Genomic DNA, 52,390 nt, shown 5'->3' on the forward strand with positions numbered 1-52,390 from the left:
AACTTAAGTTGGACAAATTAACACATTCCAAAAGGAAAACATTACAAAAAAGTATTCATTATTATTGTTTGTGAGATAAACCATGTAACGTCATGTACATGTACAAACCTTTACAGCGTGTGGGTGGAGCAAGTCGTGCAAACATATCCACAATCCAATGTATAGTAGCTTTAAAATGTAAATATTTGGTTTTTGAAGGCTAAAAATTGTGTATGAAGCCTACTTAAGTCATGGGCCTTGTTTTTATTATTGTGCCGCCATCTTGTTTCTACAGCAGCCTGAATGGACAAACCAGACAGCTACCGTTGCACATTTGAAAGTGGAAGCTTCTTATGCAAATAAAGAAAAGCCACATTGTTGGTGGTATCAAAGGCCACCGTAGCTACAGATTATTACACGTCCTCGATCGTCTTGAATGTATTGCTGCAGAGGAATTTGAGCTCCATGAGCAGTGCAGGTTATCTGAGGATCTTCTTTCTGATGAACAGGCAGAGGCAGAGAGGAGCAACAGTGCAGTGACTCGTCTGGTGAGACACACCAGACAACCTGTTGGAAACCAGCAGCTTCACATAGGCTGCACTGTAAGTCATCAGCAGCTGGAAGGCTTTAGCCTGCAGAAAATAAAAGAGGGCATATAAGGAAGCACTAGTGAGAAAACATCTAAAAGAAGAGATTATGATGTTACAATCTGATTATTTGACTTTTTCACTCTTTGACTTGGTCCCATTTCCATTTCTAAATGTACCATCTCCAAATAAAACTCAATTGCCCTCAATGGAGAACACGTGTGTTCTCCATTTTTGTGAAGATTTTTTTAGATTGCGTTACCTCACAAAACATATTGTGTCCATGTGCGTGTCCCTTTAGGGGTTCCATCATTTTGCAACCATAAGACTTTGTCCATTTTTATGATACAGTTTACTTTGTTCTCTTACAGGAGGAGGTAAAGATGCATCAGGGATGAGGCTGTAGCTGGTGGTGACTTTGGCTGCCTCCTGCTGGCTGGATGAGGTACTGCCGCCTGGTACCTCCTGGCCCAGCAGAGGCCTCTGTTCTTCTGAGACACCAGCCTCAGGGTCAATGACCTTGACCTCAGATGTGAGTGTGAGATGGGACATGTTCTTCCTCAGGATTTTCTAGTAAAAGCCAGAAATCTGTGAAACATGATGCTTTCAAAGGAAACATTTGTGTTTGTCCAGACATGAATATCTTATCAATAACAGCAGCTGGACTTATGTTTCTACTGGAGACTCTCACCTGGATGTCATTGCCCACAAAGCTGTGCTCCTCTAAAGCTTCTGTCAGTGCTCTCAGACAGAGATTGATGTCCCAGTATACAAAGTGCAACTTCAGAGACATGGAAATGACAATGTTAGCAGAGTGTCAACGTTTTAATCTAATCTCATGTTGTAGGTAGGTAGGTAGATGGTTGTAGGCACACAGGTAATAATAATAAAAATAATTGTAGAAGGACAACCTGCATGTTTCCAGTGCAGTTGTGCACCCAGTCAGTCACAGCCACCAGCAGCTTATGTTTCACCATCCTCTCATTCACCTGGATTAACCGAACGTCCAAATTCATGTTGATCTTACAAAGGAACACACACAGGTTTTAGGGAATAACTCCAACATTGAATTCCTGCACAGTTGTCAAAAAAAGGTTGTTATTATGAAGTTATTAATTATTTGTAGCTTAACTCTGTTAAGCATTAATTGGGACCCTTATTGTAAAGTGTAAAACATGCATTCCTTAACTATGACTTCATAAATAGAGAGTACTGAATAAGCATTACTTAATTATAGTCAATTTATTAACGATTATTACCCTTCCTTAAAGTTCCTTGTTATCAATCGCTGAGCTCATTTACCTTCTTGTTATTGCAGTGGAGGATGTAGATGATGGCAGTGGTGAATAAGATGGAGACCAGGCTGACACAGAGACACAGGACCCAGTCGTCACTGACAGGGATGTAGATGTGGAGGGTGGAGAACACGCTGCACCACACCACCATGTACAGCACCTAGAGAGGAGAAGGCTTTGGTTTTCAAAATCCCTTTTATTCATCAAATTCAAGGAAAAACCAGATCAGTTCACATGATCACTTCAGGTCCAAAAACACAGAAACTCCCCATCCACCTCCACAGAACAACCCCCAACAGCCCATATGCCATCTTCTGATAATATGCAATATGCAGCCCTTCCAGAACCGGCACCAGCTCCACACTGCAGTTGCCCTGAAACCAGTTCCTACGAGTCAGCCAGATGGCCAACTTCGCTGAACTAGGTAAAAATTTCATCAACGTAAGCACCGCCTTTTTCTAGCAAATGATAAAACCTCGGCAAGACCCTGAAACCACGTTTTTAAAAGCTCAAATAGTGCCACCAATCTTACAGTGTCTCAATCTGAGAACTCAGAATACACTCCTCCCCCAGCTCCGGATCAATGTGTGCTCCATATCTGTTCATAAAAGACATTGGGTAAAATACTGGGTGTGCACACCCAGTGAAGTTGTGATAGGCTATATGACCTGCGTATTGTGTTTTATTTTGAAGGGGGGCAGAAGTGTTTTACTTTGAGTCTGTGTTGGACTTCCTGTGTGGTGCGATCTGCTCTGTTGAGCTTGACGTGACTCAGTAGCGAGCCGCTTCTGGGTCGCTGCTGAGACGTTCCAAAGCACGTCTGGTGGAAATGCGATCAGCAACGGCGGCTGCTGACGTTCCGCTGCTCTAACGCGCCCAATGGAAATCCAGGGTAAGAGTTGAGGCAACCAACATATTGGCAACCAGAACTCTTCCCCTATATGACAGCTGGGGTAGCAACCATTTCCATTTAGAGAACCAAGTGCACACTTTCTCCTTCACTCCCTCCCAGTTCTTCTGAAAGCCCCCAGTCTCCAAAATCACTCCAAAAACGTTCAACCTCTCTCTTCCCCACTGAAGTCCTCCAGGCAGACTAGGTACTGCCTTTTCCATCCACTGGCCCACTAACAATGCCTCACTCAGCCCAGTTCATCCAAGCAGAGGAGGCCTTTTGATACAGTGAGCGTGTCCTGCAGATATTTCACATCCCACCGGCTGGAAACGAAAATATTAACATCTACATCATCAGAAACAGTAGGTGGACGATCAAGGCTGAAGGATGCAGGCAGTGAGAGACCACTGAGCTGACTTCTCAGCTTACATAGCAAAGGCTCAATGGCTAAGCTATACAGATGCCCAGAAAGTGGGCACCCCTGCCTTATCCTTCGCTGTACAGAAATTGTCTGACTCTGCCCAGCCCCTGCATCTTCACCATAGATTGCTAGAAGAAGCTAACAAGTCTACAAAAGCATCACCAATACCAAAAGCCCCAAAGTGCAGATAACAAATAAGAGTGATCCACCCTATCAAACACTTCCTCCTAATCCAGAGAAACAATGCCAAAATGAATATTACATATTTAGACACTTTTCTCAAACAGGAAAAATATTGTCCATGATGGTCCTGTCTGGAACACAGTAAGTTTGATCGCAATCAACAATTATTTCAAGGATGCCTTCAGTCTGTTTGATAAGGTTCTGGAGAGCCTGTACAGAGAAGGGCAACTGGCCTCGTTCTTAAGTAAGGCCAGGTTCCCTTTTTTGGGCAGCAAAGAGCGCTACTCATCAACAGGAAACAGGAAACATGAAGGGATCCTGTTCTGTAACACTACTGCAACACAAGACGTCAAGAAGTCAAGTCCAAGAATATTCCAGAATCGTTTGTAAAAATCAGTGGAAAGGCAGTCAATTCCTGGCACCTGCATGTCATTTGGTTAACAGCAACCGTCAACTCCTCCAGAGTCAACTCGCAGTCTTCTCTTCTGGACTGAGCTATGGAAGTTCTTCCAGAAGCTCCTCACGGCAAACCATGCTGCACTGCTCTGCCCCAAAAAGGTTAGCATAGAAGTCCATCACATGGCTCCTCATCTCCCCAGGACTGGTGGTGACTCGAGGCAAGCCATCTGCTTCCTCTGTGCCACAGACCTCTCCAGATTAAAAAAGAAAATGCTTGGGCCATCCATGTCCTTTAACTAGAACAGGGGTTCTCAAAGTTTTGATACCTGAGGGCCAATTTAGGAACCCAACATTGGAATGAGGGCCGCCAAAGGAAAAAAAAGGGAAAAAAAACAGAAATAAATCCCATTTGTAATCATTTTAATGACCAGATTGCAGTTCTACAGTTTAGCATTAAGTAATATAAGCGTTTATATAATAACGCTTTATAATTTACTGGGTAATTACACAGTATGTTGGCCATTGTTCTTACCTTCTACATACAGGTTAATACCAAGTAACACATTTCTGTTATCATATATTTACTGGGTAAATAGAAATTGGGGGCTGTAGCTACCTGCTTATTACCAGCTTATAACCCAATAATACACAAAAATTCACCATATAGAAACCAGGTAAATACCCAGAATTTTGGTTTACACTTATTGGTCTGTATCCAGTAATGTCCAATAAACCTTTAACAAGCTAGCTCCTGGATTAAAACTATCCTGTAATTTACCGCGGGCCGCCAGGAATGTTTCTGCGGGCCGCCAGTGGCCCCCGGGCCACACTTTGAGAACCAATGAACTAGAGGAAGCGAGACCTGACAAGAGCTCCCCTCACTCTCTCCTGCAAAAAGGAGCTCAATGCCAATCTCTCCCTTTGAAACAGATGTCTAGAAGGAGGATCAGTATTCCTATGTAAACCCTCCTTCAAGTTAGCAGTGGCAGGGAGGTGCAATGCTGGCTTTTCCAACCTCCCACCACATCGTTAAAGAACTAAAATGAACTGTTTTGATTGTCCACTGCTGCCAAAAACCACTGTCCTGCAGGAGTTTGTTGTTAAGAGACCAGTAGGACCTAATCATTTCACCTGGTGTGACGATCAGCTCTCACTGACAAAATGGTGATCAGTAAAATCAACTGGACTTCTGCACTAATCTGGAACTGAGACTTTTGGAAATGTAAATGCTGTCTGTTCACTAGTGTACATTCTAGTGTACATTTAAAATCTCCACCGAAGACCAGTTGATCCTGAAGATCATTCTTTAGCTCATTTTTTTTAGCAGGTTAAACATTCCACATTTCACATGGTCAGAGTAAGAAGAAGATGGACAGAGGAGGACAATTGATGTACCGGGGCCATGATGAAACGAAAGAAGGCGGAGTTAAAAACCATGTATCTTCTGACTGAAGGAAGCTCCAGAGCCGTTCTCAGAGGAGCCTCCAGGTCTGTCACTGGAATCTAACAAACACAGAAAAAACTGTTAAGAATCCAAACTAACTGCAGTGTGTGTGTGTGTGTGTGTGTGTGGGGGGGGGGGGGGTTGTGTCTGTGTGTGTGCGCGCACTGACCTGGAAGCCATCACTCTCCAGTTTGGCATGGCACAGAGACAAATTAAATCTGGGCTTTAATGCTGAACAGCTTGACACTGACAGGACGCACTGACCTGAGAAGGAATGAATGAGTGACAAATGAACACCTGTGTTTGATGATGGGACCTCTGCACAGACGGCTCTGTTCCATTCATCTACACCAGGACAGTGTGCCAGTGAACTGTAGAGATGTTTCTATTGTGACCTGTCATTGGCACAATGAAAAAGTATGTACCATGTTTTTTGGTGCATTATCCTACCAAAATCCTCCTACTGGTTATGGGCATGCGTGGTCACATGACCACGGCTCCACCTTTTAACTTGTGAGGGGGAAAACAAAAAGACTTATCTGTATCGAGTATCACTGTAAAAAAGAAAACTCAAAATTTCAAGGCAACTTGCTGCTATTGAGTTGACACAACTCTAACTCACAAGTTTAATATGAGTTGATGGAACTTTTTTTAGACACTCACAATCTTTTGTTGGGCTGAAAATTCAAAAATTGATTGAGTGTTTTACAGTGTAGCCCCCTTTGAATAAATAAAACCAATCTGTATGTGGATCCAAAAGTGGATCGGACTCAAATGTATACTTTCATATAAGTTTTACATTTCAAACACAAGTTTGTGGTGTTTGGAAAGGTTTGTGGTTTTGTGTCATTTGTATTAATTTGGCATGAATTTAAATGTGACATGGTTCAGTTCACATGTGTTTTGTGTTTATATCTCAGTGACATCTTAACACATCAGGATTTATCTTGTCATGTTTATGTAAGGTGGGAAAAATGAAGAAGAAGATCAGAAGATCATACCATTTGACCATCTGGGAGATTTGGAATGTCTGATTTGAGCGTCCACCTCATGCTCGTCCCTCAGTGGACAGGCTCTGTCTTTGTCCTCCATCATTTCAGAGGTCACCACATCCTGGAGGGTAAAAAACAAAACCCTGCATCATTAAGAAATGAAATAATGGAAGAGTGAATTCAGAGGATGTCACATCAATACATGCTCATAGGATACTTTCTTCTTCTTGAGTTTAATGGCAGCTTGTTTACATGCTATTACATGACTGCCATCTTTCAAGATGATGAAACACTGCACTAGCCAGTTTGTCATATTCTTCAATCTCATAATTTTTATCAATGCTTTTTCAGATATGTTCCATCATTACCACACAGATTCTCTCAGTCATTGGAAAACTTTATCAATTTCTATGAAATCAGGTTTTTCATTGAATGTGCTGTTCGTGTGATTACATGAATGTTGCTGTTATTTTTTTGGATGGAGATGCAGTTTTAATTTATTTATTTATTTATTTATTTAGGTAAGTTTCATTTCTCCAAACCCAAGAATCAAATGTGTAGCTTTTGTTCTTGGTTAAGGACTTAAATTTGCTCAAGGCGTGGATTATTTTATGTAGTTCAATCCCATTATTATCACTTGTTTTTAGTGGCTCTGTCTGTCTATTTGTTTGTGCTTCCACACTTGCCAGTGTCTGCCATCTCTGATTGCCTTGTTTGTAAAGCACTTACAAAACCCACAGTTCACCAAAGTGCTGTGCAGAAGATGTGTGGCAGTGTTAGACACAAATAATCCCATGGGAAACTCATGCACATGTGATAATTCATGACTTATAATAGTCTAATAATCTAAAGAGCTTTATCTGAATCATCACATGATTCACACATAGCTTTTCACACTTGAGTGAAAACTATCACATGCAGGCGAGATTGTGAGGAGCCTCACATGAGAGGATGTGACTCATTGTGATGTGAAAGTCTTACTACACTTTAAATTCTCTCTTAAAGCTCCCATAGAGTGGTCCTATCACATATGTCATGACTCCCCGCCATAGTCCCTCTTTGACCCGGAGTCGGATCCAGAGTCAAAAGACACTGTCCCAAGTGAAACGCCTCCACAAGGGACTTTCTTCTTCTTCTGCAGGTCAATGTACGCAACCGGATGTGCCCGGACTAGTGCCCGGAGCAGGAGGATCTGCTGTTCAGGAGACAGGATCCTTACGTCACGATTCCAGGATTTTTCAGAGAGCTTGCAGAGCCCGAGAATATAATAAAACCCAGCATTCACAGCAGTGGCTGAACTGTTTGTATCGGGGCTTCATAAACGAGGTACACCAAAAAACAGGAACCAAAAATTGGAACTTCCAGTCTATGGGAGGTTGCTGTTACAGTCATGAAGTCACTTTAAGTCTCTCTTAACTCTTGCTGTTACAGTCATAAAGTCACTTTAAGTCTCTATTAACTATTGTTACTACAGTCATGAAGTCACTTTAAGTCTCTCTCAACTCTTGCTGCCACAGTCATGAAGTCACTTTAAGTCTCTCTTAACTCTTGTTACTACAGTCATGAAGTCACTTTAAGTCTCTCTTAACTCTTGTTACTACAGTCAGGTTTCACAATCCTGCAAACCCCCGCTCTTTAAAACACCCCCCTCACTCACTGGTAGTTCCTTTTCTGTATGCTGTGGAACTGCCGGTCAGCAGTGAACAAGGCTGACTAGATTGCTGCCCATGCCTCTGGTCCATCTGAACGGGCCTATTCAGTTCTAACAAATGGAAACACAGACAACCACAACCCTCTGCCAAGTACAACTCCTTTGAATACCATGCCATCTTGGTGAATGCACCGGTCAAAGTCATTGTCATTCCTCCATCCCCGAGCATGACTGTCCCATGATTGTCCGAGGTGATATGAACATCCACTTAGACAATGCCTGTTCTTCAGTCTTCCTATAACTGATGCACTCCTTTGAGCTACAGTGGGTGGCCCATGTTTTCCTCCCCCCGCAACCTCTGCAACCTGTCTCCCACCCAATTCTCTAGCCTCCGATCTGCCACCGTCCAGCACATTCTCCTCCCTGGTGACCTGTCCTATGTGTATCCCCCTGTGATGGTGACGGTGTAAGGTCACACTTTCCTCTGTAATGTTTACATTTGAACACTTTCACTGAATAAAACTCTGCAAATGTTCTGCGTCTGTTGAAGTTTAATGTCTATGAGTTTGGAAACTATGACTTTCATATTCTTTGTACTACCAAAAACAATGGTTCCTTGTTAGGCTGTTTGAGCTCCACATATATATATATAATATATCTTCTTTTTCAATCCAAGATGTATTTTTGTTTTTATTTTGTTTCCTATATTTTATGTTTCATGTTTTATTTATTGTATTGTTAAGCACTTTGTCCCAGCTATAGCTGCCTAAAGCGCTCTATAAATAAAGTTGAGTTGAGTTGATGCATGGCAAAATAGAATGTTTAGACAGTTTTAAATGTGCGATTCTTCTAAATCTGTGATGCTTTGAGAGAAGAATGTTTCATATTTGACACGATTAAACACATAAACTCATCCTACCTGCATTCGAGATGAAAAAGCATCTTGACTTCCAGCTGATCCTCGTTAGCTTGAAAGCATCACTCCATACGTCCATAAACAAACTGTGGTGTGTCTCACTTTGTGGACTTCCTGTTTCTCTTCCTGCTTCACTCTCTCTCTCTCTCTCTCTCTCTCTCTCTCTCTCTCTATCTCCGTGTGACTCAGATCAGGCCTCATGACTGCAGGAATGTGGTCTGTGGTTCTCAGGTCATCACGCCCTACACTGATCACTGTGACGTTCATCATCAAACACTATTTAGTGTCACAGAGACAGAAACAAACCATTATCACCAATGTACAGTATGTTTTATTTATGTATATATATGTATATGTGTATATACTGTACGCACACATATATATATATATATATACATATATGGCATTTATCAAATACAGATATGATTGCTTTACACTTTATCGGTTAACTATTTCAATCCAAGTATTAATATAATATGATATGATATATAATATATTTTTTTAGGTTATATTAGATTCTCCTTTTCTTTCTTTCCTCATTAACTGTATCTTAGTATATATTCCATTTTTGTGATTTTACTGTAAAATGACGATAAAGTTTGTGAAAAGTGCTATATAAATAAAAATTATTTTAATTATTGTTATTAGATTAGATTAGACTTTAATGACACCACAAATTCCAATATTAGGGCAGCCTAAAAGGTCTGGGGATAGACGACTGACACAAACAGGAAACAGGAATAGATAAAGCAATAGACAATTCATAGTTTTAATGAATAACGTTTTGCATTACCTAATTACCTAAAGTGGATTTCAAAATAATGTTTATTACTATACATTACTCTCATCTCTCTGAGCATGATCATTTCCTGTGTGGTTTCAGCGACACTAGAATAGAATAGTCTTTATTGTCATTGTAGTACAATTAAAGTAAGGGATGGTCCTACAGAGCCACCGTACACTACAAAAAGACACAGACAAACAACACAAGGGGCATCATTAATAATCATTAATATATACATACTAATTAATATATACATATATATATATATATGTATATATATACATATATATATATATGTATATATATATATATATATATATACAGTTTAGAACACATTTATATTCATACATATATATATGAATGTAAATGTGTTCTAAACCAGGGCTCTCAAACTCAAATGACCAATGAGTCTGGTCAGTTAATGAAATAAAAGTCTGTGGTTTTCAGAAAAGGACATTGTAATAATAATATTTATGATGATAGTTCACTTCAAAATAATCGATATGGAACCATAAATAGTTGACAATATAAATGGATTTATGATGCAAAAACCACATAAATAAACTGAGACCTCTGCTCTGTTTCATTCAACAATAACAGTTCAACATTGTGAAGCCATTCTGGTTCAAAGAAAATAAATGTAGCATTGTAGCTTTTCATGCTAATCTTAAATAAAACCAATATATTCAAAATAAAGTGTCATTATAACCACCAAGAGACACTAAAATGACAATGAAAAATACGACACGTCACGTGATTCAACGTTATCGATGGCGGAAGTCACGTGAGCAGCCCTCAGTCATATGACTTTAGCAACGGCAGCGTGAACGCTGCGGGAGAGCATTACGTCGTTATTTATCTGTTTTGGTGAATGTATTGACAGGAGTGGTCTGTTTAGTAACGAATAAAGAGAAGAAGGAGGAGGAGAAGGAGGAGAAGAAGAAGAAGGAGGAGGAGAAGGAGTGAATCCAACATGAAGACCGGAAGCTGTGAACTCTCCTGGTTTGTGTCCGCTGTTTGCTTCGTCAGTGTTTGTGTTAGCAGAGCAGCAGAGGTACGAACAACTCTACATTGACTCTACAGTTACTCTCTTACAATACAGCAGCTTAGCTTGTTGTAATATATGTGTACTAAATATAGCAGAGCAGGCCCAACCCTTTATGGGGCCCCAAGCTGAGTCTGATTTATTAACCTAATAAGCCTTACAGTTATTAAATCAACAGTTAATATACAATTAATATTTTTGGGTTCGACTTTATAACTTTGTACTGTACTGTACTATTGATGGGCTAACAGGGCTGCAAGCTTATTATTTAATAATACCTTAATATTTAAGCTTCCATTGACAAGAGTGCCATTAATCCCAGTATTGTCATTGTTATATATAATCTTACACAATCCTGTGCTGCTACATGTACATGACCCTCCAAAATGTATATCTAATTTTAAACAAATTAAAATGTACTCACTAAGTACTTTAACTGTGATTGTCCATCGTTTGTGGAATCAAATGAAATAAAAAAAAAAAACGGTAAAAAGTGTAATTCTCTGGGGGCTTAAACCACCTGCCTGTACTCTGTACTCCATTCTCACGATCAGGTAGTCGCTCATCTTACAAACCACATCCACAGACTCACAACAGACTTGATGCTGTACACAATGACTTTCAAACAGAAAGTCTGTACATAGTATGTGCTGCTGTCTGTGAAAGCAAATCAGCTGTCTTGACTTGGCAACCAATGAGAAAATGGTATTTCTTGTTGCCGGGTAAAGTCTGAAAATAGGTTTTCTCGTTCCACGAAGGCATTGAACACTAATGAATGCATGAATGCTGTGAGTGCATGACTGCTGTGAATGCATGAACGTGTCGTGCATGAGTGCATGAATGCATGAACGTGCAGGAATGCTTGGACGCACATGAGCGCTGTGAATGCATGAATGCTGTGAATGCATGAACACACATGAATGTAGTTTAGTGAATGAATGTTGTGAATGCATGGATATGCGTGAATGCTGTGCTGTGAATGCATGAACACACATGAACGTGCAGGAATGCATGAATGTGCATGAACGCTGTGAATGCATGAACGTGCATAAGTGCATGAACGCTGTGAATGCATGAACGCGCATGAATGTCATTATCTTCAAGCACTAAACTACCCCCCGATTTGTTCTATATCAAGTCCGATAGAGGCAACAGCAACATTGTGCTGGTAAAAGAAAAAAGCTGCAAACAGGTCTGACGTCGGAGTATGACTGAAAACACAAAAGAAGTCAGTGAACAGTTCAGTTCACTTTTTATGAGAGTGTTACTCTGTTGGGTGTGATGGACAGATTTACAGATCCATCTGCAGATTGTTGTCTTGATCAGTCAGTCATTTGGTTTGCAGATTGACCCTCTGGTGTACGAGGAGCAGCTGCTGTGGGTAAGTGGAACCCAGGGACAGGTCAACACCTACAGGATCCCTCTGCTCACCTTCACCCACAAGGGAAGCCTGCTGGCTTTTGCTGAGGCAAGGAAATTTTCTCAGTCGGACACAGGATCAAAGTTCATTGCACTTCGGCGGTCCACGGACAAAGGCAGGTGGACCATCGCTGCTGTCATGCTGTCAGAACCAGTCAGACATACGCACAAAACACACAGATGTCACTCATTCACACAGCATCATTCTCATGGCTGTGTGAATGGGTTTACAGGTCTGTAGATAAACCTTGTCACATGACCAAGTGCATATATGTTGATCAGTGTAAAGGTTCTTATTAGTATTTGATTATTGGCTTGTTTATAAAAAAGTTGATCAGTGACTATTGGTGATATATTAAAAAGATATAATAAACACACGTTTTTTTTAATCAATAATTGCATTTATTAACAAACCTTTCTACTCCAGTAAACCTTACCTAATTTGGGCTGCAAATACCACATGGTCACAGCCCTTTATGTGTGTTAGAAGTGATTTACAAGGTTCTTGAATGCATCTCGTTAGCTGCTCCACATTAGCTTAACACGCTATGAACCCTGCTTTACTTGCACCTGCTCTCATGCTGAAAATATTCATATTTTTACTAGAAATGACCATGTTTTCTTCTTATAGGACACTTTTGATACAGTAACAATAAATGTCCCTATATTGATTCCATATTTTCCCCAAAAAGTAGTCATTTTTGTATGTAAAGAAACATTTTTCCAGAAGATAAACATTTAATTGATACCAGCTATTTGTACTTAACAGTTAGTAGTTATTAAGTTATTAGTTTAATATGATCAAGCCATAATCAGGTCAGTATACCAAGTAATCCACTAGATTTTTATCAATATAGCACCTTTCATACAAAACAATGCACAGTTCTTCACAGGATGAAAACACAAGGAACAACACGCAGCCATCAGCCCAGCCCTCAGTATATAACATATTACAACAGAAATGAGGAAAGCTGCATGGATCATGCAGTCACAAGGGAAAACACACAAGACTAAAAAAAAACTGAATGAAAAAGAATAGCTTTGTTAATATAACACATAAAAAAGAAATGGATAATGTAAATAAAGAATGGACAGGTAATAGTGACGCTGTAAGTATTAAGAAAGAGTTTGTGTCCACAAAAATAGTCAAAATCAATATTTCAAACTAAAATCCAAGTTGAAAATGACACAAACGCCCAGAGAGGAATATAACTATAAATATAACATATCGTTGTTGTGTGTCATGCCTCCAGGAGCCACCTGGTCCCCAACCTCATTTATTGTTGATGATGGAAAGAACCCGGACGGCCTAAATCTGGGCTCTGTGGTGGTGGACGAGGACGAGGGCTTAGTGATTCTGATCTACAGCATCTGCTTCCACCTCTACCACTGCAGCCCGTCCAGCGTCATGATGGTGGAGAGCAGGGACGACGGCCTCAGCTGGAGTCTGCCCAGAAACCTTTCAGTCCAACTTGGAGCCAAGGTCTTCATTGCGGGGCCAGGTTTTGGCATTCAGGTGAGACAGTTATACTGTATATGAAGTAGGGATGCACAATATCATCTGCACTCCATCTGAGTCAGCTGATATTGGCTTTAGAATGTATTATGGGGTATGGGCAAACACGCCAAGCTCTCCCAGTAAGCTGAATAACCTATGCGTGGGCCCTCACCAGCAATGATTTCTTTATGTTTATAAGGGATGGGCATTTTTAGCAAAAATGCTATTGGAATATTTGAGGCTATTAATCATCAAATACTTGAATATTCTAGACACAAGTACATGAGGGATGGTGAAAGTCTGTCTCATGGGACTTCACAGGGGTGGTAACATCCTCTGTCCTGAGACCTTCGACTAGGGTAAGGAAAAACTACCAGGGAAAAAAACCCTTATAACAGGGAAAAAGGATAGAAACTTTAGGGAGAACCACAGGTGAGGGATCCACTCCCTGGACAGACAGACGTGCAGTAGATGTTACCCAAAACAAAGACTAAAGTAAAAAGTCCTTAAATGTCAGGATCCATGTGGATCACTAGGTTTGTCACAGCCTGTAGAGAAGGCTGTTGTGGTCAGAGAATTGGGGATGCACTGGTGTTGAACTAACAGGAGCGGCTAACGAGATGCATTCAAAAGCTGTCTCTGAACCCAGGGTCTGGATGCTGTGAAAACACTTCACAGTATTACTGTGAATTGAATTGTGGGCTCCTTCGCCTTTGGCCAGTGTTAGTCTGTTCGTGAAGGATACAGTTGTATGTCCTTCTTTTTTGTAAACCTTTATTACAACAACAAGAGCACACTTCAGACACTTTGGTAATATGATGTTGCTAAACTGTTGTGTTCTAAACCTGTGAGGAGCTCATTTATATTTGTAAATGATTTTCCAGGTTAATAACCCTTAATGTCTCTCAGTCTGAGACACATCACACACCAGAATCATCTCCATTTCTTCCAGTATCACACCAAATATCTGGAGTCTCCATCAAAACGAATAAATAATCACTGAACCAGTCAAATTAAAAATGACTACATTAGTTCTAGAAATATGTGGAAAAATTAAATTTTCACAACCCTTTCTAGTTGTGGTACGGTTTCTAAGTACCTTTGTGTCTCTTTTTCTACAGAAGCGATACAATCCAGCTAAAGGCCGGTTGGTCGTTTGTGGTCATGGAACAATACAGGGAGACGGCGTTTTCTGCATCCTGAGCGACGACCATGGCCGTAACTGGTACAACGGTGCTGCCCTGAAGAGCATCCCCTACAACCAGAAGAAGAGACCATGGGACTTCAACCCTGATGAACCCCAGGTACTGTTGTGTATATTAAGTGATGATAAAGATTACTAAACTACAGCATTCATTTGGACCACTGTCCTCGCTCCGGCATGTACAGTAGCACTAGTGGGGAATCGATTTAGTGACTTAGTGTATCCACCTACATGACAGTAGCTGCTAGTTAGATAGTTTTGTTTTAGCTTGCAGCTGGTTGTTAGTATGTTGAGCACCATTCCATGTCTTCACTGTCCATGAACTTTGAAATATTCACTTCTTTAAGCTGACAGAGCATGACTTTGTTAGGACAGATGGAGTTAGCTCCAGGTTATAATAGCTTGTCTTCTTCTTCTTCTTTAGGGGTTGCCACAGCTTATCATCTGCCTCCATCTTGTCCTCTCCCTTGTATCCTCTTCTGTTACTCCTTCACAGCATCCATGAACCTTCTCTGTGGTCTTCCTCTTTTCCTCCTGCAAAGCAGTTCCATCTTCAGCACATGTCTGTTTGGTGCTGATCACTACCTAATTAAACCTCTTCCTGCCTCTCTGCACCTCTGCAGCTGGTCGAGATGTTGGACGGCAGCCTCATCGTCAACGCACGGAACCAGAACAGCTACCACTGCAGGTGTCGTGTGGTGGTGCGCAGCCATGACGGAGGATTGACCCTGCCCATAGATGAACTGTTTTTTGATGAGACTCTGGTGGATCCTGTAGTTGCAGCTGGAATTCTGCAGAAAGAAGGAGTACTGTACTTCACCAACCCCTATAACGCTACACACAGTAAGAACTGCGAGCCCTCTCGACCTCTTCCTCTCTCTCATCATGCTCAGAGTTGCAAGAACTGTAAAATTCAAAGCTGTTTTCACTGTTTTTCTTGAATCATAGAATTGTAGTTTGCTTATTATATTGGTCAATACAATAAATGATTAATCAACGTATGGATTTAGCTCTAATTTACACAGTAACCTCTTGTTTGGCCTCCCCCTGCAGGAGTCAACCTAACCTTAAAATGGTCACTGACCAATGGCACCTCTTGGGAGAATAAATCTGTCCAGATATGGGCGGGACCAAGTGGCTACTCCTCCATCACATCACTGGACAGTGGTTCTGTAGATGACAGGAAATACATATATGTCATCTATGAAAAGGGCCATAAAGACTATGACGAGACCATCTCCTTCGCCAAGATCCACCTCTACGGTGGTCGGAACACATAACACCAAAGGGCTCTGGCTCTCTCAGGGACATTTTGTCTTCAATTCAAAATGATGATGATGAAGGCAAAGTTTTCAGAAGAAATAAGTGTTAAAGATTTTTTTACAGGCCAAGCTTCAGCTTTCCAAACGTCAACAATGGAGCGCTATCATCAGTTTTCCACGTAGCATAGCAGAAAATGGTTGTGTCCAAACGTCTCCATTGTTGACTGGGTGTGACATTATTCCCATTTCATGTTTTACACGTATGTCTAAATGGTTTATGGGTCAAATCAGGCGAATTGTAAGTCCAGATAGTGTCAGGAGCTTTGACATATTTTTTTGTGAAACTGCTCTTTCCACAGCTGGAATGATTCAAAATGAAACGCATGTGTGATTGAATACAAGAGTGAATGTGAGATATGTAAGACATCTTCTTTTGTGATCGCACAGGATGTTTTCTGTTACTTTCAAATCAGCCTTATGTTACTGGTAGTTTGGGGAAAGAAATCTAATCATTTTAATGAACAATGACAATAATAATAATAATAATAAAGACACAGCGTTTCTCATCAGAGAAATTAAAAAAATTGTTTCTTGGTGAAAAATATGTGTATGTATGTGATTACAATAGAAGGGATTTTTTAACCAGTGCAGTGGTGGTAAAAATAACTGACTGTGCTGACATTTGTATTAAAATGACATGGTTTCATTAAAGCAGTCTCAAGAGTCCTGAATATCCTTACATATATCTTACAAATTTCTGAAATGATCTTGATTACTTAAATCATATGTTTGTTTCATCTCCTGGAAGCTCATGAAATTCCCATTTTCAATAGCTGTACATATCGCTGTTAATTCATTAGGAATCCAATGTTTAAATCTTTGGTCAAGAGAGCCAGGGATAAACCCTTGTCATAAACTATCCACGAAACAGTCCAAGCTCTTTCTCTAGTTTATATTTTCGTACCAGACTAAACCATAATTTTAGCGTAAACCTAACTAAAAATAACTGTATTTGCCTGTTTGATTACACTCATTGCTTCTTCTCTGTCTCCAATAAGACTTTGAATTTCTCTTCCTTGTACCGATTTCTCTAAATTCTTCCATTTGGCTACATAATCTTTGTCACACCAACAAATTACATGTCTAATCTGTGCGGCATGGAAATACCCCCCCATCCCTTCCAATCTGTAATGTTTCAAATGTGATTCTCGGTCTGTGACCATGCCATATAAATCTTGAAATGTTTTTGTCCAACAGTGAATTGTTTTTCCGGTAGCTCAATGGCTAATGACTGAAACAGGTAAAGAAGTCGAGGTAGAACGCTCATTTTTATGGTTTCTATTTGTGAACCAATGTCTAATGGAAGGATATCCCACCTGTCCAAATCGCTCTTAATTTACTTATCCAGTTTGACGTAATTGGCTTCATATAAATCATCATTGTTTTGTGTTAGAGTGACCCCAAGATATTGCTTTGCTTTTTTAGTAAGCCATGTTGAATTGTCTCCGGATGTCCTCACTGGCACAGACCAGATCTGGGTGTTTTCCTATCATTTTCAGATATCTGTCTGATCCAAAATGCCCCAATGTCTTGTGAGGACAAACTTGTCCATACTCTTTATATTCTACAGTTAGCAAGTCTCAAACTCCCCAATATTGCACGCCTGCTTGGCAGAGTGAGACACGTTGTGCAAAGTTCTTTCATCGCAGTACGACAGCCACCCGCATCCTCAAAAGCAGAAGCTACTGCAGCTGAAAGCACACAAGCTCACAACCGATGTCGTGACCCGGTGGAACAGTGCACTGGAAATGCTTGAACACTTTCTGGAGCAGCAACCTGCAATCTCTGCTGCAGAAATGAAAAGGATCTGAGCAGACTGCAGCCTGAGAGAGGAAGACATGACGGATGCAGAAGATGTGGTCAGAGCTCTGAAGCCGATGAAGACAGCCACTCAAGCCATGTCAGAAGAAAGGTCCCCGACTCTCTCAGTGATCCCACCCCTGCATGCCCTGCTGCTGAAGGAGATGACCAGGCTCCCTTTCTTTAATAATAATAATGTTAAATGAAACATAATTATGAAAGAAAATACTATTATCCTCCTGTGATGGTATAATTTGATTTAAATTGTACATTGTAAATACAAATTCTCTTTCTCTTCTCTCTCACACAGCAAGATGGTGCTGATGATGAAGTTGATGGAGTGGAGGAAGAGGTGGAACCCCAGCCCCCTGCACCTAACCCCAAGCCATAGACCTTCACGTCACATCTGAGAGGGTCTTTTCAAGCGCAGGTGTCACCATCACCGCTAAAAGAAGCTGCCTTACCCCAGGGTGTGTTAATTAACTACTTTTCTTGCAGAAGAATCTTAAGATTCCCAAGTGATGACAGTCGACAGTCTGTCTGAAGTTAAGTTTCATTTCCAGTTTATTTTTGCTTGCACTTTAATAGGCCTTTCTATTTATAGCTGAAGTTTAAAATGTTTACATGTTCGCACTTTAAAGGCATTGAAAGAGACCTTTTGATTGATTCTTATTTACATACAGTACTGACCGTTATTTTGAAATCAGTATCCTCTGTTTACAGAATGTCTTTATTTTTCAGAAGTGCAGGACTTTTTGGGTGAATTCTTGATGTCATATTTTTAATAATGCACCAGGTTAGTGTCCCAATAGCAGTCCATTGCTGCAGGTATACCTCTGCCCTGGATCTGTTTGGTAATTCTGGCCCACAGCATGTTTGTATCAACATTGTGGGAGGGGGAATCGGTCCTTACAGCTATCTTTAACTACCAATACTTCATTCATTTACTGCTGAATGTCAATGTAATACTAATATTAATATGTTGCATAACTATTCAGTCATGTTTTCAGGTAACAGCTCCAAAAAATGGTTTTAATAACACTAACCCGAATCAAGATCGGATCGAATTGTGATAATCGATTCTGAATCTTGAGAATGGAAATCTGAATCATACCCAGCCCTAATTGTCATCCCTTTATTTGTTTTATGATTGCTTCCTTGTTGAAAAGTATGTCTGCTGAAGCCAAACAACAGTCTTTTACTATTTCTACTATTTTAGAAGTTGTTCTATTGATGAGCTTTTGCTGCCCACAAAGTGAGGCAATGTGCTGCCCCATTTTTCATTGAATGTTGAGTGGGTTGTTTGGAAAAGTGCAGGGTTGCCAGTTTTTTTGCCAGTTCCCCTTTTAGCAACATCAGTTAACTTTAGTAAAATCCTGAATACTCGGTGGAAAAAAATGCATGCATATGGTGTAGTGCGCTGTACAATAGGGTACAATAGTGTAGGTCTGAGCAGGTTTCTGGCAATACTGCCATCTTGTGTAATGAACGCACAGCTGCTCATCCTACTTTTATCAATCATTATCATAGCTGTTATTTTACCACTGATGGAGGCCTGGGGGCTGCAATGAGTAACACTGCTCTAGTATTGGACACGCAAAAGTGGTATCAGGCCATCCATAAACAGAAGGTGAAAAAACAGAAAATTATAATATTCATATTAGAATAATACACTCCGTTTAGGTTTTCTTGGGTGCAAATAAACCTAAAATATAGAAGCTGAACATTTTTTTTCATTATATATAATATAATATATACTTTTATATATATAAAATAACACTAAGTGATTTTATTATTATTATTGTTAAAATAATCGGCAATTCATGCACCACTATTGCAGTGGATATATCACATTTTCTACTTGAAATCTGCTATTTATCATTGACCCATTTTGTTAATGTTTATAATTGTATCTCCTTTTTAAAGTAAATCTAAAGAACCTTTGGAAGAGCATTTAGAAGAACATTAGAATAAAATTTAGAAGAACATTCGAAGAACATTTAGAAGAACATTTAGAAAAACTTGTAGAAGAACCTTTAGAAGAACCTTTAAAAGAACATTTAGAAGAGCCTTTAGAAGAATCTTTGAACTCTTTCGTACAGTAGAGGTCCCCAGCGCCGCTCTCTCCAACTCCTCAGTAGCCGTTGACGGCTCGTTCGGCATTAGACCGATTCAACGATCACATTTTTCTTTTCCCCCTTTTCATTTATTTTTTGTGAAAAAGGAACAGACTTGCAAGTAAGGCGATCACCGTCTTTGTCTAAACCACAGTCGTGTCCGTGTTGAAGTGAGTGTGTTTTGCTGTAATGTCCATTTCTATGTGACCATGCAGGGGAGGGGAGAGCGTTGCTTAGCTAGCTGGGTCATTTGCTAGAAAAGCTACGTTATAGCAGCAGAGCTAAAGCTCAATCTGCGCTAGAACCTCAAGACAAGTCGGGACAAGACCAGGTCAGTGCCCCGGGATATTTTTACACGTTCGTGTAAACTCCGACGTGTCACTTCACATCTCAATGAATGTATACTTGCTATTGGAGAGGGACACGGAGTGGGCTGCAGAGAGATATTTAGTGGATCACTCTTTATTTCCCCAGCTGTTGTTGCTATCCTATGTGAGGTGGCTGCCCTAGCACGCTAGGCAAGCCCGACTACTATTTATCTCGTACATTTGGTTGTATCGAATCTTATTGTGAACTATCCAGGGATGTTATTTGGTGTTTTGTCACCAAGTTACATTGGTGTAAATATATCATATCGTTTGACTGTTGGTGATTTAATGCTATACGCATGTAGCTAGCGGTAGAGATTGGGCTTTAGCAAGGAAGCTAGGCCTTTAGCTGTGCCGTCGGTGTGCGACACACAGACCGTAAATGACCTCGTATTTGTCTGTGTAGTGTTTACGTTTACCTTCTACTACTATCAGCTATTCTGTTTGACGCTTTAATAGACGAGTTTGCTGTTGAAGAGTTTGGATTGCTATACCACTGCCCTGTATTAACGTTACTATGCATCGGGCCTGCCTCCAGCGCCATTTTGTTTTGTTCTAATAAAATATTTTCCTGCGTTGTCCTGTGAGCAAAAAACGCATATAATGTATGCTTTTGTTTTGACCTTTTTACCGCACTGTCATTATGCTTAACTGATAACAACCCGGCTCCCTTTAAACGGAGAGCCAAAACATCAGCAAATGGCATTGCAAATTATTGATATTGATAATGAACCATGAACGCATCCCCCCTCCCAATGCCACCACTGAGGCCCAGTTAGCCTGCTAGTCTGTTAGCCTCTCAGCAAAGACGTGTTTTATTTAAAAACCTTAGCAGCAGCGTGTGCTCAATCTGTGTTTCATGCCCTTGTTTCAGTCGTTGCTTTCTTTTCACATGGTTATACCACTGTATTATTATCCAGGTGTAGGTAGTTATTGTTGATAGTATTATCTTGGGTGTATAATCAGGCTGCACGACATTAGGAGAACATGAACTATCTTTAAATATGTATCACTTGTGATCAATAAATACCATAGTATACAATGTTAGTGTTTCTGCTTTGGGTTCGCAGTTAGCATATACTAGACCAGGTACAATGTGAACATTTAGACACCATTATCATTAAGTTACCACAGTAATATTGTGTTATATATAATATATTGTGGTGATTGTACATATGCTTTTTAAACCACACTCTAACTTTATTTAGTTCCATATGGGTTCACTAAATGGGCACAAATAACTGTGCAACTGTGATCCAGAGGATTCATGTAACAAATTTTACCACAAAATTTTACTGATGTTAACAAAAATGTTGTAATGTTAGAAAAACATATCGTTAAGGAAACATTTCTGTGTACCTGTGGGCACTTTCTGAAATATACACAGATACAGAGGAGAGCTAAATGTAATGTTAGTTATTGGCCAAATAAAATGATATAATGACATATCATATACATTTATTGCAGCTCAAGCTTCATCAGCAATGTCTTTTTTGCAATATGAATGTTGTGCCTTTTGATGTCACTGATGGTAGTGGCCAGGTTTCATTATACTGTGTAGCTCTAATTGGTAGACCTCTATATGGTGTGTTTGTGTTGCTGTATTCTATGGTCTGGCTGTGTAGCTGCTGGCCCCCGGTAATCGCAATACAGCATGTAGTCGATCAACCATCCCATGACCTAATTTTCTAATCTCTTCTAGCTGTTGAGGCACAGCACACTGCGCACCAGGTAGTCGTCCCTTCAAGTCGTTTGTTGTTTCGTTTCTGCAAGGACTTTGTTCAGGCATGGTGCAGTTGTTTTTAATATTTGTCCCTTGGCAGTAATTTTAATTGTGGTTTCATATTCGATCTTGTCATTCATTGTACTGGTTTTATTTGTTGTTCCGATGTAGTGAAAATGAACGGAGCAGCTATCACTTATTTCTTTTACAAAATAAACACACAATGATCATTTAATTACAAGAAAATGTACTCAAGAGGTGTTTCTTCAAATGTCTTTGTTTATTTCTAATAATCTTTCAAGCCAGTGATGAAATGGACTGACTCGTGTCATTTACCCACTTCAACGATATGATTTCATTTTAATTTCTCTCCTCTCACTAATTGTGCCCAACGGGTGTTGTTGTTGGGTGGAGTTTGGGGCAGCAATTAAGCCTTCTAGATGCAGCCATTACCTTTGTAAACTTAACAGATGTCAGTGCAGTGTGTTTTATTGATGTGAAGAGTTCAAGCTAAATGCCTTGCTGTTTCCATGGAGCCAACACACTCTCAAGGCAAAGCATAGAAGAATATCATTTATAATCTGTTGCCATAGGAACCATGGGCCTGCTTTTCCATATCTTTTCTACCACGTTTTTTTGTGGGTCTAGTCATGCACTGTCCTGGGGCTGCTCACATTCAATGGTTTTTAATTTAGTTTTTACTGGCCTAATGCTGAATCTGCCCCAGCTAATGTGCTCTTTAAAAAGGATAAACAACTTAATCCTGGGTTTAGAATACCTGCACACTTACTGTAAAGCTGCAGGATTTCTTTTCTTAGCACAACATAGCAGACCCTCAAATTTGCAGATCTATGTACTGAATCAATTTTTAATAAAACAAATATTTTGAATGGGATTGAATTTAAATTAAATCCTAAACCAAGGAATTGGAATATGATGGTGAGATTCTAAAAGATTCACGCCTCCATATAAGATACATCAGTCAGCAAAATGTTACTGGGATATTATTTTAGGTCCACCAGAAACTAAGTAAAAAACTAACAAGTTGTTTTGAATTTGCTTTGACCTCTCTGTAATTTGTGTTCGTCTTTTCCTCTCCAGTCTCAGGGCTCACCATACTCGATGAGCGGACAGCGCAATGTCAGAGCGCTCTGGGCAAACTGCAAAGGGGAAGGAAGGCAAAACCAAGTATGCGTCTCTCAACCTGTTTGATACATACAAAGGAAAGAGCCTTGAAACACAAAAGCCTGTTGGTGAGTAACTTGGTTAAGTCATGTCCAAGCTTCCATTGGGATGATGCGTATCAGGTTTTCTGACTGTTTTAACTCATGATATTAGTGTTATTTATGGGGTTTTGGCTCTGTTTAAATCTGCCAGATGATTTTGTTTTGCCACCATGTACAGCATGTCCTGTAAAGGCCACATTATACTTCTCCGACTGCGTAATGCGTTATCTGACTGCGTAACCACGGAGACCCCTCGAGCCTTCATACTTCTGCGTTGTGGTGACGGATAGGCACTGCAATTTCCCGCCCGATCAGTAGGGGTCGCTACGCAAGGTTGTTGTGCTTTTAACTACTGTGAGCAATCGTGTCCGAGAGCGAAAGACTTCTATTGTTGAAACAGTGGCCGTTTCTCAGTTTTCTGTGTCCTGGAATGCAGTTTTAAGATCATTTTGAGGTGAGAAATTGGCCGTTTAGAGTCTAAACATGTGCTGTGTGTATTAAGATATGACGTATTTATAGTTTGGCAGCGACGCTGTCGGCGGTGATCAGCTCCGCCTCTGTGGACGCTCGGTGCGCACAGTGGCCGACACAGAGCAGCATTATCTCTGCCTGTCCTGAGGACCAATCGCAGCTCTTGCCGTCTCCGTTGTCCCTTGACGGAGTGACGGACAAAATATTTTGTGCAATGGGAGACGCCGCAGAGGCTATCCAACAGGAGGCTATTACGTAGGAGTATAAATTGGGCTTAAGTTATCAGATGTACTTGAAGAAAACAGATCTGCTTTGTCCGTGTTGGATTTTCCCATTGGTTTTGTGATTGTATTTTTTGGTCTGTGTTGTGTCCTGCCACGAGTACTGCAACTCGTATGCATTAGTCTACCGTCTCCCTAATAGCTCTGTTGCTGACTTCGAAGTGTATGATGTACTGTATCACTCAACTGCTCGCCAACCTGCTTTTGCTGATACTGATAATATTTTTCAGTAATCATCATTACTTTTCGGCACTAACGCCTGTCTTTTGCTGAAAGAAAGACATTATTCATGTCGCCATATTTAAAGAAAAATGCACAGTCTGCACAGTGAATGGCTCTCAAGTCTTGACATATCTGCTGAGACTCGGATTCGCTGGACCCGACCCGAGACAGAGGCTTACTTGTGGACACAATTTTACTTTTGTTGTTGTTTGTTTTATGTTTTATTCAGAAGCTCCCCATGAGATCGAAGCAGCTGTCCCCCTTTCCTAACTACAAGATTCCTCCTACATTTCCCCTTGGCCACTGCATGGCTATGCAGTGCTGTGCTTCTTAACCTCAAAAATTAAATTAGGTTAGGTTCAGCTCAACTTCACTTTTTAGATTTGACAGGCTTGTCTAGGGCTGGACAGTGTGGCTTAAAAGTCATTGCAGTTCAATTTGAAACATCTTGCTGTAATGGTGTGTAGTCGTCGGTGTCGGGGCTTTCCCTGCCTGTCTAAGGCAAAGACAGGCCGCCTGGGGATTTTGGCCACCACCTTGGTTGAAAAAGAACAGAAAACGATTTTTCCAACAGTCTTGACACAATAGAAATATGAGCAGTGGACTGTATAGTGTGGACGGGGAACCGTGAGAACCTCACATGCGTCGTATGTCGCAAGCATTTGCATCACATGCGAGGCTTAAACTCCAGTGCTCCAAACAGACCGTTACAACATGCAACAAGACAAAGGTGAAGGCATTAAAGTTCTCAGTCGCCACAATAACAACACACGAGACGGAGACGAGACAAACACGTCCTGTGTTGATTAAGTTAGTGAATGAAAACTGAAGCAGCTGTTTTCACTGATGGAACTGGGTTCATCCCTCTGTGCATGTTTCTTTCATTGTTTATAATTGCCGCACATGTGTATTCACACCCTGCCGAGGTCCTTGAATGCACTATCAAACGTACCACTCGGTTCACAGCATCGGCTAAACGATCTAACCCAACCATATGAGCATGATGGAGTGGAGAATGAGTTACAAGTGTTACTAAGTTAGTGAATATATACAGGTATAGCCTAATAAGAATAGGTAAAATAAATACTATTATGTTTTTTTTTCTATTTTTGATCCCCCTTGGTGTGAAATTTCAAAGATTTTCATTGGTCAAATCATAGTTTTTCACTCAATACACTCTAAAACACTCATTCCACACTTGGCATGCTGCGCAAGTCACCCAGGTTCTACAGCCTTTGCCACCTTGATCTAAAAAAAACCTCAACCCCTGTGTACTTGGGACGGGGCTGATCCAATCCAGTATCGGTATCAGGTTCTGATACAGACATAATTGACAGATCAGAAATTTCCGATACAACTGTAGAGATCTCCGATCCGATATGTCTGTGCTTTAATTTCTGCTGAAATGTCTCCACAAGAGATTCCCTGACTGTTCTGATATTTGGCTGCAAAACATGGAATGTATTTCCTGAACTGAGCCGTGTCTCAATGAGACGCGGAGTATTCCATAGTTTACAGCCAGCTAGCAGGCGAGCATTATTGACCAGGAGTTAATCAGGAAAATCAGCTCCTCCGATAGAGGAAGAAAGAGAGACTCCGCCCACAGTAAATAAAGTTGTATTTACACAGGAGTTTATTATAGCCTCATATATAATCAACAATGATGGTAATAATATTAAAGCAAACAGAGCATCCATATCGGAATAGTATCGGCAGATATCCAAATTCAGTGAACCGAATGTGTACATTTAAGCGTCGACGAGTCGTGTTATTGTAAATCGCACACCGGCCGCTTCAACCTCAGCTGGAACTGCAGTGTAAACAAACACAACCAAACACACCCGCGCTCTCCAGAACTAGCTACAGGAAGCACTGGGGGCAGTGTTGCTCGCTGTTTACATCCCGCAGGGAAGCAGAGAAGAAGAACGCTCTGCTTTGCCAATTACGTCAAACTGGATAAGGAAATTGAATTGTATCAACAAAACTAGCTCGTTAACCTATTATATATAATAGGTTAACGATATATATATATTATTTGCCTTCTACTAAACATGCTGACTCTCATAACGGTTTGCCAATGTCTGTTTCAAGACGGCCTTACCTTGGGGAGAGGGCTTGCATCGATTATGTGCTGTCACTGTATTGATGTAGAATGGTCTGTCTTTTTAAAATCTCTTTAAAAAAAGATATCCCCTAATACTTGAATTGTTTCTCTTCCCCATGTCAGTTCCCCCCCGCCATGGCCTGCAGTCTCTTGGTAAAGTTGCCTCCGCACGGCGTATGCCACCCCCTGCCAACCTGCCCAGTCTGAAGGCAGAGAACAAAGGCAACGACCCTAACGTCTCGCTCGTTCCCAAAGACGGCACAGGATGGGCAAGCAAACAGGAACAAGCAGACCCAAAGAGGTAACCAGACTTAAACCTCGAACAAAAAGTGTTGTTTAAATAAAAAAAGTGTTGAAAATATCTCTTGGTCTTATCTATCCTTTAGTACCGATGCGTCGTCGGCACCGCAGCCGGAATCGCAGCAGCCTCTGGCTTCACAGACACCTGCACCGACCCGCCCGAGAACCCCACCAGCTTCAGAGGTACCAAAAGTCACAATAACCTAAATGAAAGTCATAGTCTGGTTTAATAACATTGCAGGTAACATGATGTTTGTTTGTCTCAGCCTCTGGCCCCAGCTTCAACCCAGGCCGTAGGGGCAAGGTCCTGGGCACAGGCCAGTGTTACACATGGAACACAAGGGGATGGTGCGTCTTCCCTCTTGAATGTATGTCATAAGATGGAGGTTTTTGCACATATCATTTACCTTTTTTTTTTCTTTCTTTAAACTGTTTTACAGGTGGAAAGGTATCAAACCTACCGTCGCCATTCTCTCGCGAGGAATTTCCCACCCTGCAGGCGGCTGGCGACCAGGACAGAGCTGGCAAAGAACAGGGCACTGCAGATCAGTGGTATGGGCCCGGACCAAGCCTCCGCCCCCAGAGTACGTGATGTGTAATTAATTTCCAATAAATTACCATTATTGATCATTACTAGTTCAGTTTGTAGTTGTCGCTAAACTAAAACATTTTTATTGGGTATTTAATCTCCGGTCCTGTACCATTAATGCTCATAAACCTTACTGACTGTTTTCACATAGACATCCATTTATGCTTTTATTACTGGTAGACTTGATTGCTGTAATGCTCTTCATTCTGGTCTCCCCAAGAGGAATATCATCAGCTACAGCTACTTCATACCATGTGATGACTAGGTCCAGAAAGAGAGTGCACATTACATCGATCTTAAAAAGATTGCACTGGCTTCCTTTTAGATGCAGGGCACGTTAATGGCGTCAACGTTGACGCATAATGTGTTTCCATGACAAATGACCGGAAAAAGACGCATGTTTCTCACGCCTGATTGTTAAAGAGTCTCTAAAGTAATGCTAAACTTTAAAAACAGAGGCACACATACGCAGTACACAGGTACACTGGTTATTTGTAGTGCTGCTCTTTTCATTTAATAAACAGACCGCTCCAGTTCCACTGTAGGCCTGCTAACGGCGCTAAAAGGAGCTAATGCAGCTAACGGAGCTTACTGGTAAGCGGTGCCTGGACTCCATGACGTCACACGTGTCTTTTTCCGGTCAGTCATCATGGAAACGTGTCATGCATTAACACCATAACAGCACTTATTGTTTTAGAATTGGGCAGCAGAGACATATTCTTAAGACCTACCTCTTCACCCTGGCTTTTACCTCACCTTTATTATTTATTTGAACTGCGTCTAATTTTAGGACCCGACACAAATTTTGCCCTTTCACCAACTGCACTTATTATTTAATCGTGTTCTAATTCATCTTATTCTTCGCTGCTTATAGTACTTCTTTATTTTATTTTTTGTTGCTTATTCACTTTCTAATCTTTCTGTTATGAATTGCACCTTTTTAAGAGTTACAATTTTTTCTCCTGTATCTCCTGTTCCAACTACCTTACTGTTTCAAATGCATAATACCCACCGTATCTCAGTATGCCTGTATGCCAGTTGACATGTGAAGCACTTTGAGCTGAATTGCCTTGTTTTGTAGTGCTAGCTAAATGGAGTTTGTTTTTTCCCCAGACGTTACAAGTTGGCGGGACGGTGGGGGCCGAGCTCTGGCACCCACCATGGCAGGGGAGGGTGCAGTGGAGGGTGGCAGCGATGGGGTGTTGGTGATGGATGGGGCAGCTGGGGTCCCCCCTCTGAACTCCCAGACCCTCGGGCCACCTAGGAATCCTCCTGCAGGCAGCCCCGCCTTGCCTCTGCCCCAGCCCCCTGTGGGACCTGGGTTCCCCCAGTACCGGGGGATCATACCTCCTTTTGTAAGTCTCCTCTCATTTCTCTCTGGTCTCACCCAAATGTAAAATAATTGGTGTCTGACCTTAGTCTGATCTTTTGTTTCTCACAAGATGTATCCTCCATACCTGCCCTTCCCTGGCCCCTATGGCCCTCAGGGGCCCTACAGGTTCCCGCCACCTGGGGAAGGGCCTGCTTCCAGGTTTGTTCCTTTTGTTTATGTAAAAATGATTATGCTACTTTTTTGCCTGCTCAAAACTCATGACATGCCATTTTTTTTGTTCCTCTGCATATCACTTACAACAGCCTTTTCCCTTCTGTCAGGTTCTCTCGTGGACAAGGTAGTCCTGACAGCAGGCCTCAGGGTGGCCCACGCGACAATGGGGGAGATGTGGTGAAGCGACCCTGCATCCTAAAGCAGGATGACCTGAAGGAGCTTGATGAGCTGGACCATGATAACGATGAGGGCTGGGCAGGTCAGAAATGGTCATTTATTTATTTATATTATTATTTTTTTAGATGCAAAAATAGCTAATAATTAAACATTTCTTGACTCCCATAGAGCTATGGAGACTCCTTCCCACGCATACATGCATACATGCCTCATCAACTATCTACCGTACCAGAGTCGGAGAGCGCGGACCTCTTTTGGCGGTTTTCACGTGAATTTGGCCGGCAAAAAAAACCTGCCAAAATGTCCAGTGTAAAAAATGCCAAATAATTAAATCAATGACTAAGAGGCCATTCACATGGAAACGGGTTTAGGTGAAAATCTCAAAAGCCAGCCTCGCGTTGTGTTTGGAGATTGAACATGTCTGATCACGCTAGAATTGGCCAATTCCGATCACCGGCCGATGAATCGGTGCATCTCTAGATTTATCCAATCAATATATGCCCAATGCACCCTTGGATGTGTTGCACAAACATGTTTCTTTCTCTGTTTTTTTTTTTGCCAGGGGCTCATGAGGAGATTGATTACTCTGCTAAATTGAAGTTCAGTGATGATGAAGGAGAAGAGGAGGCAGAAGAGGAGACCGTTGAAAATGACTCGTGGTATGTGTGTTTTCTGAAAACACTCCATTTGGTCTGAAAGTAGCAAAAATTCACTTGCTAGTACATTTTTAAGTGTTTTCCTCTCTTTAATCTAGTGAACAGCCGAAGTCGCAGGATGCTCCCCCTGCAACCTCTCATTCCCGAGCCTCAGACAGCAGTGGAGATGCCTGCCGTACCCCTCCTGCTAATGCAGACGATGGCCCCCAACCTCCCTCTAGTAAGCCAGGAGGGGCCGAGGAGGGAGGTAGTGGCAGGGGAGGCCAGGGAACATCCACTAACTACCAGGTAGCTAAAAGCTGTTGCCCTGACAAACTAGACTTGCACTCTTTAGAGAAGGTGTAAAGTTGAAACTCTCGGCACAGGACACTTGTGCAAAATGTTTAGCAAAGACTCAGTCATGGGCAGAATGTGTTAGCATGCGTGTTTTGGTGGTCTAGTTGGTTGTGGTGGAGCATGGCTAACTTTGTCTGCCTGTATATAGGGGCGCAGGCCTGGATTGGGTGGTCTCCAAGGAGCAGACCTCTCACCCACCTGTGCTGCTCCTTGGACTAGGGCCCTACTTTTACCCACAGGTAGACATCCAAAAAAAAGGGCCTCACAGGCTACGTTCAGACTGCAGGCAATTTTTTTTTTTTACTTGAATCAGATACTTTATCAGGTTAATTTCAAGTGTTCACATCAAATATGTGTCCAGACAGAATCAACCTATTGGTGGGTTGCTTTGGTAATAACAGGTGCACACGTTAACATGGGTGCAGACAAAATGAATGTGCATCATCTGGCTCTTCAGTCACCGTGACAACATGCAGTGCAAAACTTGTTTGTAACTTGAGCAAGCCTCTGCAAAGGAGGAGACTGGTTTATATATATTTCAGTATTCCCTGCTGCAGTCAGAGTGGGTTTTGCTGAGCAGCAAGGAATTAAATTGAAATTCAGTTTTATTTGTATAGCATCGATTCATAACATACATATGGTAAGGACCTTAGAATTATTATAGAGAAACCCAACAGGAACACAATGAGTAACTCCTTTTTAACAGGAAGAAATATCTGACAGAACCAGAATTCCACAGTCGTCTGCTTTGACCTGTTGAGGTAGGAGAGAAAGGAGGATGAAAAGAATTAAAAGGAGAGAAGAAGATGGAGACCAGGATACAGATGCAGCACTTCTGTCATGAGTTTTGATGTTGTGTTTCAGATAAAAATTGACATCTGCAAAAATCTGATTTGAGTCGCATTTGAAACCACCTCCAAATGGTGTTTGAGTTGGATTTAAAAACAAAAATATCGCCTAGGTTCGACCTTTTTAAGTTTTGTTACAACAGGTGTAAGTCATTCTGACTCTATTTTTTCTTCAATAAGAATGCAAATATGTCACCTGGTCCATAGTCAAAACTACAGTGCAGTCTTTGTTTTCTAACTAATCAGGACAGGCCCCACAACCAGGGTGCGTCTCTAGGCCCCGGGAAACCTGGCGCAACCCAGCATCAGTCTGCAGCAGGAGGCCCCACCTCTCATCCCCAGCCAGGTGTTCTTGTGCATGGGGCCCAGGGGGATGATGAAGATGAATCTTGGCGTCAGCGCAGGAAGCAGTCCTCCTCTGAGATCTCTGTTGCTGTGGAGCGAGCACGTCGCCGCCGTGAAGAGGAAGAACGTAGGATGGAGGAGGAGCGACGTGCAGCCTGTGCCGAGAAGCTAAAGAGGCTGGATGAAAAGCAGCTTCAGCAGCAAGGCAGCAGCAGTACAGGAGTTGCTGTGAGCAGTAGTAAGACCCCTAGCCTTGATGGTAACTCCACTGCTGCCCCAGCAGGCAGCCCAAGCCCATCTATTTCAGCATCTGCATCCTCTCCCAACATCAGCCAGCCCCCATCTCCTTGTGTGGACCCAGAGGAGCCTCCAGTTCTGGTTGTTCAGCCAGGGCCCAATCCTGGGGTTGGAGACAGACAGCGAGCCAGCAGTAACAGCAGCTATGAGTCCAACGCAGGTGAGTTTCTCATCTACATGTGATCGATGACTGGATCCTTAAGATGAGACTTATTTTCTGCCTCTTGATCCTTTCTCTCCTGATTCAGATATCCAACAGTCTCCCCAGCCAGCTGTGTCGCAGCCACAGCAGCTCACACTGGATGTACCTTTACCAGTAGAGACTAAGGAAGAAACCATGGGTGGTCCACACATCCGTGCAGGCAGTGGAGGTGAAAGAGGAATTGACCTGGCCAAGATTGAGAATATTGGAGGAGCAGCAGTTCGTCAAGCTGGTGGTCCTTCTGGCCAGGGATACTCAAAATACCAGAAGTCTCTTCCACCACGATTTCAGCGGCAGCAGCAGGTTCGATTGTTGTTGAATCCTAATTTGCACTTTGTTTGAGATGTGTAATCAGCCCAACTCCCACCAGGAACTATGAACTTGCACATTCTTACAATTTCTTTAATGTAAATTTCTCTTTAGGAGCAGCTTCTGAAGCAGCAGCAGCAGTGGCAGCAGCAGCAACATCATCAGCAGCAGCAGCAGCAGCAGCAGCACAGCCAGGCATCACAAAGCCAGTTGTCCCCTCAGCCACAGCCTCCACAGGGACCTTCACCAGGTTCAACACCCCAGCCAGGACCTGGACCCAAGCAGGCGGGACCCATGTATCAACCTGGCAATATGGTTCGACCCCCACCCTTGCCGATGAATTTCGACCCCCGCTGGATGATGATGCCCTACATGGACCCACGCATGATGCAAGGCCGCCCTCCACCAATGGAATACTATTCAGCTGGCATGCACCCAACTGGTGAGTGACTGACATTATCACTGAGATCTGTTCTGAGGATGTTTTTAAGATGAATGAATAATTAAATACTGTAGTCACACTGGTAACAACGTTTTTTAAAGGTCTGGTTTTCCCTATAATCAATCATCAAATGTGGATGTGTGTTACAGTGTATTAAAACAAATAAAAAATAAAAATTGTGTTCTCAGGGATCATAGGGCGTGAGCGGTCTGATTCAGGGGGATCAGGTTCGGAGCCATTTGACAGGCAACCGCAGCATCCAGGGCATCCTCACCGTGGGACCCCCCCTATGGATCCTAAAGTGGCCTGGGGACCAGAGGTATTCCCTGGCGGAGGGGAGAGTCGTGGGCTAACCTCCCCACTAAGGCAGAAACAGGCATTGGAGGAGGAAGATGTGGCCAAAGGGCCTAGGTATGTTTTCATTGCCAGTGGAAAATATTTTTGTTGGGAGGGGTACAATGTATTTTACATTTAGTTAAACTTAGTGATCATTTATTTTTTTTTCTCCTTCAGGAGTGACACTCCTCCACACCGCATGCGGGAAGGTGGATTGGGGCCCATTCAGCAGCCCAGCTCCAGCTCTGGGACAACCAATCAGACCCCTCCTCCTGTCAGCACTCAAGTGGGCATCCAAGGAGGCAGCCACCATCCTCATCATTACATGGGGGGACGGGGCAACTACAGCAACTTCCCCGACCAGGGTGTTAGGGTGCCCCCCCATCAGCAGCAGCAGCAGAGGGTGGGTGAAAGGGGAAACCAGCCTCATGGCTTCACCCACCAGGATGAAGTTCCTCCTCGAGGATCTCAACAGGGCCAGATATGGGGAGCCCCTCACCCACACTATGATAGAAATGGTCGTGCAGACCACCCTCCTGTTGAGAACTCTCACCTTCATCACCCTCAGCAGCCTCACTTCCCTCTCCACCCACATAAACCAGAGATTAACCGTGAAAGGGTCGTTGAGAGCGCTAATAAGAAGGCCGCCTCCTCTCCCCCTCTCCACCAACCATCCCTTTCATCTTCTTGCTCTTCATCCTCTTCCTCATCTTCTGCAAGGGAAGATGGGAGTGTCAAAGTTGGCCAGCATCATCATTCATCTCAGAGAGAGGGTGAGGCAGGTAGTGCGCACAGTGTTGGCGAAAGGAGTAACAGTGGTAATGCTGTCAGAACTGGCCATGTAAAACAGGAGAAACAAGGCCCAACATATGGTTCTCATTCCTCAGCAACCTCCTGTCCACCTCCTATTCAACATGGCAGTCATACTCCACATCAGCAGCAGCATCCCCACCCTAGATCAAACCAAAGAGGGGGACGCGAGCATAAGACGGAGACCCAGTGGGGCCCTCGGCCTGGCAGCAGCAATATGGGAGGGAGTTCCTCCCATGGCAGGAGGGCCAACAATGCTGGAGGTGGGAACAACTGCCGTGGAGGAGAGGATTCCTCCAACATTCCATCAGACCACAAATCCTCCAACCAGACAGGGGGCGGCAATGCCAACAAGAGGGCTGGCCCCATCAAGAAGCCAGTGCTGAAGGACATGAAGAGAGAGGGAGGTGAAATTGAAGGAGGAGATAAAACAAACCCAGGCTTTGGGAAAGAGAAAGAATATGATGGGGGACAGCTGGTCTCCATAAAGCAGGAATCCTCTTCCAACCCCCAGAACACATTGCCTCCATCTAAAGATGATCCTGCCCAGACAGCGAAATCCAGGAATGGAGGAAAAGAGCGATCCTCAGGAGGTGGTGGAGGAGGGTCAGGTAGAGGCCCCAAAGATGTGGACCCCAATTCCTCAGGTTTTTCTGGGTCCTCCTCAAGAAGGGACAGAGACCGCTCCTTTGAAAGAGGAGGCAGCACCTCCCACCATCATGGAGTTTCTGCTAAAGGTGGCAGAGGCAGTCGTGGACGAGGGGGAGAGTTTTATGGGCGTGGACGTGGTTACCGTGGTACCTATACAGCCAGTGCTGGGCCTGCTGGTAGCAGTCGAGGCAGAATGGGCGGCAGAAGTGGCAGAGATTACCGTTCATCTGTTGGTGGTGGCCAAAACCAGGAGTCCAAAGGTGAGGGGACTGGTGGCAGGCATGGTCAGGATCGGTCACAGCATAACCCAGCCAGGGCCAGGAACCGAAGCGAAACTCGTAGCGAGGGTTCAGAGTATGAGGAAATCCCCAAGAGGCGGAGAGAGAGAGGTTCAGAGACTGGCAGTGAGAGTGGTGCAAGTGACCTTGGTCACTCGGACAAGGAAGACAACCAGAAAACCAGTACCAAGAATGGACCTGATAATGCCAACACCACCAGTGGCACCATGTCATCTGCCCCACCCAGAGGTTCTCAGGCCCGGGTGTTCACCCCTCGCGGTGTGCCCTCAAGGAGGGGCAGAGGTGGAGGTAGTGGAGGAGGAAATGTCTCCAGAAGTAGTTGCAATTTTGGAGGACCTCCTGGGGCACACAGAGTTGGACACGGCTCAGGCTCTCATGGTGGGTCATCCAAGGCATCAGCTTCAACTCGGAAACAGCAAGGCCCGCCACAAACCTCTGGTCACAAAGACCTGAGCCGAGGAGGAAATGGAGAGAAGGACAAGATTCCTAATGCAGGTCAAACTCAAATTCAGGGGACCAATCCCCCTCAGCCATCTTTGCCTGCTACAACTCCTGCCACTCTTGGTTCTACTGAAAATGGAGGGGTTGTGACTCAGCAAGCTCCAACCAGCCCCTTTTCAAACTCTGGGGGGCAGGATACACTCCCTCTTCCTGCTAACCGTGGATTCCCCCCCAGTGGGTTTGAGCGACCTCCTAGACGTCGCCGTCATGGGCGTTCTCAGCACCAGCAGGACAAACCACCCCGCTTTCGAAGACTGAAGGAGCGAGAGAATGCTGCACGAATCAATGGAGGAGTGGGGGTCATCGGTGGCGGAAGGCCCTCCTCTCCTTCCTTGAATTCAGTTCAGGACAGTAATGGAGCCCCTGCTCCCATCATGGGCAATTCCCAAAATGCAAACCACAAAGCTGCTCTACCCACCAACAACAACAGTGGTGGAGGGCATCTTGGTAATGCAAACAGTCACCACCATCACCACTACAACCAGGCGAATGCTGGGGCCACCCACCCCCAGCATCACCACAGCCATGGCGCAAAGTCCCCCGACTTCACCAACCAGAATTCAGACCAGGCTAATGAGGAGTGGGAGACTGCCTCTGAGAGCAGCGACTTCACAGAGTTCAGAGACAGGGAGGGAGGAGGAGGAGGAGGTGGTGGAGGAGGAGGAGGAGGTGGTGGAGGAGGTGGTGGAGGAGGAGGTGGTGGTGGTGGAGGTGGAATTGGAGGAGGGGGGAAGTCGTATCCATCTCACCATCATCACCATATGGGAAGAGGAGGAGGAGGAGGAGTTGTGGTCGAGCGTGAGATGACTGGAAAAGAGCCCTTGATGAATAAGAGAAGTTTCTCAAGTCAGCGTCCTGGCATGGAGCGACAGAATCGGAGGGTCAACACTGGAGGAGGGGGAGGAGGGGGAGGCCGAGGCCCACGTGGCCCTCCTGGTGGTGGTTCAGGTGGGCCTGGCAATGGAGGTGGCAACCGCGGGGAGAAGCGTGGCAACTGTTCTCCGAAAAATAGGAAATGACAGAATAAATAACATTTCAGATATAGCCCACCCTCATTAAGACCCCACCATCTTACATTGTTATCCCTTTTGATCATTGTTTCATGACTCCCTGTTGGCATCTCTTAACTCTTTAGTGCGTTGTACAGTACATGGAGATGGTATTCACTTTTACCTTAGCTGACCTCACCTCAGTCATCTCTTACCCTTTTGCATCAGTCAGCTGATTGACCGTCCGTTATTGTAAATTTCCCTGTTGGCTCCATTTTGCTTTCTATTCAGTCCTCACCCCGTGTACCCTTTTTTACCCTGCCCTCGACCATAGTCGGATTTGGAAAGCATGACGTTCTAAAATGGAGGTGCATGTCGTTTTCACAGAATACATTCACGCAGGTCTTTACACACTCGTGCACAAATATGACATCTTAAAAAAACATATGGAACACATACAGGTCCTGTTGGTGCGATAAAGAGAATATGGGTTTAAATTGGCAAAAATATTTGGATTGGGCAAACTTTTATATTTATGGTCCTGTGTGTATTTATACCACACTTTGGGCTTGGGTCGTATTCAGTAGTACAGTTGTGCATTACTTTCCTTCAAAGGGAAAAAATGCATATTCAACTTTTAACAAGAACAATAAGAGGTTTTGTTTCTTTGGCCTCATGTCAGTCAACCTGTGACCTCTGGCAAATGGCAGAGGTGTGTGTTTGTGTGTTTCGTCTTCAGCGAAGCAGGTCATTAAAATACCTTTTTACTAAATTTCCAAATCCCTCTTTGGGTCAACTTTTTGGAGTCCTGCAACGTCTTGTCTGATTACTGTGATAAGACCCAGTCAAGTACTATTGCTCAGTGCTCACGTACACTCGTACTGATTTGTCTTTAATATAAATGTCTTTGCTGCACACGACTTGACAGTGTGATTTTTTTTTTTTTTCTCGCTGAGATGTTGACCTGCTCTTACATTTCATTAGATCGTATTGGGTGTTCCTTTTTATGAAAAAATGCTTCTTTTGTTCTGGGCCTTGTCGTAGCATCCTCCTTGGCTGCAGAATCCCTGCATAGTGCAAAAATCCCAAGTTTCCCAAGGACAGGAGTTTTACACTCATGTATTTTGTTTACCGCATGACGACTATTAATAGTGTGATGGCTTTATTTTAACAACCATTATTTCCTCACTAACTTACGTTTTCTTCTCCCTCAAGGAGAAATATTATTTTAATCTTGTTAGGGGGGAAATTTGTTTAATGAAAATGTAGGTCATGATGGAATCAATTGACTTTAATACAAATTTATGCTTCAGCCGATTATTGACATGTTCTAAGAAGCACTTCCTAGTGAAACAAAAGTCCATGTTTGCTGTTTTTTTCTTTCTCTTTTGTGTTAATGTTACTTGGGGCAAGTTACTTGTGATGCAACAAGACGGGTACTCTGTCTGGGCCCAGAGTACAAGGCTAACTAAACTGAGTATTGTACTTTTACATCCCCTGCTGCTTGTGCCGCCACATACTCTCTGTGCTTTTGTGGAGACTCCTCACACCAAGCAGGACTACGACCAGGAGCTTCCTTGTTGGAGGAGACCTTTTTCAAAGTGTGTGTGTGTTTTCTCGCGAAGGCTGTGTCAGTACATGGTGGCAAACCAGTAGCTCAGACGAATTGAAATCAGGACAATGCAGAAGTGGGTGACAGTGACTCTGTGCAGCACCCTCTGCAGGTCACCACAGGTTTTTTTTTCCAACAACAAATGCAGACGTGGAGTGTTGGTGTGGGTAACTCTTGTAAACTTAGTGTGTGTGTGTGTGTGTCACACGTAAATGGCAAAATTACCAGAGACGACACCCAAGATGAACAAACCATCACTCATCTCTATCACCTCTGTCACTGCTGTAAGTTGGGGTTTGTTTGTTTACTGACAACAATTTTCAGATCGTCTCTGGGGTGTTGTGTGTTGGGCATTCAATGACTTGTGTGCGTGTGTGTATTGGGTGGCATGTGTGCATTTTCCAGTGTCTGTATTTGCTGGGGATGGGGCAGGGGTCCAGAAGGGTTAGCACTTTCTGCCTTGTCTGCCCCCCCGCCCCCCTCCCTTGCTTTGATTTAACTAATATAATTATGGTAGTAACTGTTTCTTAAAAACATCCACATATATACATTCAGCTGTGTGTATATGCTCATCATCCCAATGAAGGACATGCAGTAGAGGTGTTCACCAGTCTTTTTGTAGAATTGAAGCACATTCTTCAGCAGGCGAATGAAGTTGGACATATTTTTATTTTTCACTATGACTTCGAAGCATGTACACACACACACCTTTGGGTGCAGCTTGCCTTGCCTGTTACTGGTTTATACATTGATAGCTGTACGCTTAACACTGGCTCAAAGAGTCCTTCATCCCTCCTTAACTCTTAATGTTGATGTGAGCATTATTGTTATGTACCCATGTTAAAAATAAAAACAATGGTGTATTCCAGAAAAAAAGAAAAAGTAAAAAAAACAAAAACCTCAAAGATTGTACTTTGTTTCCAGCATTACCGAGGTACCTGGAGTGGTTCAAACTGTTTTTAGCATTTATGTTTTTATTAATGGAACTGTAATATACACACATGTATGTATATTGGTATGTATCTAAGTTTGTCTACCCCAACTTACATTCCCACAAACAAATGTTGCCATTTTTAGTTCATGGGAGCAATGTACAACAGAGAAGTGTCTTATTATAATAAAGTTATACAGAGAAGGCAAAGTTAAATAAACTACTTTTGATTTAATGGAAAAGATCTCAAACCTTATGTCTCTTTCTTCTGTTGATGAAGTGGAATGGATAAAGAAATACTTTAGATCATTGCACACATCAAAACATGCAACAGGTTGATCTGATAGATGGTGTGGCTCACTGTGGTCACTGTGTAACAGTCTATCTGATCTGACTGGGATTCCAAGGAAAATCTGTCCCATACACCTTCAGGTCATTAACCTCAAGCCGTGTAAAGTCGCTTTACTTGTAGTGGAAGTCTAAGCTAATACAATATACAAAAGACACACTTATACATCTGAATAAATACTACAACCTCATCTGCTGACACGGAGAAAGACGACGAGGACGACATTTGACCGGCTGAGGATACCGTAGCTCTCTGGGAAGGGATTGGTTAGCAGAGGAGCAGTTCATTGTTGTAAATTTCAGCCTCTCCTCTAGATGTCACTATAAACTACTTACTTCACCTTTAACAAAAAAAAACGCACATTAAACAAAACAAATGTTGTCTCTTAATATCTTCACAAATGTGTTATTACATGATCTATTTGTTGGAGTGATTGGTTGATCCTGTCACATTCGACCATAGTAAACATCTACATTTATAATTCATAAATTGTAAAATATTGAATAAAATTATGAAAAAAACGTGTATGAAGTACAAGTACTTTAGTGCAAACATCTAACTACTGTATCACGACAGTGTAATACAGAGAATAGACAGTAGGTGGCAGCAGCTCACACTCAGACCTGTCCTCTGCACCGGACAACGCACCGGAAGTAGAGGAATAACGCAATCTTCGGGGTGAACCTCGGCTGGTGTCCATTTTATTTACAACAGTGAAGTTGTTAGATTTTCACCAGTCGGGTTTCACAAGCTGACAGAAACTCAGTCAGGTAGGTTTTCAAAGCACTAATTTACAAGTACGAGTGTGGGCATTTAGAGCCAGAGGCAAACGGAGCTGTAAGAGGAGAGCGTGTGTGTCTGTCCGGCGGCCTGGTGTCTGAAGATGCGCCATATTGAATTCAGTAAAGGCTGTTAGCGGTGGTTAGCACAACAGCAGCTAACTAACATTAGCTGCAGCAAATTAACAGGTCATAATATGTGTACGGTGTATAATAGACACTTAATAATCGATTACACACTTAATGTCATATTCGAGGCTTTAATATTTTGAAACTTCAGTAAGTTAGCAGAGTTGAGGTTGAATACGCGAGCGAGCTCGTTTGCCTCGCCGTCATTTATGCGGCTCAGTTGCACCTTTGGACAAAAATAATGGCAAGAAGAAGTATAACCAGTTAGGAGGGTCAACAACCAAACACGATATTTCAAATATAACCATCCTAAATGTCAGATTGTTCCAGATCTCACGTGAATTTTGTGAAATTTGAAAGAATGTGAATTCTGCAGTTGCTAATCATTCTATCACCTCTTGACTTCAAATATTTGTGTATTTGATTCTCTGTGTCGAAGTGCATGTAGATTTCAGACAGAATGTCATTTGACTCATCTGTTAAAGGTTTTCAGACATGAGCAGTTCAGAGGAAGTGTCATGGATCTCCTGGTTCTGTGGGCTGAGGGGGAACGAATTTTTCTGTGAGGTAAGTTGATTTACTTGAATCCATTCTAATGGTGATGTGTTAAAATTATTTTGCAGACCACAGGATTCTAGAAAAATGTCTTGACAACCATTGAGTTCATAGTTTCAAACTACTTTACAACCACAACATAATTCAAATCTTTTATAGTGAAGCTTTAAATTGCAGTCCCACAATCCATTTCAATGCTCACTTTGAAAATAGCTCTATTTATCATGACATCAGCTTATGACTGATGCATTTGACCCACTGTCCTACACTTGAATTGGATTGGGAATTGCTTGCTCACACCAGAGGAATGATCTTAGCAATTAGAAACTATTTCCAGTCTACATTTTCACAGAGACGATTCACTTATTGGCAAATGAGCTTTTAAATGTGATTTCTTACCTCCAGGTGGATGAGGACTATATCCAGGACAAGTTCAACCTGACGGGGCTCAATGAACAGGTTCCTCACTACCGCCAGGCTCTAGACATGATCTTGGACCTTGAGCCAGGTCTGTATATTATGTTCATGACTCCATATTCTTTTATTGAATATTAAGTCTTAAATGTTGTATACATATTACACAATTCAACAGTTAAAACTGTCTATGTTGTATTCTTTTGATTTGATTTTGTTAATAGTTGTCTGTGGGTGAAACAGAAGGTTTGTTTTACTAACAACCAGGGATACAACGATCCGCTTTTTAACCTCCGATACCGATACAGATAACGTGAAGGTTAGAATTGACCGATTACCGATACAGAAAAGCAGCGTGGAATTTTGGTAACAAACGGTATGTCTCATTGTGTGGAAAAGACTCTCTTTCCTATTTTTAAAAAAAACATAAAACCGATAAAACATTTTTACTCAATTACTTATTTATTTATTTAATAACTGTTGTTTAAAGTACAGTTTCCCTCTAAATAATTTCACATTTCCACTGTTGGGTAGAAGTATTTCTTCTTCTTTGCAGATTTCTTCAGACCTCCAATTGTCTTTGTATTGTCATTAAAAAAAAAGATCTGAAAACGTATTCAAGAAGAATTCCATCCTGTTCCATTGTTGGTGTTTGCTGTCTGTTTGAAATTGTTTCTCAGTCCTGCTTTAACGTCTTCATTCATGATATCAACATTCTTTTTCTTCAATGTTCAGATGAGGAGCTTGAGGACAATCCTAACCAGAGTGACCTGATCGAGCAGGCAGCAGAGATGCTCTACGGCCTCATCCACGCTCGCTACATCCTCACTAACCGAGGCATCGCACAGATGGTAGGCACCAACTATGTCCATCCATCCTGCTGATAGCTCTTTTTTTTCTTGAGACTGAGATTTCTGAAATGTGTCAGGTACTGTTGTGTTTCTTTTTAAAATTATTATTGGTAACAAATTAATTGCCTGATATATTTAAACTAAAATAAATAATAAGGGCTAGGGATGGGAGTTTTTTGTCGACAAATTGATCGACAATCGTAGTACACTGACGTAGTACACTGTAGAATAGTTTCCACCCCTGCATTGCTGCTGTTGTTGCTGCTGTAAAAAAAAATCGACACGTGGACCTCTTCAATCGACTCTAAAAATGTCTGAAATTCCAGTCCCTAAGAAGGGCTTCAACAATAAATTTATGAATTAATTAATCATCAACTATGTAGAAAATCCATGTCTGTTTTTTTATTACTAAAACTAAGCTTTTTCTTTTTTTTTATACCATACAATTTTATATATATATAATTATATTTTTTTTCTTAAATGTGAATATTTTCTGGTTTCTTTGCTTCATGTAACAAAGAAATCGTTTAAACTGATAACTTGAACATTTTCTGGTCGAAAATAATTAGGGCTGCTGTGATTATTCAAATTAATTGTCAACTATTTTGATAATGGAGTGTATTTTCAGTAATAATAACAAATACGAAATATATAATTGACAGATTAATCGATTATGAAAACTATTGTTACTAGTAGCAGCCCTAAAAATAATGATTCCTATTGAAATTGTACGTACGGCACTGATTAGAAACAAACCTTGGTAGATTGAAGCCACTCACTGTATTTTAAACATTGTCTTTATATACATTGATCTTTCCAACAGAAAACAAACTGCTTTTTGTCCTGTTGTTGATTTACATTTTTAGTGTCAGCCAATAAGATATTTTTGTTAAAGTAACACTATTTGCCTCTTCTACTTCTTGTTATTAACTGTTTGATTCATTTCCTCATTGTAGTTGGAGAAGTATCAGCAGGGAGACTTTGGTTATTGTCCTCGTGTTTATTGTGAGAATCAGCCCATGCTTCCAATTGGTGAGTATTAAAGGTTATTGGCTTGTATGACAGTGACTTTATTTCAGTGTTTCCCACAGGGCAATGTTCAGCCGGTGTAGGCCCACCTGCTGAGAAGTGTGTACTTGTCACAAGAGACGTCCTACACAAGGATCAGGCCGAATAGTGCTGAACTGTAGATCAGTCAAATCTAGTTAACAATCCTAAAAATGTGGGTTAATCTCCAACCACTACCAGGAAAATGACTAGAATCTCAATATTTAACAGAGGAGTCTGTTGTGTTTAGGCACAGAAAATCCATACCATACCAAACCCAACTGTTCTACATGGCTTTAAATATCATGCAGAGTTTGCATTCCTCCAGCAGAGCTAGTGCAATCACCATTACAGGAATATTAGATGAACATCTAAAGCAGATTTGTTTGTGGTCATGCACAGGTCTGTCAGATATTCCAGGTGAGGCCATGGTGAAGCTGTACTGCCCTAAATGCATGGACGTCTACACACCTAAATCCTCCAGGCACCACCACACAGATGGAGCCTACTTTGGCACTGGTTTCCCTCACATGCTCTTCATGGTTCACCCCGAGTACAGGCCGAAGAGGCCCGCCAACCAGTTTGTCCCAAGGTTTGTTCTGCAGTAGTAGTTCAAATGTTTTTTTTTCATATGCCTTATCACAGGACAACCGATGTGCAAGCATATATAGTGAATCAGTCCTTTGAAAATGAGATTGATCAAAATAAGTTTAACATAGAACCAAGTGCTGATTGATTGAATGGTTTTAAATCTTTTTAATCACTGTGTCATGGCCTGAGTGATCTCTAGCAGTCATCACATTCAGAATTAGAGTAATTTAGTAGTCCCTACAGGGAAATTGGGTGCATTACAGTTGCTCCTCCAGATTTAAAATAAGGAATAAGATGAAGAAAAACACAGTATTACCAGCATTCTTGTTCAAATGTAGTCATGCCATAATTTTCTAGTTCTACACACATTTGGTTAGTTTCAAATGGCAAATGGGCGTATGTTATTTAAATATAAATAGATATTAAAATGGATGTAGTGCCACATTACAGTAAGTCAAAAAAATGAGGTTTTCATTGCTCTGAATGAATCATAATGTCTGATATTATAAATGCAAAAAAAGCAAATGGCAAGGCTGTAATTTATTTTCTTATTGGAATTACATTTGATTTTGATTAATTTTCCAGCTTAAACATATCTACAGCTTTATCCACTGCAGGAGGGTTGCAGGACAGGGGGCAGGGCCACATATAGAAACAACTATTCACTCTCACACATGCGGTCAATTTAGAGTGACCAGTTGTGTGAAAATATGCTTGAATGGACGTTCTAAAAACAAATTCAAAGTTGATTTTTCATAGACTTAAAATCTGTTGTGAAAATATGTGTTGAAAATGTGCAAACTTGATTAATGGTTTCTGTCATTCTCTTCATTCTTAAGGCTGTACGGGTTTAAGATCCACCCCATGGCCTACCAGCTGCAGCTGCAAGCCGCCTCCAGCTTCAAGAGCCCCGTTAAGGCCATACGCTAGAGCGTCCAGACAGGAAGATCTAAACTGAAGAAGACGGGAAAGAGCAGCTTTAAAGCTCTGTCCCCTCTTCTACCTGAAGACTGTATTATTTTGGTTTAGACTAGGGCAAATGAAAATGGTGTCAAGATATTTTTGTTGAGTGTGAGTGAGACAAAAAACAGCATCGCCATGATCTTAATCACATGAAGCACACACCTGGCATGAAGAGAAGAAGGGTTTTGAGATCAGTCAGTTTACACCTGTGTGTTTTCTATATTTGGTAAAGGGTGCTGATGAAACCCCTGCAGCTCCCTGAATGAGTCCACAGTGCATGTAGACTGGAGTTTGTCTGATGTTTCTGTTAACGTAACCCAGATTGCTTTTCTTGATTTTTTTGCTTTCATTATTAGCCTGTGATTTCTTTAACTTCCTCAGCTTTATCTCCCCTTAAACCAGTTTAATGTGTTGGATTGGAAGCTTGAAGTATCCTACACGTTATTGGACGTTTTGCTGATTTTTATTTATTTTTTTCCCCTGCGCCCATCTGCAGAGGTCGTTTAGTCTCTTGTGTAGTGGAATGAACTTTACATGAACATGTAGATTGTGCAAAATAAATCAACATGAAAAAGGATAGGTGTAGAGGGTACCAGCAGGTTATTCAGCTTACTCTTTTAGCCATTAGTCATATTTGTTTGTCGACAACCAATAATACATTTGACCTTTATTAAGACAAATACTTCTAACTATTTGTCTAATGACTTAAATGACAGCCATCATAACAATGTGTATTTGTCTTAAAAAGTCTATATTGACCGATACAGATATTGTGCCAACAATATTGTGGATCCTTTACCAGACTTCATTAACACTTCATTCCTGTTGCGAAACTGGTGAATAACTTCTTTAGTCTTAGCTGCAGCTCACAAATGATCTTCTAATGTGTTCATTTCTGCAGAAACGAGCAGTCGGTGTTTTCCACTTTCTTTTTAAAACTGTCTAAATCACTTTGTTTCCAGTCCAACGCTGAAGGTCGTGTGGGGGGGAAATGCAGTGAATGTACTAATTAATTACAGGCCATTTCTGGTTTTCTAATAAAGGTGCAGCTTAAGTTTGGTTTATGCTAAGCTAATGTTATGGTTTCAGTCCTCAAATGTCAGACTGTGTATAAAGATGAAGCAGCAGAGACTGAGATTTGAAAAGCTGAATTTAGACAATCTGAATCCTTCAGTTCACTGATCCGTCGTCCCGGTTCTAACACAGATCACCAGCTGCTAGTTTTGTTTCTGATTGCTCAAGCTCTCCTTTCTTTTGCTCCCTCTCCTCTCTGTGTGACTTTGAGGAATCCACGATACAAGAGAAAATGTATTTATGTTTCCAGATTTTAACTCAACTTTAATGTTTTTGTGTGTGTGTGTGTGTCGTCTTCTCTCTGAGACTGTGGGTGAGCAGGATTCAGAATTCTCAATAAACTTCTATTTTCTTTTCATACACGTTTTTGTCCATCGTCTTATTTTAGACTGCAGTTCCACACTTCTGCCACGCCGTGTCAGTAGAGCGGTCTTTCCACACTTGCATTCTGTTAGTCCCTAATGGGATGGATATGTTTAAATCCTGAATACCTGTGTGTTTTTGGTGTGTGTCTGAGTTGAGCTGGAATTTGGTTTCCATGGTAACCAAACTATTATGGTTGTCTGGGTTCAGGGTGTGGCCGCAGTGACACTTCACATGACTTTGACTAACGGCAATGGTGGGCAAAGAAACACACACCAAGACAAATGATGCATCACTGAACCACTCATGAAATCATAAGATCTTGGTCATGCTTCAGCAATGCTTCAGAAATAATGTCAGAAAGGAAATGAGAACAAGTTAAAATGGAAACGTTATGCCCTAAAAACACAACAAACAGTGGGGCACACTGTAGAATAACTTCCATTTGTATGAGTCATAAAAACTGTTTTTCTCCCTCTGTCTGTGGGGAAAGAAATGACTGGCAGACCTGAGTTGACTTCATGTGACGGTACCTCGTCAGTTTTTCCAGCAGGGAGAAGAAGAAGAAGAAGAAGGGGAAAGAGGAGGATTCCTTATGACTCAGGATAAACCTCAAACCACAGCTTAGGACCCGCCCTTCTTCACTACCTCCCAATATTACAGCAACTCCTTTGAACTGTAGAGAATCCAGCGTACAACACACCAGTGTAACCTGCCCTCCTCTTAATGGTCAGCTGAAGGTCACAGGTTTGGTCAGAAACAGCAGTGCCAATCATGTTTTTGTACTGTTGTCATGTGACATGTTAGGCCTGTGCTTTGCCACACCCAGATGTTGTTGTTGTTGTTGTTGGGATGAGTCTTTGCAACAGATATGAAGGAAATGTTGCAGCCACAGAGACTGAAACCACACGCAAAACATCCTTGAGGCCCATGGTTCTCAAACTGTGGCGCTGTCCTCTGGTGGTACATGGAGGAAAATCGGAAATGCTGTTCTACTGTATGTACTACTGTATATACTACTGTATATAATACTGTATATGATACTGTATACCAGGGTATGTGATGACAGTGGATCTGGGTAAGTTTGACTGGAGTATGTAGAAAATAACTAATAACAAAGATAAATAAATACATTAAATAACTACAAAAGCACTCGGAGAGCACAGACCTCTGCCAAGGCAGCTTCTTCTCCATCAGCGATAGAACCTGGTACCCGCTGTTTTTCTTCTTCTCCATCAGTGATAGAACCTGGTACCTGCTGTTTTTCTTCTTCTCCATCAGTGATAGAACCTGGTACCTGCTGTTTTTCTTCTTCTCCATCAGTGATAGAACCTGGTACCTGCTGTTTTTCTTCTTCTCCGTCAGTGATAGAACCTGGTACCTGCTGTTTTTCTTCTTCTCCATCAGTGATAGAACCTGGTACCTGCTGTTTTTCTTCTTCTCCATCAGTGATAGCAGGTGTACCTACTAAAGTGGCCCGTGTGCATATGCTGATGCGAGAAAATCTGCTATAATCTCCGATTGAGCAACCAAACCAAAACAAATAAGTTTGTAAAAAGTGGACTCAGTCTTGTGGTTTACTCAGTGAAGCTAACCAGGAAGTTACAATATATTGAATGGCCACCAGGGGGCTATACAGGAAAAAAGAAATTGGGGAAATCTATAGGAAAATTAACTTCACACTGAGTTTTTCCACCTTATTGTTATCATGATACTTAACGTGAATTATGGGCACAACTTCCTGTCACTGAAGCACAACTGATGATTTCCATGGTAACTTGACGCCAAATCACCGAGAGGGTTTCTTACCATTCACAGCAAATTCTGCACAAAAGGCGTCAGTTGAAATACCAATTATACACGATACAATCAGGGTTTGTGTGATGTGACTCATTTAGTGTCACAATAACACTTAAAGGTACATATTATACATCTGTACATACCTTTAGTGTTACTCTAACACTGATAGACTGCTCTACTGTGTCTAAAGATCACATTAGAACAATGTTATGCAACAGTGTCTGTATTTCCCAAATATAAATAATTAAATGTACTGTTTTAGTGCTACTTTAATGCTGTGTATTGTGGGATAAGAGGACAGTAGAAGAATAAGTGTCCTCAGCTAAGATACACTAACATGTTTAGCTGCTTCATTAACTCTGTGGCTGCAGGCAAACAGAAAAGCTCTGAGGCGTATCAGTATTTACACTGCAGTAAGGTCAGTGGTGTTTGGTTAAAGGAGGTGGAACATGTTTTTCAAAACCACAAAGAAGTTGAGTTCTACCTTCAGTTTTGGTAGACCTTCAGTTTCGGTAGACCTGCAAATTCAGTAGACCTTAGGTTTCGGAAAACCTTCAGATTCAGTAGACCTTCAGTTTCGGTAGACCTTCAGATTCAGTAGACCTACAGTTTCGGAAAACCTTCAGATTCAGTAGACCTTCAGTTTCGGTAGACCTTCAGATTCAGTAGACCTTCAGTTTTGGAAAACCTTCTGATTCAGTAGACTTTCAGTTTCAGTAGACCTTCAGTTTCAGAAGACCTTCAGTTTCGGAAGACCTTCAGTTTTGGTAGACCTTCAGTGTAGGTAGACCTTCAGTTTCGGAAGACCTTCAGATTCAGTAGACCTGCAGATTCAGTAGACCTTCAGTTTCGGAAGACTTTCAGTTTACGTAGACCTTCAGTTTCGGAAGACCTTCAGATTCAGTAGACCTTCAGTTTCGGAAGACCTTCAGATCGAGTAGACCTTCAGTTTCGGTAGACCTGCAGATTCAGTAGACCTGCAGATTCAATAGACCTGCAGATTCAATAGACCTTCAGTGTCGGTAGAGCTTCAGTTTAGGTAGACCTTCAGTTTCGGTAGACCTTCAGTTTCGGTAGACCTTCAGATTCAGTAGACCTGCAGATTCAGTAGAACTGCAGATTCAGTAGACCTTCAGTTTCGGGTGGCCTGCAGATTCAGTAGACCTTCAGTTTAGGTAGACCTGCAGATTCAGTAGACCTTCTGTTTAGGTAGACCTCCAGTTTCGGTAGAACTTCATTTTCGGGAAGTCCTTCAGTTTCAGTAGACCTGGTACAGAACATACAGAACCACAGCACCATGGAGGTTAAAGGTCAACAGAAAACTGATTCAATAGCACTAGCTTAGCTAGTCAGATGTACTTGGTCAATAAATAAAATGTTTACTTATGCATCTATACTCCGACTGGACTCAGTCCAATCAGCTGTGTATGTACTGTAAGTGTAGTGACTGTTGGCTGAGGGGACTCCACTGAATGTACACCCCACACCCCAGAGGCTTCCTGCAGAGACACACCACCACATGCAGGATACTACCACCATCTTGCTACCATACCAGGAATGCTTCAGTATGATGATATGCAATGTTTGGCCCCATCAGACCAAAACAATACAAAACCCTGCTCCTTTTGTTGTAGGATTTTCCTCACAAGCAAGCATGGCTGTGATGTTGGGGTTCCCGTGAGGTCAGCTGCTGACCATGGGCTGGTGGTCTGAAGTCTCAACATTCTAGGCCAGAGTTTGGCACAGAATTGTGGTCCGTAGACAATAACATGGTTCTCCTGGACTCTTCTGTTGGATGGACTGCATGACTCATCACAATGAGCCAGAGGATGAAAATAACTTTGGTGAGACGCTGATTTTGATCTCTTTTTATGCCTTCATCGGGTGTGACTCTGTTGTCTGTGACTCTGTTATCCATGATTCTGTTGTATCTGACTCTGTTATCTGTGACTCTGTTATCTGTGACTCTGCTGTCTGTGACTCTGCTGTCTGTGACTCTGTTGTCTGTGACTCTGTTGTCTGTAGCTCTGCTGTCTTTGACTCTGTTGTCTGTGACTCTGCTGTCTGTGACTCTGTTGTCTCTGAATCTGCTGTCTGTGACTCTGTTGTCTGTGACTCTGTTGTCTTTGACTCTGCTGTCTGTGACTCTGTTGTCTGTGACTCTGCTGTCTGTGACTCTGTTGTCTCTGACTCTGCTGTCTGTGACTCTGTTGTCTGTGACTCTGTTGTCTGTGACTCTGCTGTCTGTGACTGTGTTGTCTCTGACTCTGCTGTCTGTGACTCTGTTGTCTGTGACTCTGTTGTCTGTGACTCTGCTGTCTGTGACTCTGTTGTCTGTGGCTCTGCTGTCTGTGACTCTGTTGTCTCTGACTCTGCTGTCTGTGACTCTGCTGTCTGTGGCTCTGCTGTCTGTGACTCTGTTGTCTGTGACTCTGCTGGCTGTGACTCTGCTGTCTGTGACTCTGTTGTCTGTGACTCTGCTGTCTGTGACTCTGCTGTCTCTGACTCTGTTGTCTGTGACTGTTATCCATGATTCTGTTGTCTGTGACTCTGCTATCTGTGAATCTGTTGTCTGTGAATCTGCTGTCTGTGACTCTGCTGTCTGTGACTCTGTTGTCTGTGACTCTGCTGTCTGTGACTCTGCTGTTTGTGACTCTGCTGTCTGTGACTCTGTTGTCTGTGACTCTGCTGTCTGTGACTCTGCTGTTTGTGACTCTGCTGTCTGTGATTCTGTTGTCTGTGACTCTGCTGTCTGTGACTCTGCTGTCTGTGACTCTGCTGTCTGTGACTGTTGTCTCTGACTCTGTGACTCTGCTGTCTGTGACTCTGTTGTCTGTGACTCTGCTGTCTGTGAATATGTTGTCTGTGACTCTGCTGTCTGTGACTCTGTTATGTGACTATGTTGTCTGTGACTCTGCTGTCTGTGACTCTGTTGTCTGTGACTCTGCTGTCTGTGACTCTGTTATGTGACTATGTTGTCTGTGACTCTGCTGTCTGTGACTCTGTTGTCTGTGACTCTGCTGTCTGTGACTCTGCTGTCTGTGACTATTGTCTCTGACTCTGTGACTCTGCTGTCTGTGACTCTGCTGTCTGTGACTCTGCTGTCTGTGACTCTGTTGTCTGTGACTCTGCTGTCTGTGACTCTGCTGTCTGTGACTGTTGTCTGTGACTCTGCTGTCTGTGACTCTGTTGTCTGTGACTCTGCTGTCTGTGACTCTGCTGTCTGTGACTCTGTTGTCTGTGACTCTGTTATCTGTGACTCTGCTGTCTGTGACTGGTGTCTGTGACTCTGTTGTCTGTGACTCTGCTGTCTGTGACTCTGCTGTCTGTGACTCTGTTGTCTGTGACTCTGTTATCTGTGACTCTGCTGTCTGTGACTGGTGTCTGTGACTCTGTTGTCTGTGACTCTGCTGTCTGTGACTCTGCTGTCTGTGACTCTGCTGTCTGTGATTCTGTTGTCTGTGACTCTGCTGTCTGTGACTCTGCTGTTTGTGACTCTGCTGTCTGTGACTCTGCTGTCTGTGACTCTGCTGTCTGTGACTGTTGTCTCTGACTCTGTGACTCTGCTGTCTGTGACTCTGTTGTCTGTGACTCTGCTGTCTGTGAATATGTTGTCTGTGACTCTGCTGTCTGTGACTCTGTTATGTGACTATGTTGTCTGTGACTCTGCTGTCTGTGACTCTGTTGTCTGTGACTCTGCTGTCTGTGACTCTGCTGTCTGTGACTGTTGTCTCTGACTCTGTGACTCTGCTGTCTGTGACTCTGCTGTCTGTGACTCTGTTGTCTGTGACTCTGCTGTCTGTGACTCTGCTGTCTGTGACTGTTGTCTGTGACTCTGTTGTAGAGTAGAGTTTCTTAAGACTGGCCTGAGTTTGAGCATTTCTGTTTCTTATTGCTGTTGCTCACACAGTCAGGATTATTTTGGCCGGTCTGAACCACACGCCCTTCTCCAGAATGACTGCAGTTGAGAAACACAGTCAATCTGTGGGCAAAACAATAGAGGCATTTCTCCGACAGCACCATAGATAGCCTCCCTCTCAGCAAACTATTTCAAAACCATGACTCTGAAGATGCCATTTCATAACTGCACACTCCCTCCGCCCTCCAGGAACCCCAAATCTTTTTCTGTTTTTGTTTTGAAGCGTTACACGCACAGATAATCATTAAACTGGCGTCACAGCAACAACAAACATTCACGGTAACCAACAACGTGTGTCTTTGTGATCGATGTGGACAAACAAACACTGGTCACTCATTCACTGAACAGACACTTGAAACCAAACAGACACCAAATAAAGCCTTGAGACAAGTTTCCACTTGCCCAGAAACTGAAGCACAAACTCACCTACAGACACACAGTTTCCTCTGTGCACCTGGAGGCTCAGCATGAGCAGGAGGACGGCCACAGACGTCCCTGCCCTCAGAGACCGATCTCCCCTCTGAGACGTCCTCCAAACTGGCTCAAAGACACTGCTCCTCAGAAGACTGAATATATTTGTTTAATGAATGAATGTCTAACCATGTTTAGAATGGACAAACTAAAAACCTTTAGTGTTTTCATGGTACTATAGCGTCAGGAATAGATTGCCACCAAAAGTGATGGGAATGCTCCTTGGGAAGGCGTTTCCTGATAGCTTTTGGAGCTAATTATTCAAAGTTCAAGGACCAATTCAACAAAAAATGGTGTGGAAAACTCAAACACAGTAATATACATAATAGAGTGTCACCTGGTGTGATCTTGTGTGTGCATAGTGTGGTTATTGAAGTTAGGGGGGGAGCAGATCATCAGGGGATCCTCTTCTGTGAGGTGTCCAACATGTCCACATGTCCTCCTTCACAACATCCATAGACCTTCCTTCTTTTATGCTAATACAATCGACTTTCTGTCATGTTGAACCAGTCTGGTCGTTCTTCCTTCCCTACTTAAGGTGTGAATGTGACAGTGAAAGGTTGTTG

General features: G+C 42.3%; 4 protein-coding genes across 4 annotated transcripts; 3 read left to right on the forward strand and 1 right to left on the reverse strand.

Moving 5' to 3' along the window:
* Positions 1-458: 458 nt before the first annotated feature.
* Positions 459-8,785, reverse strand: tmem268 (transmembrane protein 268; the record flags this gene model as incomplete). The annotated part of the gene is made up of 10 exons (XM_083899472.1): positions 459-611; positions 936-1,136; positions 1,258-1,347; positions 1,478-1,588; positions 1,869-2,021; positions 5,152-5,259; positions 5,370-5,464; positions 6,202-6,313; positions 8,014-8,293; positions 8,763-8,785. 10 exons carry the CDS (start codon positions 8,783-8,785, stop codon positions 459-461), a joined length of 1,326 nt encoding a protein of 441 aa, XP_083755598.1.
* Positions 8,786-10,482: 1,697 nt separating this feature from the next.
* On the forward strand, positions 10,483-16,590 carry neu1 (neuraminidase 1). The gene is made up of 6 exons (XM_083900036.1): positions 10,483-10,597; positions 11,934-12,123; positions 13,261-13,523; positions 14,627-14,809; positions 15,333-15,552; positions 15,763-16,590. The coding sequence occupies exons 1-6, from the start codon at positions 10,517-10,519 to the stop codon at positions 15,987-15,989; spliced, it is 1,164 nt and encodes a 387-aa protein (XP_083756162.1). The 5' UTR covers positions 10,483-10,516; the 3' UTR covers positions 15,990-16,590.
* A 3,390-nt stretch (positions 16,591-19,980) lies between these two features.
* On the forward strand, positions 19,981-38,690 carry prrc2a (proline-rich coiled-coil 2A). Its single transcript, XM_083900015.1, has 16 exons — positions 19,981-20,069; positions 23,141-23,292; positions 26,467-26,644; positions 26,730-26,826; positions 26,910-26,991; positions 27,084-27,227; positions 28,346-28,587; positions 28,675-28,763; positions 28,886-29,037; positions 29,518-29,614; positions 29,710-29,899; positions 31,042-31,597; positions 31,686-31,942; positions 32,063-32,390; positions 32,579-32,801; positions 32,904-38,690. Exons 2-16 carry the CDS (start codon positions 23,178-23,180, stop codon positions 36,004-36,006), a joined length of 5,853 nt encoding a protein of 1,950 aa, XP_083756141.1. The 5' UTR covers positions 19,981-20,069; positions 23,141-23,177; the 3' UTR covers positions 36,007-38,690.
* An 836-nt stretch (positions 38,691-39,526) lies between these two features.
* Positions 39,527-45,633, forward strand: csnk2b (casein kinase 2, beta polypeptide). Its single transcript, XM_083899775.1, has 7 exons — positions 39,527-39,638; positions 40,262-40,343; positions 40,737-40,839; positions 41,481-41,596; positions 42,553-42,628; positions 43,046-43,235; positions 44,074-45,633. Exons 2-7 carry the CDS (start codon positions 40,272-40,274, stop codon positions 44,162-44,164), a joined length of 648 nt encoding a protein of 215 aa, XP_083755901.1. The 5' UTR covers positions 39,527-39,638; positions 40,262-40,271; the 3' UTR covers positions 44,165-45,633.
* Positions 45,634-52,390: the final 6,757 nt, after the last annotated feature.

This window comes from Microchirus variegatus, assembly GCF_963457635.1.
Source record: "Microchirus variegatus genome assembly, chromosome: 13".
NCBI lineage: Eukaryota > Metazoa > Chordata > Actinopteri > Pleuronectiformes > Soleidae > Microchirus > Microchirus variegatus.

Bases quoted from the DNA above. Each gene is read 5' to 3' on its own strand.
- neu1 (XM_083900036.1), top strand. From the start codon at position 10,517: ATGAAGACCGGAAGCTGTGAACTCTCCTGGTTTGTGTCCGCTGTTTGC. The intron at 13,524-14,626 runs GTGAGACAGTTA...CTTTTTCTACAG, and splicing joins GGCCAGGTTTTGGCATTCAG to AAGCGATACAATCCAGCTAA. The intron at 14,810-15,332 runs GTACTGTTGTGT...GCACCTCTGCAG, and splicing joins TCAACCCTGATGAACCCCAG to CTGGTCGAGATGTTGGACGG.
- csnk2b (XM_083899775.1), top strand. From the start codon at position 40,272: ATGAGCAGTTCAGAGGAAGTGTCATGGATCTCCTGGTTCTGTGGGCTG. The intron at 40,840-41,480 runs GTCTGTATATTA...TTCAATGTTCAG, and splicing joins GATCTTGGACCTTGAGCCAG to ATGAGGAGCTTGAGGACAAT. The intron at 42,629-43,045 runs GTGAGTATTAAA...GGTCATGCACAG, and splicing joins TCAGCCCATGCTTCCAATTG to GTCTGTCAGATATTCCAGGT.
- prrc2a (XM_083900015.1), top strand. From the start codon at position 23,178: ATGTCAGAGCGCTCTGGGCAAACTGCAAAGGGGAAGGAAGGCAAAACC. The intron at 29,900-31,041 runs GTAGCTAAAAGC...CTAACTAATCAG, and splicing joins GAACATCCACTAACTACCAG to GACAGGCCCCACAACCAGGG. The intron at 31,943-32,062 runs GTTCGATTGTTG...ATTTCTCTTTAG, and splicing joins GATTTCAGCGGCAGCAGCAG to GAGCAGCTTCTGAAGCAGCA.